We start from the raw sequence: 72,089 nt of genomic DNA, 5'->3' as shown, positions 1-72,089 counted from the left end.
TTTTTATGGCTGAGTAATATTCCATTGTATATATGTGCCACATCTTCTTTATCCATTCATCTGTTGATGGACACTTAGGTTGCTTCTATGTCCTGGCTATTGTAAATAGAGGAGCAATTAATATTTTGGTACATGACTCCTTTTGAATTATGGTTTTCTCAGTTTCTTTCTTTTTTTATCTCACTTTTCTTCTGAGCCATGTGGCTGATAGGTTCTTAGGGCTCCGGTCAGGTGTCAGGCCTGAGCCTCAGAGGTGGGAGAGCCGAGTTCAGACATTGGACCACCAGAGACCTCCTGAAACCACAAAATCGATGAGAAATCTTCATCTCAACACTAAGACCCAGTTCAACTCAATGAACAGCAAGCTACAGTGCTGGACTCCCCATGCCAAACAACTAGAAAAACAGGAACACAAGACCACCATTAGCAGAGAGGCTGCTTAAAATCATAATATGTTTACAGACACCCCAAAACAAATCATCAGAGGTGGCCCTGCCCACTAGAAAGACAAGAACCAGCCTCATCCACCAGAACACAGGCACTAGTCCCCTCCACCAGGAAGCCACACAACCCACTGAACCAACCTTTCACTGAGGGCAAACCCCCAAAACAAGGGGAACTACAAACCTGCAGCCTGAAAAAAGGAGACCCCCAAAACAGTAAGTTAAGCAAACTGAGAAGACAGAGAAATATGCAGCAGATGAAGGAGCAAGGTAAAAACTCTATAGACCAAACAAAAGAAGAGGAAACAGGCAGTCTACCAGAAAAAGAATTCATGGCAATCATAGTAAAGATGATCCAAAAACTTGAATACAGAAGGAACAACAAAATAAATGATATTAAATATTCTTTACAAGGAATCAATAGCAGAATAACTGTGGCAGAAGAACTGATAAGAGACCTGGAAGATAAAAGAGTAGAAATAACTACTGTAGAGAAAAATAAAGAAAAATGAATGAAAAGAATTAAGGACAGTCTCCGAGACCACTGAGACAACATTAAACACACCAACATTTGAATTATAGGGGTCCCAGAAGAAGAAAATAAAAATAAAGGAACTGAGAAAATATTTGAAGAGATTACAGTAGCAAACTTCCCTAATATGGTAAAGGAAATAGTCAATCAAGTCCAGGAAGTGCAGAGAGACCCATACAGGATAAATCTAAGGAGAAACACGCCAAGACACATATTAATCAAAATATCAAAAATTAAATAAAAAGAAAAACTATTAAAAGCAACAAGGGAAAAGCAACAAATAACATACAGGGGAATCCCCATAAGGTTAACAGCTGATCTTTCAGCAGAAACACTGCAAGCAAGAAGGGAATGGCAGGACATATTTAAAGTGATGAAAGGGAAAAAAAAATACAACCAAGATTACTCTATCCAGCAAGGATCTCATTCAGATTAGACGGAGAAATTAAAAACTTTACAGACAAGCAAAAGCTAAGAGAATTCAGCACCACCAAACCAGCTTTACAACAAATGCTAAAGTAGCTTCTCTGGCAGGAAACACAAGAGAAGGAAAAGACCTACAAAAACAAAATCCAAAACAGTTAAGAAAATGGTCCTAGGAACATACATATCGATAATTACCTTAAGTGTAATTGGATTAAATGCTACAACCAAAAGACATAGAATGGCTAAATTAATACAAAAACAAGACCCATATATATGCTGTCTACAAGAGACTGACTTCAGACCTAGGAACACATACAGATTGAAAGTGAAAGGATGGAAAAAGATATTCTATGCAAATGGAAATAAAAAGAAAGCCAGAGAAGCAATTCTCATATCAGACAAAATAGACTTTAAAATAAAGACTATTACAAGAGACAAAGAAAGACACTGTATAATGATCAAGGGATCAAACCAAGAAGAAGCTATAACAATTGTAAATATTTATGCACCCAATATAAGAGCACCTCAATACATAAAACAAATACAAACAGCTAGAAAAGGGTAAATTGACAGTAACACACTCATAGTAGGGGACTTTAACACCCCACTTTGAACAATGGACGGATCAATCAAAATGAAAATAAATAAGGAAACACAACCTTTAAATGACACACTAAAGAATATGGACTTGATACTTATAGGATATTCCATCCAAAAACAACAAAATACCCTTTCTTCTCAAGTGCTTATGGAATATTCTCCAGGATAGATCATATCTTGGATCACAAATCAAGTTCTGGTAAGTTTAAGAAAATTGAAATCATATCAAGTACCTCCCCAACCACAAGGCTATGAGACTAAATATCAATGACAGGGAAAAAAAACAGTAAAATATACAAAACACATGGAAGCTAAACAATACACTACTTAATAACCAAGAGATCACTAAAGGAATCAAAGAGGAAATCAAAATATACCTAGAAACAAATGACAATGAAAACATGACTGCCCCAAACCTATGGGATGCAGTCAAAGCAGTTCTAAGAGGGAAGTATAGAGCAATACAATGCTATGTCAAGAAACAAGAAATATGTGAACTAAAAAAACTAACCTTAGACCTAAAGCAATTAGAGAACGAAGAACAATAAAACCCCAAAGTTAGCAGAAGGAAAGATATCATACAGATCAAATCAGAAGTAAATGAAAAAGAAATGAAGGAAATGATAGCAAAGATCAATAAAACTAAAAGCTGGTTCTTTGAGAAGATAAAAAAATTGATAAACCATTAGCCAGACTCATCAAAAAAAAAGGGGAAAAGACTCAAATCAACAGAACTATAAACAAAAAAGAAGTAACAAGTGACACTACAGAAATACAAAGCATCATGAGAGTTTACTACAAGCAACTCTATGCCAATAACATGGACAACCTGGAAGAAAGGCACAAATTCTTAGAAAAGCACAACCTTCCAAGACTGAACCAGGAAGAAATAGAAAATATAACAGACCAATCACAAGCACTGAAAGTGAAACTGTGATTAGAAATCTTCCAACAAACAAAAGCTCAGGATGTGATGGCTCCACAGTCGCATTCTATCAAACATTTAGAGAAGAGCTAACACCTATCCTTCTAAAACTCTTCAAATATATAGCAGAGGGAGAATCACTCCCAAACTAATTCTACGAGGCCACCATCACCCTTATGCCAACAGAAACAAAGATGTCACAAAAAAAGAACTACAGGCCAATAACACTGATGAACATAGGTGCAAAAATCCTCAACAAAATATTAGCAAACAGAATCCAACAACACATTAAAAGGATCATACACCATAATCTAGTGGCATTATCCCAGGAGCACAAGGATTCTTCAATAAATGCAAATCAATCAATGTGATGCACCATAATAAAAAACTGAAGGATAAAAACCATGTGATAATCTCAATAGATGCAGAAAAAGCTTTTGAGAAAATTCAACACCGATTTATGATAAAAACTCTCCAGAAAGTAGACATAGAAGGAAAATACCTCAACATAATAAAGGCCATATATGACAAACCCACAGACAACATCACTCTCAATGGTGAAAAACAGAAACCACTTGCACTAAGATCAAGAACAAGACAAGGATTCCCACTCTCGCCACTATTATTAAACATTGCTTTGGAAGTTTTAGCCACAACAATCAGAGACAAAAAAGAAATAAAAAGAATCCAAATCAGAAAAGAAGAAGTAACTGTCACTGTTTGCAGATGGCATGATACTATACATAGAGAATCCTAAAGATGCTACCAGAAAACTACTAGACTAATCAATGAATTTGGTAAAGTAGTAGGATACAAAGTTAATGCACAGAAATCTCTTGCATTTCTATATGCTAATGATGAAAAATTTCAAAGAGAAATTAAGGAAACACTCCCATTTACCACTGAAACAAAAGGAATAAAATACCTAGGAATAAACCTACCTAAGGAGAAAAAGATCTGCATGCAGAAAACTATGAGACACTGATGAAAGAAATTAAAGATGATACAAATAGATGGACAAATATACCATGTTCTTGGATTGGAAGAATCAACATTGTGAAAATGACTATACTACTCAAAGCAATCTACTGATTCAATGCCATCCCTATCAAACTACTACTGGCATTTTTCACAGAACTAGGACAAAAAATCTCACAATTTGTATGGAAACACAAAAACCCCAAATAGCCACAGCATCTTGAGAAAGAAAAATAGAGCTGGAAGAATCAGGGTCTCAGACTTAAGACTGTACTACAAAGCTACAGTAATCAAGACAGTAAGGTATTGGCAAAAAACCCAGAAATATACGTCAATGGAACAGGATAGAAAGCCCAGAGATAAACCCATGCACATATGGTCACCTTACCTTTGATAAAGGAAGCAAGAATGTACAATGGAGAAAAGACAACCTCTTCGATAAATGGTGCTGGGAAAACTGGGCAGATCATGGAAAAGAATGAAAATAGAAAACTTTCTAACACCATACACAAAAGCAAACTCAAAATGGATTAAAGACCTAAATGTAAGACCCGATACTATAAAGCTCTTAGAGGAACGCATAGGAAGAACACTCTTTGACATAAATCACAGCAAGTTCCTTTTTACCCACCTCCTAGAGAAATGGAAATAAAAACAAAAAGAAAAAAATGGGACCTAATGAAACTTAAAAGCTTTTGCACAGCAAAGGAAAGCATAAAGAAGATGAAAAGACAACCCTCAGAATGGGAGAAAATATTTGCAAATGAAGCAACTGACAAGGATTAATCTCCAAAACATATAAGCAGCTCATGCAGCTCAATATCAAAAAAAAAACCCACAACACAATCTATAAATGAGCAGAGGACTTAAATAGACATTTCTCCAAGGAAGACATACAAATTGCCAAGAAACACGTGAAATGATGCTCAACATCACTAATCGTTTAGAGAAATACAAATCAAAACTACAGTGTGGGGGCTTCCCTGGTGGTGCAGTGGTTGAGAATCTGCCTGCTAATGCAGGGGACACGGGTTTGATCCCTGGTCTGGGAGGATCCCACATGCTGTGGAGCAACTAGGCCTGTGAGCCACAACTATTGAGCCTGTGCGTCTGGAGCCTGTGCTCCGCAAACAAGAGAGGCCACGATAGTGAGAGGCCCGTGCACCACGATGAAGAGTGGCCCCCGCTTGCCACAACTAGAGAAAACCCTTGCACAGAAACAAAGACCCAACACAGCAAAAATTAATTAATTAATTAATTAACTCCTACCCCCAACGTTCTTCAAAAAAAAAAAAAAAAGAAAGAAAATCACAGCTTTAAAAAAGAAAAGAAAAGAAAAAATTACAATGTGATATCATGTCACACCAGTCAGAATGGCCTTCATCAAAAAATCTACAAACAATAAATCCTGGAGAGGATGTGGAGAAAAGGGAACCCTCTTGCACTGTTGGTGAGAATGTAAATTGATACAGTCACTATGTAGAACAGTATGGAGGTTCCTTAAAAACTAAAAATAGAACTACCATACCACCCAGCAATCCCACTACTGGGCTATACCCTGAGAAAACCATAATTCAAAAAGAATCATGTACCACAATGTTCACTGCAGCACTATTTACAATAGCCGGGACATGGAAGCAACCTAAGTGTCCATCAACAGATGAATGGATAAAGAAGATTTGGCACATATATACATTGGAATATTACTGAGCCTTGAGAAGTAACAAAATTGAGTTATCGGTAGTGAGGTGGATGGACATAGAGTCTGTCATACAGAGTGAAGTAAGTTAGATAGAGAAAAACAAATACTGTATGCTAACACGTATATATCGAATCTTAAAAAAAAAAAAAAAAGGTTCTGAAGAACCTAGTGCCCGGACAGGAATAAAGATGTAGATGTAGATTTTGAACTTGAGGACATGGGGAAGGTGAAAGGGCAAGTTGGGAAGAACTGAGAGAGTGACATTGACATATATACACTACCACATGTAAAATAGGTAGCTAGTGGGAAGCAGCCACATAGCACAGGGAGATCAGCTGGGTGCTCTGTGACAACTAGAGGGGTGGGATAGGAACGGTAAGAAGGAGATGCAAAAGGGAGGGGATATGGGGATATATGTATACATATAGCTGGTTAACTTTGTTATACAGCAGAAACTAACACAACAATGTAAAGCAATTATAATCCAATAAGGTGTTAAAAATAAAATGTTAAAAAGAATACTAGAATAGATGGCTATATTGACTTATGTAGTGTTTCAAAAGGTGTTTAAATCATGGTCTCTCTGAGGAAGTGCCGCCCCCAACACACTCATACACATACCATGTGTCCTTTATATACAATGACATTTGAAGAGCCATTAGCAATATGGGTAGAAGTAAGTGACTGAGCTATAGTTGTAAAGATACTTACATATAAAAGGATTTGAATGGCTACAACTCATTCCATGGAACTGTCTTCACTGTTAGCAACTAATTTTTATCTTCCAAGTCTCAATTTCTTCATCTGTAAAATTGAAATAATAATAATTTGTTCTGTCCTGCAGAACTTGTGAAGTTCAACTGTTATAATTCTGTGTGATAATGCATACATAAGCTAAAACATTATGCAATTGTAAGATCTGGCATTGAAAGTTGTTATATGTATATGCATATGTGTGTATATATAAACATATGTAATTATAAAATGGTATAGATTACAGTAATATCCTCACTATATTTAAGTGATTGTTTTTCCTAAGATTTTCTAGACCAGGCTTCCTATGAAACATTCTGATCCAACATTATGTTTCTGGTCAATCCATGTTATCATTTTTTTGTTGTAGTTTTTGGCTTCTATGTTATAGTCACTCAACTACTGAAGGATCTTCTAAGTATTCTGAAGGTACTTTGTGATGATACAGTTTTCATATGACCAGTTAAGGAATACTAGTAACTCACCTTAAATGTCCTCCTCAAATCCAACACCTTGTCTTCCCAAAATGATCTCTAAGGTGGCCAAATACATACATAGGCCACTCTTGGGGCTTTTAGTAGATGAAGACATTGATTTTCAACTCATTACCTCCTCTTATTTGAGTACTTTTGTTTCTGGGTTTTTTTTGTATTTTATTTATTTTTGAATCTCCAGAAAATACAACTTGTTAACTTAACCATTGAAAGACCAGGATCAAGATTTGTATATTTGGTGCTTTCCATTCCCCTAAAATGTGAAGGATTTTAAAAATATTTCTTATTTATTGTAAAGAACAGAAGGTTTGTAACTCACATTTCATCCTTCATCAGATTTGTCATAAAGCCATTCTCTATTGTCATCAGCATCACCTTTAATATTAGATTTAACATGTGTATATTCTCTGTAATATACAATCGTTACATACCTAGAAGTATTGGCATAAACTCCAATAAATATGAGATCAAAATAAAGGAAAATGGACCATTTAAAGCATTCTATTATTAATATGACTAACATTATAAAAGTAGCATATAGCAGATACCTATTGTTGAGAGAAATCAGGATAATAAGATAAACAATAAGTGAATGAGTGAGATGGATAGAAAAAACATTTTCTCTAAAGGATAAGAATAAGTCCAGGGAGGAAATTTGCAGTGCCTTAGTTACAACAGTACACATCATGCCCCAGTCTGGGAAAACAGGTAAGTTAACATTGTCAGCCTCTACTTGCTAGGATGGGCTGGACTCTCAGTAGTTATCATCTACAAGTCTTGTTGTTAAAGCAATTTAAGAGTGAAAAAACATATTAGTTGAACCCTAAGGGAAGTGCTATTTAGAAAACAAAGGAGCTAAAACAGTGCAGAAGTCTGCAAAGCTAATGAGTACTCTGAGGAGTGGATCTCTGTAGGGGAGTTTGTCAGTTCTAGTCACTTACTGTGTATCGTTTTAAAATTTATAACAGAATAGGAGTAGTTATATGCTCTTCCTGTGTAAGACCCGGCATAGGGGGATATCAGTGCACCTGAGAATTTCATGTTTCCGCAAATATTCATGTAAAGCATTATATTAGTGAGCATGGCAGAGAAAAACAATTCATAGATGTACAAGACAACTTGCAAAGTGAACATTAAAGACAAAAGCCATTTAGAGAGTGTGCAGGCTTTAAGTTCAGAAAAAAACACATACGCCACTTCCCATGCCTACCTCTGCCCTTGATTCCTGTGCTTTCTGCATGGTAGCATCATCCGTGGCCTTAGTAACTGGATGTGCTAAATGGTTGTGGGGGAAGCTTAAACGATTTATTACCAGTAATAGTTCAAGCATCTTTTGCTGGTGAGTACATTAGTTATATTAAATTGAAGCAGGGTAGGATTTACATTACACACTTGCATTGAGATACCCTAATTAGAATGAGAAAGAAAATAGGGAGTTTGAGCTCATCAGGAATTGGACCCACTTTGAATAGGATCATTGAAAACATAAAATACATTGGAACAACAATATAAATGTTTGCAGTGACACTGCCAAGAGTTTGAATATTTCTCTCTCAGCCAGGCAGAACTCCTTACCATTTTTTGAAGTACTTTCATTCCTTAAACCTCTCCTTTGGACTGACTGTCCTTCTTTGTCATAATACCTCTACTACCTCTATCATTTTCACCAAAATTTAATCCTCATCTTTTGCTGTATTTACATGATTACAAGATATATCTCTACCACTTCTTATACAGAATATATTATGAGTGCCTTATCATTGGACTTATTATACTGGTGTTGTTATTGTTTATTTATCACTTACAAGACTACCAGCCCCTTAAGTTTTGAATCTTATCTAATTTATATCCAGATGCACAAAGTTTAATGTAAGATTTTGGATACCATCAGTAAATAGAATATATATATATAAAGTATAACTTGTTTTCTTGATTTTATGTAATATAAAGAATCCAAAAACTTTCTTAAAATAATTTTCTGTTGGGTCTCATTATATTTTGCTCATCACAAGGGCAGATAGTACCAGATTACATCTTTTATTTTTCAATCTTTTTTTTTTTTTTTTTCTGAAATGAGTTTGTAAAGTGATAGTGTATTTAGCATGTTCAAAACTGAGACTTGGTGATCTGAAAAGGCCAGTTTCTGTCTCTGAGAAATACAATAGCAGAGGTTCCAGTCAATCAATAGTAATTGTCCAGCTGATCCTAAAACCTGACCTTGGCCCACCATGGGCACTCTTGGCTTCATCACGTCAAAGCAACAAATCTCAGGCCCTGTTCTGATGACAAGAGTTCTGCCTTAGAGAATTCAGCAGAATCTCTCACCAACTTCCACCACTTGCAGGTAGGTTTCCTTCCACTCCAGCTCTTCATTAGAAACCTTCATAAAACATGTAGTAGACTGTTACCAAACTACTGTTAACATTAGTTTTGTGGCAGTTAATTTAGCCAGAAATTATCACTAATATAAGTATAGCATGGTAAATAAAAAAATTATGTGTCTTAAAATGGGCACTAATACAAACTAGCAATTTATGGATTTTTTTTTTTTTTTTTTTTTTGCGGTACGCGGGCCTCTCACTGTTGTGGCCTCTCCCGTTGCGGAGCACAGGCTCTGGACACTCAGGCTCAGCGGCCATGGCTCACAGGCCCAGCCGTTCCACGGCATGTGGGATCTTCCCGGACCGTGGCACAAACCTGTGTCCCCTGCATCGCCAGGCGGACTCTCAACCACTTCGCCACCAGGGAAGCCCTGGATATATTATTTCATTGCCCATGTATGAATGATAGATTGAGCAAAGGAGTTAAGAATATTCTTTGAAGCCTGTGTTCAGTAACCAGCCCTGGCAAGTATTACTCCACAGGCCTTTCATAAGTGATTTTGAATCCCTAATAGTAAATCCTTTTATAGTATGGTTTTGGAGGATTGAAGAGAGAATGCATTTAAAGGGCTTTTGCATAGTAAACACTCTTATTAAGTTTGATTCTATATGATTTTTTTAAGTACTTCATCTTTATTTAGTTCTTACTATGTTTTAGATAATAAGCTGAGTTGTTTACATCCATCATCTCATTTTAGTCTCACAATATATTATTATTTTTCTCTGTTTTGGGTACCTCACTGAAGGTTACATATGTTTAGTGACTTCCTAAATTTTCTGAACTAAGGAGTGATTGATATTCTACTTTGAATACAAATTCTCTGACTCCAAACCCAAATCCTTAACAACTGTACTATAAGCACATGAATGAACATTATACCTGTTTAAAGAGAATCAATTTATTACATCTTCTTACTTTAATAGCTAGGAAACTTACAAGCAGATTTTCTTTTATCTATTAGTAATTCATGAATTACTCATTTATTCCTGTCTCATGTTGTTGTCTGTGTTTCTTTAAGCCATCTCAAATTATTTCTGAAGAAATAATACAAATAAGAAATTAAATAGTCAACCCATAAATATTTACCGATACAATTGTCCAATGCATTGAGAAAATCTGTAAGAAATTGATAACTGTTTCTTTAGTCAATACTCCTACAGCAGAGTTAAAGTTATGTACATCAATACAGATAAAGTAGTGTAGGAAATAAAAAGATGGAATTGTGTCAATGAAAAAGAAAGGAGCTCCCCAAAAGCAGTAATTTGCAATGCAAAAAGCATTGATGCTGGAGTTATGGGCTTTGATCTAATTCCTTTAAATCTGACCTGGGCATAAGGGTCACTGCCACTGAGTAGGGGGCCAGTTTCCTCATCTGTAGAATGTATAAAATTTATTCATCTGATACCAGCACCCTATTCATACTGCAAAGTGAACTTCTAAAATAGATGTATAAAGTGTAATGAGCCTCTTTTCTTTACTGTTGTCATTTTACTGTTGTTTTGGGTATTGTATTTAAACAATGTTTGAGGTTCTCTTTAGTATTCTCATATTAGGATCGTGGGTCCTAATCTGAATTTTAAATTTATTTTACTTTATCCTGATCTTTGTGTTATACAAAAACTTAAACTACACAGAGAGCTTGCCAAATATCAAAGAGCAGCCAACTTTCTAATTCCTGGAATACCCAAAATATAACAAATTTGGAGAGCAAATGAGGCATGTGATGTAACAGTTGTATTGGCTCTCTTATAAATGGACAAGGAAGAATTGTTTAACCAGCTTATATCTCTGTGTGTGTGTGTGTGTGTGTGTGTGTGTGTGTAGCAGAATTTGAATTGCAGAATCATACATATTTAATAATTTTGGTCTCATATCAAAAGTAGATGTTATTAAATATAAGCACAAAACAATAAAACACAAGCAGTAAAACAATAAAAATGGCACTTTGTTTCAAAATATGTGGTAATAAATCATTAAAGAAATTTTTAATTGCTTTAATTAATATACATGGAGCAAGACATTGGGGTTCATACTATGAACGATTTCTAAGAGGGTCATTGGGTAGGAGCATTTTCCAGCCTGTTGCTAAATGTGATGTGGGAGAAAATTGAGAGGAGATATCCCACAGTGAAGAAGATGTCTTAAAATATATCTGTGCCTCTTTATAAGACCTTTACTTTATTTCCCACTTTGGCAAATATATGAGAGCTCACTCTAAATTACACTGCCCAGAAAAGTGTCCGAATTTTCTGGCATTTCTTAGAATAATTTCAAATATCACATCTATCAATAGCTAGTAATTCCATGGGCGTAGGTGGGAGGATGTTGAATGGTAAGAAAAATATACATATAAGTATATAATATTTATATACTATAAAGAGGTTTAAGCAAAGTTGTGCTTCTTGTTAAAGAATTCCTGTAAATGTCTGCAAATTCCATGAAAGCAGAAAATATATCTGTCTTTTCATTTATGTATCTACAATGTCTAGCAATGTTTATGGCACATAGCTGTTACTTAATAACTGGATTTTCATTAACAGACTAGTTGACTGTTTAACTGACCTAAAGAATTAATGTAGTCTGGGAACGGAAAAGTGGGCAAACCAAGCTTACTAGAGGGAAAAATTCATAATTGGGAAGTAGTTTTGAAAAAGACAGGTTGAGTGATAGAAAACCAGATTTTTGTGATCTTGAGAGCCAGGCAAAAAATTTTCAATTTGATTTGGTGGAAAGAGAGAGCCAGTAGAGAGGATGGCAAGGATGAACTGAGAGACAAAAGTGGAGATTATTAACAATGACCAAGGTGGGTATTCCATTGATTACAGTCTTTTTCCTCTCAAAATTCTTTTCTGTAGTCTTAATTGATTTCTCTCTCTCTCTAGAACAGAACAGAATAATGAAAACATAAGGGGATGGGAAGAGGTTTATTTGATTGAAGATAAGAGGGCAAGAAAGGGAATAGGTGGCATAAAAGAAGACTAGAAAACAGAAACTGACAGTCTGTGATGCCCATATTGTATTCTCACTGCTACAGCTTAATTGGGGAGTAGCCTACTGTGTCAGGGGTCCCTCAAACAACACTCAAGTTAGATGATTTTCTGGAAAGACTCAGAAGTTTTTATACTCTTTATTAGAGCAAGAGAATATAGATTAAAATCAAAAGAGGGAAAAGATGCATGAGGCCAACTCTGGAGGAAACCAGTTGCAAACTTCCAAGTGGAATCACATGGAATGCATTTAATCCCTACAGTAATGATGTGTGACAATACACACAAAATGTTGCCAACCAGGAAACCTCATGCTAATCTACATGTCCATATTTTTTACTGGGGAGGGGTGGGGGGCGGTTATATAGGTATGCAGCACTTGTGTGACTGACCTCAGTTACTGAAGCTCTGGACTGTTCACTATAAATCATACTGTTAGTATAAACTATCTGGAAAAAACTAGTGCAGTGTGGCCCCAGGCCTCAGGCATACAAAAACACTCTTATTAAATGGAATATTTCTGGAGCTTGGTTCCCAGGAACCAGCCAACTGCCATGCCTGAAAACAGACATTTCCTAGGAATGTACAAGGTTTGAGCAAGCCAGGCCTGCAGAGTTAACCCTTTCCTGGGTACTCATATTTTAAAATCTACCAGTGCAATCGTCTGTGCAAATTGAAAGGTAGAAGAAATTGTAAAGAGAAAACAGAAAGGGTCCAGTCTACTCACAAATTACTTTAGAAGCAAAGTAGGCAGTAGGGAATAAGAACCCAATACTATAAAAAAAAAGTAAGTGAAAATAATTCCAAGTAACTGCCTCCACTTTACAAATTGAATGGAAAATGATTTAGCAAAATCCATTTGCTATTTTATTGAATCAACAATGCAAGACAGTCAGTGAATACCTAGTATAGCCTATCCTTTTTGTGTCCATTCTTGAATCATGAGAGAATTATAAGAGTTATAAGGTATTATTTTAGCTTCTATGGATGCTGTATTTATGCCACCTAAGTCAATGGCAGAAGATGCAGTTAAAAAACAAGCCAGCAAATATGTCATTACTTTTAAACACTTTCTTTTCATTCCAACCTACTAATGGCACCATGCATTTTAATGCCAGCTCAGATTTCCTTCTGCTACATCAGTTAATATTAAAATGTATGGTCCAGTAGCAAACACTCAACTTTACTTTTTTAAATATATAATTATGGAAATATAGATAAATATAGCATTCTGCCTAGTGAATGTGTCTAAAGGGGACACTTAAATTAGGAAGTGATGGGTAAACTGCTATGATTCTTCCTTAGGAAATCTGAGGAATGTTGAAATTTAAGGACATCTGGGAAATAAAATATAAATGTGACTCCCACATAGTCATGTAAATATATCAAGGGTCACAAAAAATATTCTAGCACCTAAAGCACAACGTTTATCCCACAATCGAATTCATATTGTTTTTCTTCTCTTTTGGAGATGAACATGTCTAAAAATTATATACAAGCCTAGCTAGAAACTGGAGATAATTCACATTGACCAGGCTGTAATTATCCTTGACTCACACCCATTTAAATTAAGATTATTCAGATAAGGAAGGGATGATGGGCTTTTCACATTTTTGCACATGATAGCAATTTATGTAGAAATGTTTATTACCTACATAGCATCTAACTAAGGATTTTGAAAGACAAATTTCATCCCCAAATTACCTTCTCCACTAGGTTGGTATTATGCCTTAAATTGCCCTGTATCAATCCACTGGCCTCTCCTCTTTTCATAATCTGAATGGGAATCCATAAGTAGATATTCCTTAGTGCATAAGGTATAATGACTTTATTTTCAGTTTTACTTCTTCACTGTCTGGTTGTGAACATTGGTGACAGTTATAAAACACCATGAGTATCAACATTGGTTCCTAGTTCATCTATTAAGTAAAACAATACATTGAGAAGAGTTTTTATAGATCCTGCGCTCTAACTTATAAAGTAACTTACTTTCTCCAAAGACTTTCACCAACCTGATATGTCTCCTTCATGTAATATTTTCTTCTCATTGGGTAAAGAGAAAACAATGTTTTTTGAGGCTGATGCAAAAGCATATTCAAATAAAATACATCCTATTTAGTTTTTGATGTTAGGGCAAATCACAGGACAATTAAGAGCAACTAACAGGTGGTCCTATCAAACAAGCACTGTAATTTTATACCACTCTCCTGTTTCCCTGTTTGAGATCAATCTCTGAGAGTGGAGAGACCTCATTTGTGAAGAGCACTTCAGAAATGAAACCTCAGGGTGTTTATAAGAAGGAAAATAATGAGTGTGGAGAACCAGTGGTTTCACTCTTTGAATTAAAACAAGTTGAGAAAGTTTGATCATGTTTCAAGATTTGTGAAAATGTACCTAATTATTATTTTTAAACTTTGTTTGTAATACGTTTTATGGCTATTATTTTTAGCATGCATCCCCTGATTTAATAAAATTCTATAGTTAATTAAAACTAAAAGCAAAAAGGTTTTTTTTTTTCATAAACATGATTATAAATGAAATGTGTATACTTTGTACATGATACTATATAAATAGGGGGCTGCTGTCATTAATTGGTGTCTCTATATTGTCTACCTGAAGCCAAATGTCACCTGAAACAGCATTTCCCTCATACAACTTCAACCCCATTATTATTTATTGAGCACTTACTCTGTGCTAGCACTTCCATAAGTATTTTGCATGAACGTTCTCATTCAATTCTTAGAACAATATGAAAACAATATAAAAATGAAGAGCATATTATCCCTACTTTAAGGAAACTAGAATTCAATAAAATTAATAAAAGTGCCCAAGGTTATTGCCCAAGGCAGGTCACAGAGAATGGGTATAAACCCAGGTGTGTCTCTGAAGCCTGTGCTCTGAGCTTCTGAGCTAGGTTTCTTTTCATGAACTTTACTTGTGGCTATAACTTTAAAATTTCTGCTCTGAGTCATAAGTCCATGAAGCAGGAAGATAAGATTTGGATTCCTATTTATGATGAGCAGGTAAAGAAAATGAAGCTCAGAGGATTCAAGCAGCAAAACCAGCATTATGCACTATGAGGGCATTGGAAAAAACACTCTAACCAACGTCTACTAATTCCAGGTCCAGAGCTTTTCCCATTTGCTCCACCAGTCTAGACTCTTCTTGTATGGCATGCATCTCTCAAGATAAAAGCATCATTTCAGTGAGGTTTCCCGTTTCCATCTACCAGTCATCTCTGATTTAAAGCCAAAACTCCATTTGTCAATAGTTTCCACTAAATACTATGAAAATTGTGATCGTGAAAGGACACATTCCTTGTGCTCAAACCAGACACATAAAGGAACAAAGATAATAAAAGAAAAAACCTAATAACTGCTATGATGGGGGAACATAAGACATTGCTGTAGAAGCACAGAGAAAGGGATAATTAGGTCTCTAGCTTGCAAGAGTTGACATCTTTTATTCTCTTAGACTAATTAACTGTTCTTTAGGAAGAAAGGAGGAGGAAAGAAATTTAAGTAAATACAGATGAGTAAGTTGTGAAACTCTCCTGGGCATGGTATATGTATAAAATAATAATTTGTACAATTTTCCAGGAAGGAGTACAAGAATTTGGAGGAATCAAGTGAAAAATATGAAACTGGGATACCACTGTATGGCGATGACATTTTATCAGAGAACCTGTATGATCTACTTCTTGTTGCTTCATTTGATGGAAGCTATAGAAGAAACAAACATCTCTCAGGTGAGAAAATATTCTAGAGTGCTTCAAAATTTTGGTACAATAAATTTTTAATCTAAATTTATCAATTTTGTAGAAGCGGAAAAAAAAGCAGCTATTGCATATTAATTTGTTTACTTTTTAGAATTTCAAAGAATTTTTGCTCAGTATGTGCTTGGTGAGCATAACCCAAGAAGTAGACGAAATATTTGTATTGACAAAAATATGTTATACACAATAAATAATATCACCACAGTGATACAAATGTGTTGCATATTTTCATCTGTCATTCAATCCATTAAGGCAAATGGACAAACAGGAGAAGTATTATGAAAAGGGAGAATGAAGAGACAGGAGTGAGAGAAAATTTGGGCTCAACAGAATAGAAAGTATGAAATCGGAAACAACAACAAAATTTGTAATTAAGCATGACCTGACCCACTAAGGTAGAACTAATATTAAATATTGGCATAAAACTTAATGCTTGTTTCCAAATCTGGTTGAAAATATGTGTCTTAAAAGAAAATGAAAATAGGCATTCATTTGCATTGTACAGAAAAGAAGTGTCAATAAAATTACAAATAATGGCATGTGCCATTTAAATTAACTTTCACTTTAAAAAAGTGTTTCTCTTAATATAATTAAATAGAACATTTAAAAATATTAATTAAAAGTCTCATTTTAAAAATCTTAATCTTAATTTGTCTACTACTATTACATTGTTTTCTACTGCAGAGATTACTGTTATCAGGGAAGTGTATGCATGTATGTATGCAACGCACATGGGCATGCATGTATGCAGAGTTTATTGCAGCTAGTTAGCAGTACTATTTACCTTAAGAAGTATCACACTCCACTTAATAATTTACAGACAATGTGGAAGACATTATCATACATTATTTATGGCAGCAAATGCTCATGGACACAACAATACAGAATATGTTTCTCAAGCTCCAATTATTGTCTTTTGGGTCACTTCAGAGAGAAAAGTTTCTGAGTTGTTATTTAGGAAAGTCAGTATTCATACCAGCTGCTGAAATAAACATCACAGATTAATTGCACTCTCTGGAATGTGGTAAACAACAAAATTAATGAGGAGGGTGAGGGGCAGCCAATTGTCTCACTAGCATTATTCCAGAGTTGTACACATCTGGAAATTTTCTTTAAGCAGGGTTGAGGCTGAGACACTTAAAAAAAGGATATTTCTAGATGACAAGAAATGATCCATCCCCTGCCAAAAATATCTCTTCCATCTAGCTCACTAAAGCCTGTGAACCATTTTTTGTTTTAAGGGGCATACTGGATGCTGTGGGGGTACTACAGAGATGCCACTTCCCACTTCAGAACTGAGACACTCATTCTCCCAGTTTCTGAGAAGTTGGCATTATGAAATTTCATCTGAGACTCTCTCTGGAAATTGCACTCCTCAGAAGACCACTGACTTGCCCAAGGTTATGCCTCCTTGATGAGGAGCAGCCTACGTCCAATGATGGGTCGATGCAGGGGTATAAGGGCTTGGCTTCTTGGCTTTAAGCAAAAACTCTAAGATTACTCCAACTCCAGGATTCTTCATGGAACCAGATGAAGGCTTTGTGGTGACTACATCTCCCTCTGCCTTGTCCTACTCCTTTCACTCTCCTGTTGTTGATCCCAGAGGTACTCCTCAGTTACATTTTGCCCACAAATCTAAGCTTCAGAATCTTTCTTGGGAAACCTGACCTAAGAAGGTGCCAATAATGCCTGAGGAAGACGACTTTAAGGTGAATATTTGGAGCAGGATCAGCCACCAGCCAAAGGTAATGAGAATTCCATCATTGGTAGAATGTGGAATATTGTTAGTGCCTTGCCTGTACTAGCAACACAATTGTTGAGACCTTAGCCCTGGTAAACCAAAAAGGGCCATATGCACTAGTAGGGGCATATCTCAGGTGTTTAAGAAATTATGTATAAATATTAATCATCAGGATAATGGAACTGAATGGTTCTTACTAGGCGCTTTGATGTATTAGGTAAAGAAAATACACGGCAGAGTCTGATTATTCACCAACTGAAAGCTAAGAATGAAAGCTAGAAGGCTTCCTTGGTAGCATATATACTGAAATTCTCTTTTTCAACAACTGAGAAAGAGAAAAAAAATAGTTTGGGAGCAAGCTTAGGATGTAAGTATATAGGAGTAAAGTTTAGAGGAGATTCAATTCTCAAACTTTGAATATGTTCCTTACTAAGATCAGGTTCCTAATTAGTAAGGAGTGGGATTCAGATGTATGTGATTGGGTTATCTGGGTAAATTCACTCCAAAATATTAAATACTCAAATACTTCTGAAGACTTAGAGCCCATATAAGAGGTCCACTACTCCCTGTTAAATGCTAGACAACACAAAATGTCCATAATTCAGAGGTTGAGAAACCTTGCTGTAGGTATAAAGAAAACAGAATCAAAATAACTCAAAGGTGGCTCATGAAGAGGTTGTGGGCAGTCATTCCCAAATAAGTCATAAATCCTGGATTAATTTCCAGGTTAAGGCCAGTTTTCCATATCCAGAACTTTTTGACTGTAAGAAACATTGGGTTTCCTGGAGGAAAGACATTACAATGTCTTAGGTAATGTATAATGTAATGATTCTCAGAGTCATTCCCCAAATACATCTATGACCATTTACTCAGGTAGCTACATGCTGGAAAAGAGGAATACATAGCATTATGAAGATTTCTGGACAGAGAAATCAACCTGATATTTCTATCCAGAGACCAAAAGAGTCATGACACTAGTAGAAACATATGGGAGACTGGAAAATAAACAAACTTTTGACACATGTTGGGGTTTCAGTGTGTCTGCTATTCCCACAGATCAAGTTAGTAATTATTTTCCATGTCCCCAAAAGTTTATTTGAAATGAATACATAAAAGCATTGGCAGAACTCTAAGATTGGCTACATGGTCTGTATAAGAGTTATTGAAGAAGTGGAAGCCTCTATAACTACCTCTCTTCAAAGCCAATCAAATACTAAGCCAGAGAAAACATCCTATTCCAGTGAGAATGGTAGAAATTTTTTCATCTTCAAAACATAAAGGAGGGGGTTTCCCTGGTGGTACAGTGGTTAAGAATCCACCTGACAATGCAGGGGACAAAGGTTCAAGCCTTGGTCTGGGAAGATCTCACATGCCGTGGAGCAACTAATCCTGTGAGCCACAACTAATGAGCCTGTGCTCCAGAGCCCGGGAGCCACAACTCCTAAAGCCTGGGCACCTAGAGCCCATGCTCTGCAACAAGAGAAGCCACCACAATGAGAAGGCCATGCACCACAACGAAGAGTAGCCCCTGCTCACTGCAACTAGAGAAAGCCTGTGCACAGCAACAAAGACCCAATGCAGCCAAAAAAAAAATAAATAAATAAGTAAATATTTTTTTAAAAGATAAAGGAGGATTTTAGGCAAGATGTTGTAATGGACTACTGCAGGAAGCATAGACAAAATGAGAAAATTTATATGAAACAACTGTCTTCAAAACAATAGATATCAAGAAACAAAAGGGCAGTATTTCCTGAGATACAGGAGAAAAACAAGGAGAGCCCTGAGATTGTCCAAGTTCACTGCTTTGAAAATACAGGACAAGAAAATGGAATCCAATAAAAATGAAAATGGAATTGCAAAACCAGGTAGACCCGGGAGGATAGACTTAGATGAACAGTGCAAGAGGAAATAAACAGCAGCATAGAGAGCTAATTCTGGAGGTCTGCAGAGGAATAACTCCAGAGATCTGCAGAACATTCTCCTTCAATAATCATCAGAGTAATGGTCACCACATGTATATGAGAAAGCTATCTGAAACCGAGGAAAGAGCCTCTTGAAAGGATAAAAGAAATAGTGTCAAATGTTAACATAGAGGGGGAAAATTTCCTATCTCCATTACTCAGATTGCAAGCCTTATAATCCATGGGGCACAGAGTAGTCTAATCAGAAGGTTTTGGAGGGCACATTCAAGATACCTGAGGAGTAAGATATGGAAATCATTTCTACCCACAAATACATCAAAAATGCATCCACATGTGGAACAACTCCTACAGAACACCTACTGAACACTGGCAGAAGACCTCAGACATCCCAAAAGGCAAGAAAATCCCCACTACCTGGGTAGGGCAAAATAAAAAACAGAGACAAAAGAATAGGGATGGGACCTGCACCTTTGGGAGGGAGCTGTGAAGGAGGAAAAGTTTCCACACATTAGGAAGCCCCTTCACTGGCAGAGAAAGGGGCTGGGTGTATATGTGGGGGAACTTCAGAGCCATGGAGGAGAGCACAGCAACAGGGGTGCAGAAAGCAAAGCAGAGAGATTCCCACACAGAGGATTGGTGCTGACCAGCATTCACCAGCCTGAGAGGTTTGTCTGCTCACTCTCCAGGGTAGGTGGGGTCTGGGAGCTGAGGCTTAGGCTTTGGAGGTCAGATCCCTAGGAGAGGACTGGGGTGGTTGCGTGAACAGAGCCTGAAGGGGGTTAGTACACCACAGTTAGGTGGGAGGGAGTCCAGGAAAAAGTCTGGACCTGCCTAGGAGACAAGAGACCATTGTTGTGGGGTGTGCGAGGAGAGGGGATTCCTTCTCTGACCACAGGAAGCAGAACATTGCTTAAATGAGCTCGAGATGGACATGAGCCATGGCTATCAGCTTGGACCACAGAGACGGGCATGAAACACTAATGCTGCTGCTGCAGCCAACAAGAATCCAGTGCCTGAGATACAGGTCACTATCCACACCCCCTGGCCCAGAAGCCTGTGCAGCACACCACTGTTAGGGTCCCATGATCCAGGGACAACTTCCCTGGGAAAACACTTGGTGTGTCTCAGGTTGTTGCAATGTCATGCCGGCCTCAGCTGCCACAGGCTTGCCCTGCATTCCACTTATAACAACTGTACCCCTCCTTCCCCACAGCATGAGTGAGCAGGTGCCCCCTAATCAGCTGCTCCTTTAATCCCCTCCTGTCTGTGCAGGGGACAGTTGTCTGATGGCAACCTACACGCAGAGGCGGGGCCAAAACCAAAGCAGAACTCCAGGAGCTGTGTGAACAAAGAAGAGAAAGGGAAATTTCTCCATGCAGCCTCAGGAGCAGTGGATTAAATCCACACAATCAACTTGATGTACCATACATCGGTGAAATAACTGAATAGACAAAGCATCATCCCAAAATTGAGAGCAACTGTAGACTTGGGGTTTGCTATCTGTGACTGACTTGTTTCTGATTTTTATGTTTAGCTTAGTATAGTTTTTAGCACTTTTTATCATTGGTGGATTTGTTATTGGTTTTGTTACTCTCCTTTATTATTATTACTTTTTAATTTTAATAATTAAAAATAATTTTATTTTAATAATTTTATTTTAATAATTTTATTTAGTTTTAAATTTATTTATATTTTCTTTCCTTTTTCTCCCTTTTCTTCTGAGTTGTGCGACTGACAGGGTCTTGATGCTCTAGCCTGGTGTCAGACCTGAGTATCTGAGGTGGGAGAGCAGAGTTCAGGACATTGGATGACCAGAGACATCCCAGCCCCATTTAATATCAATTGGTGAGAGCTCTCCCAGAGATCTCTGTCTCAATGCTAAGACCTAGGTCCACCCGAAATCCAGGAAGCTCCAGTGCTGGATGCCCCATGCCAAGAAACAAGCAAGACAGGAACACACCACCACCCATTACAAGAGAGGCTGCCTAAAATCATACTAAGCTGCCTAAAATCATACTAAGTTGACAGACACCCCAAAACACACCAGCGGACACAGTACTGCCCACCAGAAAGACAAGATCCAGCCCCAGCCATCAGAGCACAGGCACCAGTCCCCTCCACCAGGAAGCCTGCACAAACCACTGAACTAAACTCAGCAACTGGGGGCAGACACAAAAACAATGGGAACTACAAATTGACAGCCTCTGAAAAGGAGACCCCAAACACAGTAAGTTAAGCAAGATGACAAGTCAGAGAAATATGCAGCAGATGAAGGGGCAAAGTAAAAACCCACCAGACAAAACAAATGAAGAGGAAATAGGCAGTCTAGCTGTAAAAGAATTCAGAGTAATGAGAGTAAAGTTGATTCAAAATCTTGGAAATAGAATGGAGAAAATACAAGAAACTTTTACCAAGGACCTAGAAGAATAAAATGCAAAAAAAAAGATGAACAACACAATAAATGAAATTAAAATTTTTCTAGAAGGAATCCATAGCAGAATAACTGAGGCAGAAGAATGGATAAGTGATCTGGAAAATAAAATAGTGGAAATAACTACTGCAGAGCAAAACAAAGAAAAAAAGAATGAAAAGAATTCAGGACAGTCTCCAAGACACCTGGGACAACATTAAAGGCACAAACATTCAAATTATAGGGGTCCCAGAAGAAGAAGAGAAAAAAAAGGGACTGAGAAAATATTTGAAGAGATTATAGTTGAAAAGTTCCTAAACATGCGAAAGGAAATAGTCCAAGTCCAGGAACAGCAGAGTGTCCCATACAGGATAAATCCAAAGAGAAACACACCAAGACACATATTAATCAAACTATCAAAAATTAAATACAAAGAAAAAATGTTAAAAGCAGCAAGGGAAAAGCAACAAATAACATACAAGGGAATCCCCATAAGGTTAACAGCTGATCTTTCGGCAGAAATTCTGCAAGCCAGAAAGGAGTGGTAGGACATATTTAAATTGATGAAAGGGAAGAAACTACAATCATGATGACTCTACCCAGCAAGGATCACATTCAGATTAGACAGAGAAATTAAAACCTTCACAGACAAGCAAAAGCTAAGCAAATTCAACACCACCAAACCAGCTTTACAACAAATGCTACAGGAACTTCCCTAGGCAGGAAACAAAAGAGAAGGAAAAGACCTACAAAAGCAAACCCAAAACAATTAAGAAAATGATAATAGGAATATACATATCGATAACTACCTTAAATGTAAATGGATAAAATACTCCAACCAAAAGATATAGACTGGCTGAATGGATACAAAAAGTAAACCTGTATATATGCTGTCTATAACAGACCCACTTCAGACATAGAGACACATACAGACTGAATGTGAGAGGATGGAAAAAGACACTGCATGCAAAAGGAAATCAAAAGAAAGCTGGAGTAACAATTCTCATATCAGCAAAATAGACTTTAAAATAAAGACTATTACAAGAGACAAAGAAGGATACTAGAAAATGATCAAGGGATCAATCAAAGAAGAAGATATAGCAATTGTAAACATTTATGCACCCAACATAGGAGCACCTCAATACATAAGGCAAATACTAACAGCCATAAAAGGGGAAATCAACAGTAACACCAAATTAGTAGGGGACATTAGCACCTCACTTTTGCCAATGGACAGATCATCCTAAATGAAAATAAATAAGGAAACACAAGCTTTAAATGACACATTAAATGAGATAGACTTAATTGATATTTATAGGACATTCCATCCAAAAACAACAGAATAAACTTTTTCTCAAGTGCTCATGGAATATTCTCTAGGATAGATCATATCTTGTGTCACAAATTAAGCCCTGGTAAATTTAAGAAAATTGATATCATATCAAGTATCTTTTCTGACTACAATGCTATGTGACTAGATATCAATTACAGGAAAAAGACACTGTAAAAAATACAAACACATGCAGGCTAAATAACACACTACAAGATAACGAAGAGATCACTGAAGAAACCAAAGAGGAAATCAAATACTACGTAGAAAAAAATGACAGTGAAAATGCAAAGAAACAAAACGTATGGGATGCAACCAAAGCAGTTCTACGAGGGAAGTTATAGCAATACAATTCTACCTGAAGAAACAAGAAAAATATCAAATAAAGAATCTATACTTACACCTAAAGTAATTAGAGAAAGAAAAACACAAACACCTCAAAGTTAGCAGAAGGAAATAAATCATAAAAATCTGACCATAAATAAATAAAAATGAAATGAATGACACAGTAGCAAAGATCAATAGAACTAAAAGCTGGTTCTTTGAGAAGACCAAAAAAAAAAAATTGATAAACCATTAGCCAGACTCTTGAAGAAATAAAGGGAAAAGACTCAGATCAATGGAATTAGAAATGAAAAGTAACAACTGGCACTGCAGAAATACAAAGAATCATGAGATATTACTATAAGCAACTATATGCCAATAAAATGGACAACCTGGAAGAAATGAACAAATTCTTAGAAAAGCACAACCTTCCAAGATGGAACCAGGAAGAAATAGAAAATATAAACAGTCGAATCACAAACACTGAAATTGGAACTGTGATTAAAATTTTCCAGCAAAGAAAAACCCAGGACCAGATTGCTTCACAGGTGATTTCTAACAAACATTTAGAGAAGAGCTAACACCTATCCTTCTCAAACTCTTCCAAAATGTAGCAGAGGGAGGAACACTCCCAAACTCATTCTACGAGGACACAATCACCCTGATATGAAAACCAACAAAGATGTCTTAAAAAAATAATAATAATAACAGACCAATATCACTAATGAACATAGATGCAAAAATCCTCAACAGAGTACTAGCAAACAGAATCCAACAGCACATTAAAAGGACCATACACCATGAACAAGTGGAGTTTTCCCAGGAATGCAAGGATTCTTCAATACCTGTAAATCAATCAATGTGATATACCATATTAACAAGTGAAAGGATTAAAAAAATATAATAATCTAAACAGATGCAGAAAAAGTTTTTGAAAAAATTCAACACCGATTTATGATAAAAAACACTCAAGAATGTAGGCATAGAGGGAATATAACTCAACATAATAAAGGTCATACATGACAAACCCATAGTCGACATCATTTTCAATGGTAAATAATGGAAACCATTTCCAATAAGGTCAGGCACCAGACAAGGTTGCCCCCTCTCACCACTATTATTCAACGTAGTTTTGGAAGATTAGCCACAGCAATCAGAGATGAAAAGGATACAAAAGGAATAGAAATCAGAAAAGAAGTAAAGCTGTCACTGTTTGCACATGACATGATAATATACATAGAGAATCCTACAAGAGCTACCAGAAAACTACTAGAGCTAATCAATGATTTTGGTAAAGTAATAGGATTCAAAATTAATGTACAGTAATCTCTTGTATTCCTATACACTAATGAAAAATCTGAAAATGAAATGAAGGAAACCATCCCATTTACCATTGCAAGAAAAATAGTAAAATGCCTAGGAATAAACCTACTTAAGGAGACAAAAATCCTGTATGCAGAAAGATATAAGACACTGGTGAAAGAAATTAAAATGTTACAAACAGATGGAGAGATATACCGTGTTCTTGGATTGGAAGAAGCAACATTGTCAAAATGATTATACTACTCAAAGCAATCTACAGATTCAATGCAATCCCTATCAAACTACCAATGGCATTTTTCACAGAACTAGAACAAAAAATTTCACAATTTGTATGGAAACACCATATGACCCAGCAATCCCACTACTGGGCATATACCCTGAGAAAACCATAATTCAAAAAGAGTCATGTACCAAAATATTTATTGCAGCTCTATTTACAATAGCCAGGAGGTGGAAACAACCTAAGTGTCCATCATCAGATGAATGTATAAAGAAGATGTGGCACATATATTCAATGGAATATTACTCAGCCATAAAAAGAAATGAAATTGAGCTATTTTTAATGAGGTGGATGGACCTAGAGTCTGTCATACAGAGTAAAGTAAGTCAGAAAGAGAAAGACAAATACCTTATGCTAACACATATATATGGAATTTAAGAAAAAAAAATTGTCATGAAGAATCTAGGGGTAAGACAGGAATAAAGACACAGACCTACGAGAGAATGGACTTGAGGATATGGGAAAGGGGAAGGGGAAGCTGTAACAAAGTGAGAGAGTGGCATGGACATATATACACTACCAAACATAAAATTGATGGCTAGTGGGAAGCAGCCGCATAGCACAGAGAGATCAGCTTCGTGCTTTGTGACCACCTAGAGGAGTGGGATAGGGAAGGTGGGAGGGAGGGAGATGCAAGAGGGAAGAGATATTGGAACATATGTATATATATAACTGATTCACTTTGTTATAAAGCAGTAACTAACACACCATTGTAAAGCAATTATATCCAATAAAAATGTTAAAAAAGTAATTAATTAATTTTAAAAAATTACATCATGTACATGTCAGTGACCATCTTTAACCAAATAAGTTTTGTTTAAAAATTAATTATTTTTATTTCAGTAAGTTATTAGGGTCACTCCCTTGTGTTCTCTAAAATAGATGTCAACTCCTATAGTCTTTGTTACAATGAACTATTCATAACTACTGTATCAGTCAGTAAAGCTGGGTTTTGATGCTTTAATAAAACATTCAAAATTCTTATGCATGGTTTATACTCAGTAATACATTCTTTTTAGGCACAGCAGGAGGAAGAAGAATCTTAAATGGTTATGGGTGGAGGAAAGTAAACTGTAAAATAAACAATCAAAATGGAGAGAAATCGTAGAGAACCAGAAAAAAATATCATTGAATCAAAAATTAGAACATATTTGTTTGCATTTAAAATTTCAATTTAGGGGAATTTTAGCCATGGGAGTTTGGGAAAGGGAATATAAGAAAAGCAAAAATAGATATTTGACCACCTTTCTAAGAAGTTTATCTGTCAATGAAATGAAATGAAACAGGAAATTTAAAATAAACAGAAAAATTTCATACACCCAGAGACATGGGAGTGAACCAGTGTAAGGAAGGAGACTGACAATGGGGAAGGCTAAGGAGGTAATAGTAGCTCAATACATTTTGCTTGGTATCAAAGAGCTCCCCTAAGAAATGGAGATAAATGTACTTAAAGGTCAAACTGGAGAACAAGAACTGTTTAATCCCAGTAAAGGAACTCTGCGAAACAAGCAATGATTGTGGGATTGGAAAGGGATAATTGTGAATGACTTCCTATTAGAGGGAAGAATTCAAAAGAAATTTAAATAAGGTAAAATTTTAAAACAATTAATTGAAAACAGTAAAAGTACTAGAGGCAAGTTCACAACATGAATGAAGGCTGGGAGCCTTGGTGGAATATGCTACCCATAGGTAAGTATGAAAGTAAATTAAATTGAGAAAATGGTTGCTCACTCTCTACAGCCTTTGCTGGCTAGGAGTATCACTTTCAATTAGTCACTTTATTTCTTTTTTCTAATATGAAAATCAGATTGTTAAATTCTTAATTTTTAAAACTCTACAATAGAATGTTTTTGTATTTTGTATCCCTAGGATCTCACATTTCTTCTTAGCAAGTTGCTCCTCATATCTAGATTGCTATAGTCAGATGACATCCAAAAAGTCTAAATGCAGAGATGCAAAATTGGTTACCTAGCTGTTTCTAAACACATATAAGTGACATTTATTTATACATTTATTTTCCCCTTTTTTTGGAGAATTGTGTTCTTATATAGATATGTGTACAAACCTAGAGAAGACAACAAATATGGATAACTTAAGGTAGAATTTCATGTTCTTTGATGAGAACCACCTCTAAGACTTACCCTGGTTAACCACTGATAGCTCTAGAGTAGACAAAGAGGCAGATTTCAGAGATTATGATAACCTCCAGCTTTGTTCTTTTTCTCAGGTTTGCTTTGGCTATTTGAGGTGTTTTGTGTGTTCTTATAAATTTTATAACTTTTTGTTCTATTTCTGTGAAAAATGTCCTGAGGATTTTGAAAGGGATTGCGTTGAATTTGTTGATTGCTTTAGGTAACATGGACATTTTAACATAGTTAATTCTTCTAATCCATGAGCACAAAATATCTTTCCATTTATTTGTGTCCTCTTCAATTTCTTTCAACAATGTCTTATAGCTTTCAGTGTATAGGTCTTTCACTTCCTTGGTTTAACTTATTCCTAAGTATTTTATTCCATTTGTTGCAATTAAAAATGGGATTGTTTTCTTACTTTTCTCTTTCTGCTAGCTCATTGTTAGCATATAGAAACACAACAGATTTTTGTATGTTGATTTTGTACACTGGTACTTTACTGTATTCATTTATTATTTCTAATAGTTTTTTTGATGAAGTCTTTAAGGTTTTCTAAATATAATATCATGCTATCAGCAAATAGTTACACGTTTACTTCTTCCTTTCCATTTTGGATGACTTTCATTTATTTTTCTAATTACTCTGGCTAGGGGTTCCAATACTATGGTGAACAACAGTGGCAAGAGTGAGCATTCTTGTATTTTTTGAGATTTTTAGAGGGATACTTTAAGTTTTTCATTGCTGAGTATGATAATACCTGTGGGTTTCTCATATACGGCTTTTTTTATCTTTAGATATGTTCCTTCTAAACTTATTTTATTGAGAGTTACTATCATAAATGACTGATGAATCCTGTCAAATGATTTTTCTGTGTGTATTGAGAAAATCATAGTTTTTATCCTTCATTTTGTTAATCTGGTGTAGCACATTGATTTGCAGATGTTGAACTATCCTTGTATCCCTGGAAAAAATCCCACTTGATCATGGTATATGATGATTTTGATGTATTATTGTATTCAATAGCAAAAAACATTTTGCTAATATTTTGTTTAAGAGTTTTGCATATGTTCCTCAAAGATATTAGCCTGTAAATTTCTATTTTGTGTTGTCTTTTTCTGGTTTTGGTATTAGAGTAATTTTGGTCTCATAGAATGAGTTAGAAAGCATTGAAAGCATCCCCCTCTTCAAAATTTTGAAAGAGTGTGGGAAGGGTAGGTATTAACTCTTCTATTAAAATTTGGTAGAATTCATCAGTGAAGCCAACTGGTCCTAGAATTTTGTTTATTGGAGGTGTTTGATTACTGTTTCAGTCTTTTTACTAGTGATCAATCTATTCATAATTTCTATTTCTTCATGATTCAGTCTTGGAAAGTTATACGTTTCTAAGAATTTGTCCAATTTGTTAGCATATAGCATTCATCATATTCTCTTCTAATCCTATGTATAATATTACTCTGGTATCCATTGTTGCTTCTCCACTTTTGTTTCTGAGTTTATTTATCACAGCTTTCTCTCTTTATTCTTAGTGTGTCTAGATGAATGTTTGTCAATTTTGTTTATTTTTTCAAAGAACTAGATTTTAGTTTCATTAATCTATTTTTTTATTCTCAATTTCATTTATTCCCACTCTGATCATTATTATTTATTTTCTTCTGCTGACTTTGTAAATTTTATTTACAATTTTTTTTACCATTTTATTGGAGTATAATTGTTTTACAATGTTGTGTTAGTTTCTGCTGTATAACAAAGTAAATCAGCTATACGTATACATATATCCCCATATCCCAGTCCCCTTCCATCTCCCTCCCACCCTCCCTATCTCCCCCACCTAGGTGGTCACAAAGCACCAAGGTGACCTCCCTGTGCTATGTGGCTGCTTCCCACTAGCTATCTATTTTACATTTGGTAGTGTATATATGTCAATGCCACTCTCTCACTTCGTCTCAGGTAACCCTTCTGCCTCCCCATGTCCTTAAGTCCATTCTTTTCATCTCTGTTTTTATTCCTGTCCTGCCCATAGGTTCTTCAGAACCATTTTTTTTTCTTTTTTAGATTGGATATATATGGGTTAGAATACAGTATTTGTTTTTCTCTTTCTGACTTACTGTACTCTATATGAGAGACTATAGGTCCATCCACCTCACTACAAATAACTCAGTTTCACTTCTTTTTATGGCTAAGTAATATTCCATTGTATATAAGTGCCACATCTTCTTTATCTATTCATCTGTCATTGGACACCTAGGTTACTTCCATGTCCTGGTTATTCTAAATAGTGCTGCAATGAATATTGTGGTACAAGACTCTTTATGAATTATGGTTTAATCAGGGTATATGCCTAGGAATGGGATTGCTGGATCATATGGTAGCTCTATTTTTAGTTTTTAAAAGAACATCTATACTGTTCTCCATAGTGGCTGTATCAATTTACATTACCACCAACAGTGAAGGAGAGTTCCCTTTTCTCCACACCCTCTCCAGCATCTATTGTTTGTACATTTTTTGATGATGGCCATTCTGAGTGGTATGAGGTGATACATCATTGTGGTTTTGATTTGCATTTCTCTAATGATTAGTGATGTGGAGCACCATTTCATGTGTTCCTTGGCAATCTGTATATCTTTTTTGAAGAAATGATTATTTGTGACTTCTTCCTATTTTTGGATTCAGCTGTTTGTTTTTAGATATTGAGCTGCATGAGCTGCTTGTATATTTTGGAGATTAATCCTTTGTCAGTTGCTTCATTTGCAAATATTTTCTCCCATTCTGAGGGTTCTCTCTTCATCTTGTTTTTGGTTTCCTTTGCTGTACAAAAGCTTTTAAGTTTCATTAGGTTCCATTAGTTTATTTTTGTTTTTATTTCCATTTCTCTAGGAGGGGGGTCAAAACGGATCTTGCTGTGATTTATGTCATAGAGTGTTCAGCCTAAGTTTTCCTCAAAACATTTTATAGTGTCTGGCCTTACATTTACATCTTTAATCCATTTTGAGTTTATTTTTGTGTATGCTGTTAGGGAGTGTTCTAATTTCATTCTTTTACATGTAGCTGTCTAGTTTGCCCAGCACCATTTATTGAAAAGGCTGTCTTTTCTCCATTGTATATTCTTGCCTCCTTTATCAAAGATAAGGTGACCATAGGCACGTAGGTTTTTCTCTGGGCTTTCTATCCTGTTCCATTGATCTATCTTTCTGTTTTGGGACCAGTATTATACTGTCTTGATTGCTGTAGCTTTGTAGTATAGTCTGAAGTCAGGGATTCTGATTCTTCCAGCTCCATTTTTCTTTCTCAAGATTGTTTTTGCTATTGAGGGTCTTTTTTGTTTCCATACAAATTGTGAAATTTTTTGTTCTAGTTCTGTGAAAATTACCATTGGTACATTGATAAGGATTGCATTGAATCTGTAGATTGCTTTGCATAATATAGTCATTTTCACAATGTTGATTCTTCCAATCCAAGAACATGGTATATCTCTCCATTTGTTTGTATCATTTTAATTTCTTTCATCAGTGTCTTATACTTTTCTGCATACAGGTCTTTTGTCTCCTTAGGTAAGTTTTTTCCTAGATATTTTATTCTTTCTGTTGCAATGGTTAATGGGAGTGTTTCCTTAATTTCTCTTTAAGATTTTTCATCATTAGTGTATAGGAATGCAAGAGATTTCTTTGCCTTAATTTTGAATCCTGCTAATTTGCCAGAATCATTGGTTACCTCTAGCAGTTTTCTGGTAGCATCTTTAGGATTTTCTATGTATATTATCAGGTCATCTACAAAGAGTGACAGATATACTTCTTCTTTGCCAATTTGGATTCCTTTTATTTATTTTTCTTCTCTGATTGCTGTGGATAAAACTTCCAAATCTATGTTGAATAATAGTGAGAAGAGTGGGCAACCTTGTCTTGTTCATGATCTTAGTTGAAATGGTTTCTGTTTTTCACCATTGAGAATGATATTGGCTGTGGGTTTGTCATATGTGGCCTTTATTAAGTTGAGGTAAGTTACCTCTATGCCTAGTTTCTGGACAGTTTTTATCATATATGCGTGTTGATTTTGTTGAAAGATCTTCTGCATTTATTGAGATGATCATATGGTTTTCTTCTTCAGTTTGTTAATATCATTCATCACATTGTTTGATTTACAGATATTGAAGAATCCTTATATTCCTGAAATAAACCCCACTTGATCATGGTGTATGATCCTTTTAATATGCTGTTGGATTCTGTTTGCTAATATTTTGTTGAGGATTTTAGCATCTATGTTCATTAGTGATATTGGTCTGTAATTTTCTTTTTTTGTAGTATCTTTGTGTGGTTTTCATATCAGGGTGATGGGGGCCTTGTAGAATGCATTTGGGAGTGTTCCTCCCTCTGCTATATCTTGGAAGAGTTTGGAAAGGGTAAGTGTTAGCTCTTTTCTAAATGTTTAATAGAATTCACCTGTGAATCCATCTGGTCCTGGGTGTTTGTTTGTTGGAAGATTTATAATCACAGTTTTAATCTCAGTGCTTGTGTTTGGTCTGTTTATATTTTCTATTTCTTCTTGGTTCAGTCTTGGAAGGTTGTGTTTTTCTAAGAATTTGTCCATTTCTTCCAGGTTGTCCATTTTATTGGCTTATAGTTGGTTGTAGTAATATTTCATTATCCTTTGCATTCTTGCAGTGTCAGTCGTTACTTCTCATTTTTCATTTCTAATTCTGTTGATTTGAGTCTTTTTATTTCATGATGAGTCTGGCTAATAGTTTATCAATTTCTTTTGTCTTAAAGAAACAGCTTTTAGTTTTATTGATCTTTTCTCCTGGGTCATTCATTTCTTTTTCATTTATTTCTGATCTGATCTTTATGATTTCTTTCCTTCTGCTAACTTTGAGGTTTTTTGTTCTTCTTTCCTAATTGGTTTAGGTCTAAGGTTAAGTTGTTTATTTGAGATTTTTCTTGTTTCTTGAGATAGGATTGTATTGCTATAAACTTCCTTCTTAAAATTGCTTTTGTTGCATCCTATACGTTTTGGGTTGTTGTGTTTCAGTATCATTTGTTTCTAGGTAGTTTTTGATTTCCTCTTTGATTCCTTCACTGATCTCTTGGTTATTTAGTAGCTTATTATTTATCCTCCATGTGTTTGTATTTTTTACAGTTTTTTTTTTCCTGTAATTGATATCTACTCTCATAACATTGTGGTCAGAAAAGATAGTTGATACAAATTCAATTTTCTTAAATTTACCAAGCCTTGATTTGTGACCCAAGATATGATCTATCTTAGAGAATGTTCCTTGAGCACTTGAGAAGAAAGTATATTATGTTGTTTTTGGATGAAATGTCCCATAAATATCCATTAAGTCCATCTTGTTTAATGTGTCACTTAAAGTTTGTGTTTCTTTATTTATTTTCATTTTGGATGATCATTCCATTGGTGAAAGGGGAATGTTAAAGTCCGCTAGTATTATTGTGTTACTGTCGATTTCCCCTTTTATGACTGTTAGTTTTTGCTTTATGTACAGTGGTGCTCCTATGTTGGGTGCATATTTACAATTGTTATATCTAATTCTTGGATTGATCCCTTGATCATTATGTAGTGTCCTTCTTTATCTATTGTAGTAGTCTTTTATTTAAAGAGTATTTTGCTGATATGAGAATCCTTACTCCAGCTTTCTTTTGATTTCCATTTGCATGAAATATCTTTTTCCATCCCCTCATTTTCAGTCAGTATGTGTTCCTAGGTCTGAAATGAGTCTCTTGTAGAAAGCATATATACAGGTTTTGTTTTCATATGCATTCAGGCAGTCAATATCTTTTGGTTGGAGCATTTTGTCCATTTACATTTAAGGTAATTATCAATATGTATGTTCCTATTACAGTTTTCTTAATTGTTTTGGGTTTGCTTTTGTAGGTCTTTTCCTTCTCTTGTGTTTCCTGCCTAGAGAAGTTCCTTTAGCTTTTGTTGTAAGGCAGGTTTGGTGGTGCTGAATTCTCTTAGCTTTTGCTTGTCTGTGAATGTTTTAATTTCTCTGTCAAATCTGAATGAGATCCTTGCTGGGTAGAGTAATCTTGGTTGTAGTTTTTTTTTTTTTCCTTTCATCACTTTAAATATATCCTGTCATTTCCATCTGGCTTGCAGAGTTTCAGTTGAAAGATCATCTGTTAACCTTATGGATATTCCCTTGTATGTTATTTGTTGCTTTTCTATTACTGCTTTAATATTTTTTATTTGTATTTGATTTTTGATAGTTTCATTAATATGTGACTTGGTGTGTTTCTCCGTTCATTTATCCTGTATAGGACTATCTGCACTTCCTGAACTTGATTGACTGTTTCCTTTCCAATATTAGGGAAGTTTTCAACTATAATTTCTTCAAATATTTTCTGTCACTTTTTTTTTTTTTTTTTTTTTTGGTGGTACGCAGGCCTCTCTCTGTTGTGGTCTCTCCTGCTGCAGAACACAGGCTCTGGATGTGCAGGCCCAGCAGCCATGGCTCATGGGCCCAGCTGCTCCACGGAATGCGGGATCCTCCTGCACCAGGGCACAAACCCACTTCCCCTGCATCGGCAGGCAGACTCTCAACCACTGCACCACCGGGGAAACCCTGTCCCTTTCTTTTTCTCTTCTTCTTCTGGGACCCCTATAATTCGAATGTTGGTGTCATTAATGTTGTTCCAGAGGTCTCGGAAACTCTCCTCAAGTCTTGTCATTGTTTTTTCTTTATTCTGCTCTGCATTAGTTATTTCCAGTATTTTATCTTCCAGGCCACTTTTCCGTTCTTCTGCCACCGTTATTCTGCTATTGAATCCTTCTTGAGAATTTTTAATTTCATTTATTGTGTTGTTCATCATTGTTTGTTTGCTCTTTAGTTCTTCTAGGTCTGTGTTAATCATTTCTTGTATTTTCTCCATTCTATTTCCAAGTTTTGGCTCATGTTTACTATCACTATTCTGAATTATTTTTCAGGTAGACTGCCTATTTCCTCTTCATTTGTTTGGTCTGGTGGGTTTTTACTTTGCTCTGTCATCTGCTGTGTGTTTCTCTGTTTTCTCATTTTGCTTAACTTACTGTGTTTGGGGTCTCCTTTTTGCAGTCTGCAGGCTCTTAGCTCCCATTGTTTTTGGTGTCTGCCTGCAGTGAGTAAGTTTTGTTCAGTGAATTGTGTAGGCTTCCTGGTGGAGGGGACTGGTGAGTGTGTTCTGTGGATGAGGCTGGATCCTGTCTTTCTGGTGGGCTGGAACGTGTCCAGTGGTGTATTTTGGGGTGTCTGTGAACTTATTATGATTTTAGGCATCATTTCTGCTAATGTATGGTTTTGTTTCCCTGTCTTGCTAATTGTTTTTCATAGGGTGTTAAGCACTGGAGCTTGCCGGTCATTGAGTGGAGCTGGGTCTTTTCATTGAGATGGAGATCACTGGAAGAGCTCTCACTGATTGATATTACATGGAGCCCGTAGGTTTCTGGTGGTTGAAAGTCCTGACCTCAGCTCACCCACCACCAAGTCTTAGGCCTAACTCGTGAATGTAGCGCCAAGACCCTGTCAGCCACACCGCTCAGAAGAAAAGGGAGAAAATAAAGAAAGAAAAAATAATAAAATAAAGCTATTAACAATATAGTATTAAAGTAAAAAAAATAAAAAATAATAAGAAATAAAGAAAAGAACAACAAAACCAAGAAACAAATCCACCAATGATAAGAAATGGAGCACAGGCTCCGGATGCACAGGTTCAGCAGCCATGGTTCACGGGCCCAGCTGCTCCGCAGCATGTGGGATCTTCCCAGACCGGGGCACAAAGCCATGTCCCCTGCATTGGCAGGCAGCCTCTCAATCACTGTGCCACCAGGGAAGCCCCCATATCTATCTTTTGATGAATGTGATTTATTTATTTTAATGAAGTCCAATCTGTCAATCTTCCTTTTTGGCTTATGTTTTTTGTGTCTTGTGTCATTAGGATATTCTCCTACATGATCTCCTAGAAGCTTTAGAGTTTGCCTTTTCATATTAAAGACTACAAGCCATCTGGAATGTGTGTGTGTGTGTGTGTGTGTGTGTGTGTGTGTGTGTGTATGTGCTGTGAAATGGTAGTCAAGATTCATACTTTTCCACAATGTTGTCCAAAATAACTAGCAGTATTAGATGAAAAGATATTACTTCCCTCCACTATTTTTCAGTGACACTTTTGTCATTAATCAAGTGTGGATCATAAATACATCATAACTATGTTTGTGGATCTGTAGATTTTATTGTATTCATGGGAATTTAGTCTCTCCTCACATTAAAACCATACACTCTTAATTAGTAGCTTTAAAATAAGCCTTTATAGTTAGTTGTATAAATCCTTCAACTTTGTTCTTCTCCAAGATTACTTCCATTACCCTTGGCCCTTTGAATTTCAATCAGTCTGTCATGTCCTGCCAAAAAACCTGTTTGAATTTTGATTGGGCTTGAATTAAATCTATAGATAAATTTAGGGAGGATTTTGCATTTTTACAGTACTGAAGTTTCCAATCCATGAATACAGGGTATCTTTTATTTATCTTAGGTCGTTTCTGTTCCCCTTGACCTAGTTATTCAATTTCGGCATGATATGTCCAAGTTTTTCTTTTTCCTGCTTGTGATTTATTACAAAATTAAAATTTAAAAAGTATCTGCCCCACACGTGGTGGTGAAGTTTGCATGAGCATGTGAAATGACTGGCACACAGAAAAAGGTACAATAATTGTTGCTTATTATCCATAATTTGTTTACTCCTCCTCTCTTGGCTTTCCCTTAGGGACTTAGATTTAAAGTTCGTAAAGTAGTACTGTAAATGTATTTACCCTTGGGGATTATGAAGAGTAGTAACTAAGTTTACCTTTAACTGTGCTACTGTAATTTGTTTTTTCAGAGGCAGAAGAGTGGCTGAAGATAAGATCCTGTCTACCAAAAAAGAAGAAACCAAGCTGATTTTATGTGCACTGGAATGAAACAGAAAGAGATATTAATGAGCCTATGTAAAATTGAGAATGTGACTACTTGTGACATCTTAAGGAGTCCAGGTGTTAACCCATTGAACACTTGTCTGTTTCTAGCCCTAGAAATGCATTACCATGGGGAGTCTGTAAGATCTAAAAAAGTACTAAAACTGATGCATTCCATGATAACTGAGGTAAACTGGTCAAGCTGTAGCTCAATTTTTCATGTCAATTTTATCTAATCTAAATCTTAGATTTAAATAGTTTAGTTAGCAAATGTTTTAAACCGCAGCTAAATATTCAGATTTAAATTGGGGTCTTCAATGAAAAAGTGCAAATAACTATCAAATCCTGTGAACTGTACATAGCTCTAAAGCATTTTTTTTTTTTCTTGCGGTACACAGGCCTCTCACTGTTGTAGAGCACAGGCTCCGGACGCTCAGGTTCAGTGGCCATGGCTCACAGGCCCAACTGCTCCGTGGCACGTGGGATCTTCTTGGACCGGGGCACGAACCTATGTCCCATGCATCGGTAGGTGGATTCTCAACCACTGCACCACCAGGGAAGCCCTAAAGCATTTTTGTCATTTTTTTCCTATCAAACCAAATTTTTGGTTTTGGCCTGCATTATTTGTGAAAATAATACTTGCATATTTATGTTAATATACAGCTGGAAGAGAGTACATAGCAATTATGTGATGACCCAAAAACATAATAGTGATACTTTGAACAATTTAATCCATTAAAAACTCAGTGAAGTGAATAACAAAAGTACTTTTAACATATGGTTGTAGTAAAAGAAGGACTGGTAAACATTTTAGTATAATGTGATATTTTTGAGTAATTTTAGTTCTTAAATCAATATTTTCAGAAAAAATGGCATGAAAATTTTTTTCATCATCAGAATTCTAATTTTTCACATCATTTTGTCTAATCTCCATTATAGAGATTTTAAAGTTTTCTACAGTCATTTCCTCTGACCTTTAAGTACATATTAACTCTTACTCTCTGAGGCAGTCTGCAAGGCAGGTCTGTCACTATCTTTCAAACACAGAAGTCTCATCTCTACTTCCTTGTCTTTCTCTGACAATTGCCCTCTGGATGCCTCTTTCTTCCTCAAGACCAGCTGATCTCCGATGTCCTACTTGAAAGTCACCCCCTCTTTCTACTAGTTCATATTTATTAGCTACTGTGTTGTGCATACTACTTTATCTGCATCTAGCTTTTGACACATCTCCTTTATCATGACTCACGGTTTGTCATGAAATCCCAGAGTAATAGTCAACACATTTTCCCCTTCCTTTCCTCTTCAAACTGATTCTCTCTCTCTCTCTCTCTCTGTCTCTCTCTTCTAATAAACTGTTCACATTCACTTTGTCATTACCTTCTAAATTGCCCCATTTTGTGGGTATCTTTAACATATACTTCTGATAACAGTCACATTGTCATTGCCAGCTCATTCCACTTTTATGGCTTGTACTCTGTTCGTCCTTTTCTTATTTTTATAATCATTTCTTCCCTTCTTACTGGTTCTTCTCCAAGTGTTTTCTTTTAAAATTGTTTTACCTCTAACATGTGCACACAATTTCTGTTGTGTCCTGATATACAGCATCATTTTGATAAAACACAATTACTAATTATTTCTAAATCTGTATACAGTGGCAGAATTCTCTCTGTCAGTATTTAATTGCATTTGTAGACATCTTCACAAAAGTTACTTTCAAGCATCTTAGACATAACACATTCAAACACATCTTCTTGACCCCAAACATACTTCTCTTTTCTATTCCCTAATACAGTGAAAGGCACCAATATCTGTTTACTTACAGAGCCAATTTAGGGTCCTAAATATTTCACTATCACTCATATGATACCTTCACTCATTTACTAAGTCTAGGGCATACTACTTCCTTAATATTTCCCCCTAACATCCCATCTTAACCCTTCCGACTATCAGCTTAATTGGGACTGCTACCACTTTTCAATCAAATCACTAAAAACTCTTCTAATTTTTCTCTTCTGTCTTTAATTTGGACCATTTCTTCATCTGAACCTACACTAATCTTTCTAAAATTTACATCTGATCAATTCCTCCTCCCCACACCATTTAAAACTCTCTGATGACTCTTTAATCCTTTTTGCCCCAACACCTGAGGCCAAAGTTGAAGAGACAGAGTTGACATCTGAATGAGAACCAGGTGGGTTTTTTTCCCCCACAAATTGCCTTATTTTAACAGCTTAATAAAAACTTTCTAAACATCTTATTTATGATCATCCAAAACTTATTTAATATATGAATGTTTTGGGAGAGGAGTATTTAGGTTTTTGTTTTTGTTTTTGTTTTATGTAAATGAATGAGCAAAAGAAAAGAGTGACCATTCTGACTTTGGACCATGAGAAATAACTAAATGACTTTGAAATGTGCCTGAACTAGTTGCTAATTTCCATGTGGGGAGAAAGTGTTCAGTGTTCTTTTTTTTTTTTTTTTTCTTTGTTTGTTTTTATGATTCTCATGGTACCAGTGGTGTACAGGACTATTACTGATACTTACAAATGAAAAATACATATTCAGCTGTAAACCACATTCAAGAGTTATATGGTTGACAGAGGCTTGCAGAAAGCAGCAAGAGCTGTACTTTAAAAAAAAAAAAAGCTGAAAATAATCAAAATGAACTTAGTAGCTGAAGGATGGGAGAGTAAAAAGGACAAGTCAAAATCAGGTCAGAATGTCAAAGAGATGGAAAAATTATACATAGTGGCCCATGTAAACTTACTTGATATTCTTTTGCTAAGCTTTGTATCAGGGAGAAGAGTTAATAGCTAAGCTAGTATTTTTTTTTTCCTGATATAGATGCCTACAAACCCAAATAAAATTGAAGATCTAGGCATTTAAAAAATCTATCTCTTTTTTTTTTTTTTTTTTGTGGTACGCAGGCCTCTCACTGTTGTGGCCTCTCCCGTTGCGGAGCACAGGCTCTGGATGCACAGGCTCAGTGGCCACGGCCCACAGGCCCAGCCGCTCCGCAGCATGTGGGATCTTCCCGGACTGGGGCACGAACCCATGTCCCCTGCGTCGGCAGGTGGGCTCTCAACCACTGTGCCACCAGGGAAGCCCTCTATTTCTTTTTTTGCTCATTATTTTGGGGGAACTTTAAAAAGTGTGTCAAAATAAATGAAATGTGGGCCCTGAAATAAAACCAAATTTTTTAATTTTAAAGTAGACTACTGAGGATGTTCCAAATATGAATTAAAATTGTATGTTTCATGCCTTCTCCCTTCCTTGTATAGCAGCCTTCCACAGGTATCTTCACCACCTGAACTGTCCCATTTTCCAATATATCCTATAAATATGTCCCATAAATATATCCCATACTAATTTTCCTTAAGCACATATCTGATCACTCCTAAAGATATAAAGAAAATTCCACTCTGCAACCTCTCCAATTCTACCTCTACAGTTGTTAAAGTTCTATGCATGTATTTATTTTCTTCCCGATTCTCTCTATGCATCAATAAAAACATTGTGTTCATAATACTTAAATCACATACTATTTACCAGTTAACTTTTCTTAATTGAAAATAACTCAATAAAATGAATTATTAATTAATTATGATACATCCTCACAGTGAAAGATAATGAATTGAATTTTATTTTGAAGATGTACCATATTTAGTCATTTTATGATTATAATTTTCAGTTGTTTCTTGTTAAATAATATAAATCTTTTATCTTTACCCTTATGTGTATATATCTTTAAGATAAAATTTAGTAAGTGAAATTGTAGAATTAAAGACTATATGTATTTAAATATTGACAAACATTGACAAATCACTATCAAAGATTTAGCCAATTTACCTTCTTATCACCACAATATGCAAGTGCCTATTTCTCCACAATCGTTTCTAAACAGAGTATTATAAAATGTTAATCTCATTTTCAATGTTATCTATAAAAGATGGTATATCACTTACTTTAAGTGCCATTTCTTTATTTAAAAGTTTTGATATATTTCCTTCTGCCTATTTGTCATTTATAATAATTTCCTTTAAGCTTCCATTTTCTACTAGGTTAATATTTTCTTTTAGAATATTTTTTTGTGTAAATTCTGTATGTTATACAACAACCCTTTGTTTTATATTTGCATTAAATTTTTCATTTAAAAAAATCTTTGATGTATTATTTTTAATGTTATTTTTAGGAGCAGTGTATGTAATGAGTATTTTTTTTGGTGGATTTTTGGTTTTGATTCCTTATTTATAAAAATCTTCTATACTCTACATCTCATGTTCACAACTAAACCCAATTTTGATATTACTTTACAATTACTTTTAAGAAATATCTGCCTATATTGACATAAACTAATTTTGTTTTTAGAAAAAAGGAATAGCTGTTATATATTACAAGTTTAGTTTATGTGAAGGAAACTATTATTTTCAGTTATGAATTGTATTAATAGGCTTCATCAAATTTTATTCTTGTTTTGGCAAAATAAACATCACAGTAAATTAATGTGTATTTGATTTCAATCTCCAATCATTTTCAGATTTCATATTAATATTCAATAAATGATATATGTAAACATTCCTCTTTTTGCAATTATTGTGATGCATTTTATATATTTTATGTTGGTTTAAAAATTTCCTTCTTTTTAGGGGTAAATAAAATTGAATTTATTAATATCTTAATACTTGAAAATAATTCACCTGTGAGTCAATATGGGTCTGTTGCACATGGAGGATTCTTGTATTTAGAAATTGTGTTTAGAAAATTCACATTCTTCAAGGACATTTAACAGATTTGGGTTTTTTATCTCTTATTGAGACATAATAAATGACTTGATGAAGGAAATTATTTTTATGTCCTTTGCATCTTCAGATAATTTAATATTAGGTATCTTGGTGTTTTTTTTTTTATTTATTTGACTACTTAATGGTTGACCAATTTTTTGGATTTTTAAGTATCACCTATTGCACTAAATTAACAATTTACCTCTTATTTTTTTCCTATCTTATGGGCGTTTCTTGGGGACTTCCTTTTTAGCTTTTTTTAAAAAAAATATTTATTTATTTTTGGCTGTGTTGGGTCTTTGTTGCTGCATGCGGGCTTTCTCTAGTTGCAGCGAGCAGGGGCTACTCTCCGTTGTGGTGCATGGGTTTCTCATTGTGGTGGTTTCTCTTGTTGCAGAGCATGGGCTCTAGGCGGTTGGGCTTCAGTAGTCGTGGCACGCAGGCTCAGTAGTTGTGGTGCACAGGTTTTTGTTGTTCCATGGCATGTGGGATCTTGCCAGACCAGGGCTCAAACCTGTGTCCCCTGCATTGTCAGATGGATTCTTAACCACTGCATCACCAGGAAAGTCCCTTTTTGCTTGTTTTTACATTTGTTTTATTTTATTTTTCTTGAAAATAATATTTTAGTGGTAACCAGAAATGATCTCTGGTGGGATTAATGAAAAGATTAAAAAAAGAAGAAAGATAAATACAAGGTAAACAATGTGAAAATGATGTAAAGTTACTTTAATAGTAGGCAAAGTAGAGACTTATAAAGATGATTTTCCAAAGGGAGAAACTACATAGCAAAAACCTAAGCAGAAATAAAAGCTTCTTATGAATGAGAAAGCTTGTCACAGAGACACACAGGTGCTGACACCACCAACAGGGGTGAGATTAACCTCAGTGCCAGCCTTTCTGACATTTGCTCAAGGTGTATTCTTTTTATTTTCAAAATAAAGTACCCTCTGAATATAGTCATTCTTGAGGTTATGACTATTTGATTCTGAGCTCATAAGGAAAAACTAACTCTATGAAATGTTCCCAACATTTATTTTAAGACTAGATGAATCAAAAAGAAATATCTGCATAGCCTTGTCCAACAGGTCCAAGTTAGTTGGATTCCATTCTGTAGTTAATTTCTTTAGCTATGATTCATTTTAATTGGAGAATAAACTGAGTAGGTCTACATATTTCAGGCAAAATGACAGAAATGAGTATTAATTACTATTACTATAGCAAGTATTTGAACAATTTATTGGGGGATATCAGGTATCTGAATTAAACAAACTAAGGTATTTCATTTAAATTCAATTAACTCACTTTTTGGCAAGGAGTAAGAATGAATACTTTGACTTCTATTTATTGGCCAGTATGACTTGTGTCTAGTATATTTTATATTATTTGTTCATTTTAAATATCATCATGACCTATGCTTCCTTATAAACTTTAATGATAAATATTTATTTTATTTAATATTCAAATTTTCATTTCTTGGTCTTTCCTTCAGGGAAACCTCTTAATAGTTTTTAAATGCTATCCCAGGCATTTTTGAAATCATTCTTTCTTCATGAAAACAAGCTATCCCAGACTAATTTGGATATTTTCTGACCCAATTTTGGAATTCATGGATGGATGAAATGTATTTTGTTGAGTGGAAGAAACCAGACTCAAAAGGCCATACACTATATTATTTCAGTCATATAACATTCTAAAAAGGCAAAACTAAGGAATGGAAAATGGAAATATTTGCCAGTTATGGAGGAAATGATGGCTGACTATGAAAGGACCCATAAGAGAATTTTTAAGATAATGGAGCTGTTCTGAATGGTACTGGAGTGGTGGATACATGGTTTTATGCATTTATCAAAGCCCACAGAATTGCACGTCACAAAGCATGAGTTGCAAAGTATGCAAATAAAAAAATGTATCAAGTAAGTACCTGGCATTCCCAGAATGTAATGCAGACTGTGAGAGATTAAACTAACTGAGTAAAAAATTCATGGCATAACCTTACACAGGGAATGGAGATAAAAAGAAGTTGATTTAATTAACACTGAAAAACAGCATTTAGACCAAAAGCTGTAAAGTTAAAGAGAACTGTAACCATGCATAAACACTGTACTCTGGTTGGTAATTGTGCTCCGTATTGAGGTACAGTATAACAATTCTGAATCTGCTTTATAAATCTATTCATGTTAAACAATTATATAAGTGGATAGTGGATTGTGGGGTGAAGTTTCTCACTGTTGGAGAGGGAACATATAGAAAAGCAAGAGAGAAAGGCTAGAATGAATGATGTGGTACTGAATTGGAGCAGGAGACATTGGTATGAACTTAGCTTTAGTTTAATATAGGTACAGATGGATAGATATAGAAATAATGATAGATATGTGTGTTATTTTATATTAGTAGTATCCAGGCATATATATTCTAGATAGTTTGCTAAGAGATTCTAGAAGCAATAATAACACAATAGCTAAGAGCACACCCAGGACCTAGTTTTTGGTTTCTAAATGTCATTATTCAATGAAAAGGACATGGGAAGCTTGTAGAAATGTCTGATTGTAAGCCCAGATCAGGTAATGTACCAAATGAGGCTGGAGCACCTTTTAGCTCCAGAAAGCAAATAAGTACTCAAAAAGCTAAGGGGGTGGGCATGTCAAAAGAATATAGAAGCCAAATTGGAGGAGCTACTGATGGTCAAAGCTGGAACAATTTTACCAATAAAATGAATAGTGTGATACTGGATTAAAAACTAATGTATTAAACAAGTTGTTACATACTGATGTAAATTAATGATTGAACAAGTAAATAAATGGGGGAGAAGGCACAAATCCTCCTTACAGAAGAATTAAATGTAATATAAGTAAATACTGCCCCCTCCAGGAGATGGAGCTGAAATCCATGGTTATTCGTGTTAAAATGCTTAGAAAACTAAATTAAAAGGAAAGTTCCTTTATTTGAAAAAGAGTATATTCAAAGATCTACAAAGATCATATTTAGTGGTTCATATTAATATCTTTCTACTTGTGAATAGGAATGAGACACAGGAATTCTAGCCAGTGCTACAAGCAAGGAAAAACAATTAAATGAATGTACGATAGAAAAGAAGGAAAAAACATTTCATTTGTAAACAAATGACGTGATTGTGTATATGGAAACTCCAAAATAATATATTAAAAATTGTTATAATTTGGTAAATCAAGGTTTCTGGATTCAAGGCTGTATATAAAACCATACATTTCTATACATTAGTGACAAAAATAGAATGTGAAGCTTGTATGCTATTATTTATAATAGCATAACAACATATCCAATGCAGAATATATATATATTTTTTATTTTATTTTATTTTATTTATTTATTTATTTTTTGCGGTACGCAGGCCTCTCACTGTTGTGGCCTCTCCCGTTGCAGAGCACAGGCTCTGGATACGCAGGCTCAGTGGCCACGGCTCATGGGCCCAGCCGCTCCGCGTCATGTGGGATCCTCCTGGACTGGGGCACAAACCCGTGTCCCCCTCATCGGCAGGCAGACTCTCAACCACTGCGCCACCAGGGAATCCCAGAAAAATAGATTTTTTAAAAGATGTGCAAAATCTCTGTAGAACATTAATTAGTACTATTGATAAAAATTAAAGAAAATCAAAATAACTAAAAGGTTATGCCATTATAGATATCTAAAGAGTGAAAGTTGTAAAGATGTAAGTCCTAAATCTATAAATTCAGTGCAATAGCAATAAAAATTATTCAGAATCTTGAGAAGTTTGTTTCGGAGTGGGAGGGTAGAGGTGCGAATTGATAAGGTTATTTGAAACTTTATATGGAAACATACAGGGAAAACAGCCAATATTAACTGACAATAAAGATGGAGACATCTACTGGATACCCAGGGTCATTTTAAAGCTCCATGATATAGGACAGTATATTGGTGCAAGGATAGACGAAAGAGCAGTGGACCAAAATAGAAACTACAGAATCAAACACAGACATATTCATTTGATGAAGGATGATGATATCATTGCAGTGATATCCACTGCAGTGCAGTGCAGAAAAGATGATTTTCAGTAAACAGTATATTTCTTCCTCTGCACTTTCCCCAATAAGTCTTTCATGTTTCTCTTAAATCTTTTTTATTTTTCCAATGTTCTTGTCTAAAATATAGTTATTTCAGGAACGCTGACTGCTAAAAAACAGACTTGAGAGGCTTGACTTTTACCTCTTCACAAAGAATTTTATATTATCCTCCTTTCTTAGTGTGTAACTCTTCTGAAGATACTGGCTTTGTGCTTGCCTACTTATCAGATGCAAAAATTTGGTGCAAACAAAAACAAGTACAATTTCCTGAGTGTTGATTGCAAACCTAGATATGAGGGCGAAATTTCCAAATGTTTTATCACTCCCTATGAACAAATTAATTTCTGCTATGTTACCTGCTTACTTATGTTAATTATTGCCTAATAATCATACAGGTATTTAATGTTATGAATGTTGTTTTCAGTACATTTTTAGACCTCTCTCCCAGGTTAGGATTTTTTAGAGCTTTCATTAATTTGTTTTCTAATTATTATGCAATATGAGCTTTACTTTCTCCTTTTACCCCTTAGTTAAAAGGGGAACATGTGTAATGGAAGTTGTTACATATGTCTCTAGCTTTTAAAGTATCACGGTTTCTCTACTTATTATTATTATATTCTAGATTTATTGAATTGAGTCCTCAGAAGTTTGTCTTTAATATTATTCCATTTTAAACTATCATTGTTTTGCTTGTAATCTTTTTCTCCCTTTTCTGTAAATATTCAACTGCTTCAGATTATTTTATTCTCTTTTCACTGCAGTTTGCTTAAAAGCTAAAATTAAACCTCCCCCAGCTCTTCCTCTTAATGAGTTCACTGATATTCTGAAAGGATGAGGTTTCTGATACGTTGCAGTATGGTCTGGTAGTATTGAGTCTGTCTTGTCACAGTTTTTATTTGAAGGAATTGAATTGTGAGTCCCTTTCTTTCTCTATGTAAATCTTCATTACTGGTCTTCTATTTTTCTTGTTGACTGTTTTCTCAGAGGCTTTCACTGAGAAACTGAAAAGGTAAGGGTTGTTGTAAGTGTATCAATTCCAACCTCATCTCCCAGACGTATATGGAGAACTAGTTAACTTCTGGGTTGTAAGAGATCCTGGGTCTCCTAGGGAGAAGAAAACATATAGGTGGAGTGCTACATAGAGTCTCTGATACTCTTACTGTCCACTTGTGAGACCAAGTTTGAGCTTAACCTCAGGTGGTGGCTGAGCAAATCCACGTTGTCACACGTATAAACCGCCTTTGTTTTCTGTGTATTCTTGGGTGTTTTAGAAGGTTCCAGAAGTCAGATGATATTTTAAAGGTAATAGTGTCTTTATTTTACTTTATTCAACATAACATAGACTCTTTCTTCTGCTTTTATCTGTAGGAATTTTTACATTTTTATTTTGAAGAATATTATACTCTACATTTTTTAAATATTGAAAATCCCTAGTTTAATCACAAAGGTCTTGAAGGCCTTTTGGAATACGTTTTGTGTGTGTGTGTGTGTTTGTGTGTGTGTGTGTGTGTGTGTCCTTTGCTAATATCATTTCCTCCATATGTATCTTCATTTAGTTTTTTAATGTGCATACTAAAATATAGACATTACTGCCCTACTAAAATCTAAATTTTTAAAGTTTTTTCACCTTGTGCCATCTTTTCAGAGAAAAAAGGAGAAGAGAAAAGGAAATATCCGCAGGGCATAAGTCTCATCATTTTTGTCATTCTATTATTTAAGCATAATGTTCTCTGGATATTTGTTAATTTTACTTTTCCACTATAGCTCAAAACTAATCTTGAACAAGCAAGACTGTACTCCTCAACTGTTTACCAACATGCCAAGGCAAATTCACTGTTAGTCTTCTCTTGCTACTTCTAATCTGTACATTTAGGGGAAAACAATATAAGCCAGTATTATTGAGATCCAAACCCAATTGATATATTCCAGAAATATAACTTCATTGTAAGATCTTAGCATCTCATATTCATAAAAAATTCTGAGAAGGGTTCTCCAAAGAATAAGCTTGCTGAGATTCTAAATCATAAGCAAGGAATTGTCAAAACAAAGAAACTAAACTGAGAAGAAAAAATTAGGTATGAGGCCAATAGATTAAAGACAAAGAGCCAGATATGAGAAATATTTACAAATAGAAGACAGGATTTAGAGATTGAGCAATTTCTGAAGTGACAACAAAGGCTTTCTATAGATTGCTTGTGACCTTAGAAATGGATAGAAAAGAAGCATTAAAGGAAAGTGAACCCCACATTTCCATAGCTCCTAAATGCTGAAACTGCAAAGCCATATTAAACTTCTTTGCAAAATATCACTCACCTGGGTCATGAATTCAGTGAAAAAATGTACAGAAAATAAACAGACATATCTTTTCACAACTCATCTGAAAAATAAAGCACCTTGGAGATTTCTGCCTGACACCTCATCATCAAAAATAAATGTTTGTAAAAAGGAGGCCCAGAATCTCAAAGAAACATTACCTTTATTGCATCAGAAAATATCCACAATTCCTTTCATCAGAATGCTGATTCAGGAAAATCTAAATATTATTTACAGAATGTGTGAAAATGAGTTGTAGTATCCAACCATCAAACACCTATTTCCACAAATAATTTATTATCAAGTCTTATTAATACTACCTCCTAAGTGCTTCTCATCATTCCTATTGATAACTGATCTTAGATGAATGAGCAAAAGCAATACAGTAGAGAGTAGATATTCTCTTCAACAAATGGTGCTAGAACAACTGGGTATCCACATGAAAAAAAAAATAATCTAGACATGGACCTTAAGCCATTCACAAAAATTAACTCAAAATGAATCACAGACCTAAGTATAAAATGCAAAACTATAAAACTCTTAGATGATGACATAGGAGAAAACCTAGATGACCTTGGGCATGATGATGCCAATTTAGATACACACCAAAGGTACAATCCATAAAAGAAACATTTGTTAAGCTGGACTTTATTATTATTAAACATTTCTGCTCTGTGAAAGATAATGCTAAAAGAATGAGGGGACAAGCCAAACCTTTGGAGAATATATTTGCAAGGGACACATCTGATAGAATATGGTTATCTAAACTACACAAAGAACTCTTAAAACACATCAATAATGAAACAAACAACTCATTTTAAGAATGGGCCAAGGACCTTAACACATCTCACCAAATAAAATACACAGATAACAAATAAACATATGAAAAGATGTTCTACTCTTATGCCATCATGGAAAAGCAAATTAAAATAATGAGTTACACACCAATTGAAATGGCCAAAATCTAGAACATTGATAACCCCCAGGGCTGACAAGGATGTAGTGCAACAGGAACCCTCATACATTGCTGGTGGGAATGCAAAATGCTGCACCATTTTGGAAGACACTTCGGCATTTCTCACAAAACTAAACATACTCTTACATACAATTCAGCAGTCACACCTATTGATATTTACCCAAAGGAGTTAAAAACTTACATCCACCCGAAAACATGCTTATGGTTGTTTATAACAGCTTTATCCATAGTTCCTAAAATTTGGAAGTCACCATGTCCTTCAGTAGGGTAATAGATAAAGTGTGATACATCCAGACAATGTAATATTATTCAACACTACAAAGAAATGAGCTATCAAGCTATGAAAAAACATGAAGGAAACTTAAATGCCTATTACTAAGTGGAAAAAGCCAATCTGAAAAGGCTATTGGAAACCTAATACTGCTGTAAAAATAAAGTCTTGGGCTTCCCTGGTGGCATAGTGGTTGAGAGTCCGCCTGCCGATGCAGGGGACACGGGTTCGTGCCCCGGTCCGGGAAGATACCACATGCCGCGGAGCGGCTAGGCCCGTGAGCCATGGCCGCTGAGCATGCGCGTCCGGAGCCTGTGCTCCGCAATGGGAGAGGCCACAACAGTGAGAGGCCCACGTACCGCAAAAAAATAAAAAATAAAGTCTTAAAAACAAAAACTTTGCATCATGTGCAGAGCCCCAGAGTTATGAAAGGACACTCTGATGAGGAAGTATGAGAAATTGAATGTGGCTAAACAACCGTGTTACGGGAGTAACTGCAGGGAATAATTTGAACAAAGATTGGAGTCACATCATGAAAGATCGTAAATGCTGAACTAGGAAGTGTGTATATCCTACAGTTAATGGGAAGTTTTCAAAAAGGAAAGTGATGTGATGGCATTTGCTATTTGAAGACAACTCAGGTAATACTGTAGAAGACTCACTACATTGTGGGATGTTTCAAAGAGAGAAAAATGTCAATGAATGAAGCATATTCATTCAATATAAGTCTTGGTAAGGCAAAATTCTGTAAAGTGTATTGATTTAGAAGGTTTTGGCCCTTGTCTCACTTTATGAGAGGTGGTGTAGCATAAATGTATAGCCTGGTAAACTTGAGACCTTTCTTGTTTTTTATCCAAGTAGAAGGGATACTGTTAGTGATTTCAAAAAGGTTTGCCAAAATTGTGAGAAATAGTAGATGTTAAGCTCCTGAACTAAAGTGAGTGACAAAAATAGATGCTTATTTGTTATAAGTCTTATGCTTATGGACAAACTTTCTAAAGATTAATTTCAAGAATGGCTTTAATTTTACATATAATCAACAAAATGCCATTGGCCTGTTTTGCTTAACAAATGCCTGTAATTTTCTTTCTTATAAATACAATTTCAATGTTGTATCACTGGATTATTTCTGTTCCTCAAGTGCTATTTACTACAACATTATATATACTCTAGCAACAGTGGGTTGGAGGAGAACTTTAAACCACACTGACCGAAATCTGTTTCTACATAGAATTCAAGATGGAAATTGGCCCTCCTTGGTTTGACATAACAGTTCTTGTGTGCCACTACTTACCATGGCTGATGGTAGTAACTCACTTGATGCCCAATAACAATGAGCCACCATAAGATGTCACAATAAGCCAGGTGATGATAAGATTCTACACCATGATTATGGCTGCAGAATAGATTTGAACATTTATGGTGATGTATCAGTGAGTGATCTCATTGAACAGGGAAGTTGAAGTGGCAAAAAGAAATCAATTCTCATGCTTTTGGAATGTTAGATTGTATGAAGTTTAATATTATGTAAATGAGAAGTTATCTTTCCCTTTATTCACCAGTTTTGATCAAGTCCTGCTAGCACCTATTTGAACATATAACTCAGCATTTCTTAAAATTATCTTTAAAAGATACACTTATGCATAATCATTATTGAGAAACAGGATTTACTGAAGACCTAGGAGAGATATTAGGTCACACACTCCTAATAAAAAACAAAACTGTCTAAAAGTATCTACTTTTTTTTTTTTCTTTTTGCAGTACACAGGCCTCTCACTGTTGTGGCCTCTCCCTTTGCAGAGCACAGTCTCTGGACGCACAGGCCCAGAGGCCATGGCTCACGGGCCCAGCCGCTGTGCAGCATGTGGGATCTTCCCGGACTGGGGCACGAACCTGTGTCCCCTGCATCGACAGGTGGACTCTCAACCACAGTGCCACCAGGGAAGCCTGATATATTTCTTTAAATCCTTGAATATATTTGTAATAGTTTTTTTACTCTTTTTTTTTAAAAATTCCATCTACGGCATGGCTCTTCTGAAGATGCTACTGAATGTTACAGGTGTTTAATGGCATCTTTACACTCACACAATGTCTCTATATCACACTCATCAGACAAGCATCCTTCTTTTTAAGTTTTAAAATAACAAAATAACAAATGCTGTCAAAGATGTGCAGCTTTGCTCCCTTTGGCAGCACATATACTAAAATTGGAATGATATAGAGAAGATTAGCATGGTCCCTGCACAAAGAAGACATGAAAATTCATGGAGCATTCCATATTTTTACTAGAGAAAGAAGAACAACCAAAACCCAAAGTTACCAGAAAGAAAGAAATCATAAAGATCAGAGCAGAAATAAATGAAATAGAAACAAAGAAAACAATAGCAAAGATCAACAAAACTAAAAGCTGGTTCTTTGAGAAGATAAACAAAATTGATAAACCATTAGCCAGACTCATCAAGAAAAAGAGGGAGAGGACTCAAATCAATAAAATTCAAAATGTAAAAGGAGAAGTTACAACACACACCACAGAAATACAAAGCATCCTGAGAGACTACTAAGCACCTCTATACCAATAAAATGGACAACATGAAAGAAATGGACAAATTCTTAGAAAGTTATAACCTTCCAAGACTGAACCAGGAAGAAATAGAAAATATGAAAAGACTAATCACAATAATGAAATTGAAACTGTGATTAAAAATCTTCCAACAAACAAAAGTCCGGGACCAGATGGCTTCACAGGTGAATATATGAAACATTTAGAGAAAAGTTAACACCCATCCTTCTAAAACTCTTCCAAAAAATTGCATAGGAAGGGGCACTCCCAAACTTATTTTATGAGGCCATGATCACCCTGATACCAAAACCAGACAAAGATACTATAAAAAAAAGAAAATTACAGACCAATATCACTGATGAATATAGATGTAAAACTCCTCAACAAAATATTAGCCAACAGAATCCAACAACACATTAAAAGGATCATACACCATGATAAAGTGGGATTTATCCAAGGATTCTTCAATATATGTAAATCAATCAACATGATACACCATATTAACAAATTGAAGGAGAAAAACCATATGATCATCTCAATAGATGCAGAAAAAGCTTTTGACAAAATTCAACACCAATTTATGATAAAAAACTCTCCAGAAAGTAGACATAGAGGGAGCCTACCTCAACATAATAAAGGCCATACATGACAAACCCACAGCAAACATCATTCTCAATGGTGAAAAACTTAAAGCATTTCCTCTATGATCAGGAAGAAGACAAGGATGTCCACTCTCACCACTATTATTCAACATAGTTTTGGAAGTCCTAGCCATGGCAATCAGAGAAGAAAAAGAAATAAAAGGAATACAAATTGGAAAAGAAGAAGTAACACTGTCACTGTTTGCAGATGACATGATAATATACATAGAGAATCCTGAAGATGCTACCAGAAAACTACTAGAGCTAATCAATGAATTTGGTAAAGTTGCAGGATACAAAATTAATGCACAGAAATCTCTTGCATTCCTACACACTAATGATGAAAAATCTGAAAGATAAATTAAGGAAACACTCCCATTTACCATTGTAGCAAAAAGAATAAAATACCTAGGAATAAATCTAGCTAAGGGGAAAAAAGACCTGTATTCAGAAAACTATAAGACACTGATGAAAGAAATTAAAGATGATACCAATAGATGAAGAGATATACCATCTTCTTGGATTGGAAGAATCAATATTTTGAAAACGACTATACTACCGAAAGCAATCTACAGATTCAGTGCAATCCCTATCAAATTACCAATGGCATGTTTTATGGAACTAGAACAAAAAATCTTAAAATTTGTATGGGGACATCAATGACTCTGCATAGCCAAAGCAGTCTTGAGGGAAAAAAAAAAAAAAAAAAAAAACAGAGCAGGAAGAGTCAGCCTCCCTGATTTCAGACTATACTACAAAGCTACAGTAATCAAGACAATAAGGTATTGGCACAAAAACAGAAACAGAGATCAATGGAACAAGATAGAAAGCCCAGAGATAAACCCATGCACCTATGGTCAACTAATCTATGACAAAGGAGGCAAGGATATACAATAGAGAAAAGACAGTCTCTTCAATAAGTGGTGCTGGGAAAACTGGACAGCTGCATGTAAAAGAATGAAACTAGAACACTCCCTAACACCATACACAAAAATAAACTCAAAATGGATTAGAGACCTCAATGTAAGACTGGGCACTATAAAACTCTTAGAGGAAAACATAGGGAGAACACTCTTTAGGATTAATCACAGCAAGATCTTTTTTGATCCACCTCCTATAGTAATGGAAATAAAACAAAAATAAACAAATGTGACCTAATGAAACTTCAAAGCTTTTGCACAGCAAGGGAAACCATAAACAAGATGAAAAGACAACCTTCAGAATAGGAGAAAATATTTGCAAATTAATCAACTGACAAAAGATTAATCTCCAAAATATATAAACAGCTCATGCAGCTCAATATTTAATAAACAAACAACCCAGTCCAAAAATGGGCAGAAGACCTTAATAGACATTTCTCCAAAGAAGACATACAGATGGCCAAGAAGCACATGAAAACCTGCTCAACATCACTAATTATTAGAGAAATGCAAATCAAAATTACAATGAGGAATCACCTCACTCCAGTTAGATTGGGTATCATCAAAATATCTACAAACAACAAATCCTGGAGAGGTTCTGCAGAAAAAGGAAGCCTCTTGCACTGTTGGTGTGAAGGTAAATTGATACAGCCACTATGGAGCACAGTATGGAGGTTCCTTAAAAAACTAAAAATAGAATTACCATATGATCCAGCAATCCCACTACTGAACATATACCCAGAGAAAAACATAATTCAAAAAGACACATGCACCCCAATGTTCATTGCAGCACTATTTACAATAGCCAGGTCATAGAAACAACCTAAATGCCCATTGACAGATGAATGGATAAAGAAGATGTGGTACATATCTACAATGGAATATTACCCAGCCATAAAAAGGAATGAAATTGTGTTGTTTGTAGAGACGTGGATGGATCTAGAGTGAAGTAAGTCAGAAAAAAAAAAAAAGAAATATTGTATATTAACGTATATATGTGGAACCTAGAAAAATGGTACAGATGAACTAGTTTGCAGGGCAGAAATTGAGACACAAATGTAGAGAACAAATGTATGGACACCAAGCGGGGAAAGCAGCAGCAGGGTGGGCTTGGGGGTGTGCTGAATTGGGCGATTGGGATTGACATATATACACTGATGTGTTTAAAATTGATGACTAAGAAGGACCTGCTATTTAAAATAAATAAATAAAATTAAATTTATAAAAAAAAAGTGTTCAGCAACACAACTCATATCCTCTAAGAGGAAATGTATATTTGTGAGCTCTGAAAATTGTTAGTTTACAGCTCCCTAGCAGTAGCTCTTTCTCAGTAATTATTATTTGCCTGGCCCTGTGTAGTTGACCCTAAACATGTAGACATTAGTATTTAACCAAAGGCTTAAGAGGAACTGTAAGCAGATTTCAGAGGCCCTCATAATCTACCCTGTAAAGTCTACCCACTATTTCTCTCAACTCTATTATTTGTCTACTCAACCCAGCAAGACTTCATACTTGCTTCTTCATGGTCTTGAAAGAAATATCTATCCCAAAACCAGTGTGATGACAGGGCTCACTTAGTTTTTGACCTTGTCTCAAGACCCACAGGCTATGCTACCTGTTACACATTGTCTGAAAAAATCATTTCATATATTTTGTAGTTGGTTAGAATAGAAGGACAATTCAAATACCATTTACTCCATCATGGGTGCTCATTGCTTCTTAAATAAATAACCTAATATCATTAAATGCCTGTTTAATAAAAAGAATGCAGTCTAAAGACAGACTTTTTAGAATTGACTTAGTATTTTATGCAAGTTATATATCTATCCCCAATTGCATAGAAAACATAAAGCAGCAAAAGCTCCCCAAAGGAATTTGTAGGTAATTAGAAAGGATTAGATAATAATGAAGGTATATTTTGGATACTGAATAATCGCCAAATAGATAAAGTTACATGAAATCATATGTGTAAAAATGTTTGTTGACCTAGATTTTCTTAATTAAAAAAAGGATGCACTGTCTAATATTTATGAATCAAATAAACTTGTAAACCTCTTGAGTAAGAGTTTCAATTGTTTTTCACCTACGTTGGATTCACATTTGCTGGAATCATAATAAACTTCTGATCTTCATGAGATTCAGCTAAAAGAGTGCTGATACCTTTGAGAAACCCCATATGATTTTAATAATCAATACGCATATAAAACCTATATTTGAATTTACCTCAAACATTTTAAGAATACTTACCTTTTGAATTGATCATTTCCAAAATTTGTTAAGGAATGCTGGTCTTTGAGTTTAATTCTTTGATATTACTAATTTAACCGGATAAGACTAGTAGATTAGTCTATGCAAGATAGAAGCATAGACTCAAAACTTGAATCAAGGTACAAATGTAAATATACTTTACTACCATGATGACAACAATCACAGCTAATGTTATTAAGTGCTTAAATATACCAGGGACTCTTCTGAGTTATTTATGCAATTTTTAATCCTTGCAATCTACTTTTGACGTAATCTCTATTTCTATCACTACTTTATTTTTTTTTCTATCACTACTTTATTGGTGAAATAACAAAGACTCAGAAAAGTGAATATTTTTGTCCAAAGAGTATTTTGGACACATAATCTACTTTGACAAAAGACTAAGAAAAATCAGAATTTAAGCCCTGACAGTCTGATTCCAAATGACATCTTTTGAATAAATTAGATGTCATTACTAAATTTGCCACAAGGAAATGTCATTTCTTTAGTTCAGTAGTAACAATTACCATGGTGTCCTGTGCCCATAGACTCTATGAGAAAATAAAGATTGGAGTAAACAGGTCATTTAATCTTTTTGAAATAAATGTGCAACTCACGATCATTTTCTTGCCTATTTACATTGATTTCAATGATAAAATCTTGCTCTTCAACATGGATGTCTTTTTAGGAATTTATACCAACTCTCCAGTGTATGTGGGTTTTTATTTTCCATCTATCTTAGAGGAAAGAGATCTATTAAAAACTTTCAACTAAGCTGGCAGTTGAGTATAGTTATATGAATATGTGTCCTTTGCTCATACAGATAATAATTTAGTTAATGTAGATTAAGTTATTAACAAATATGCTTAATATTTCCATTTGTAAGCATGTTTAAAAGAGATTCTTTGGAAAGAAAATAAAATTGATAAAACAAATAAATAAATTTTAACAATGATATTGCCCATTTTGATGTGTGAAATAATCACTATCAATTACAGTATTTATCTATTTGATAAATATTAGAGATGATTTAATATGCTAAAGTCTTCCACACTTATTTTGCCTATTAGTGGATGTTCTGTGCAGCATCAAACACAAAAGTTTTGAAGTTTAGTACTTTTATATTTGTATTTTAGTGGATTAGTGTAGAGGAGGTCATCAAGAAGGCTTGACCCTCAATTGACCCACAAGCAGGACTTGGGTGATCAGGGCTCCCATCCCTTCCTCTGTCCTTGGAATGTATGCTGTGTTCACCTCCCTATGTGAAGTCATTGCCAAGGAAATATTTGAGAGCAATGTGTTGTTGAGACTATCTGGATGGTGTATATGACTGAACGCAGTTACAGTCTCTATATAAACTCTTGGGGGGTGTTGAATGAAGAAATCTACTCTTCTTGCAACCACCCAAGACAAGCCCCATATATAAGTTTCCTTGCTTATCCAACCTGCCACCTACCAATCTAGAACATTCTGGCTCTTTCTTCCATCACCCCTTGCCCTCCATGCTCAGAGGCCTGTTTCAGATTTTACCTGGGAAGATCCTGGGTTTGCACACCAGCAATTTGTACTTTAGTATTTAACATATTAGCATTTTTCTTCTTTAATTTTTTGAAAGAAGTAAAGGAAGTCTTCTGGGTCTAAAATTTTCTTTCTTAAAAATTGTTTAACCACAAATTATTTTATTGAATATATATACAGTGTTCTGGTTATTCATTTCTCATTGAGTGACATTTGTAAGCTTGTTAATTCTCTAGGTATTTCTCCAACTAAACTGTCAAATTTATTATCATAAAGTTTTTCATAATCTTCTCTTGTCATCTCATCCCTTATATTAGTAATTTCTCTGAATCTCACTCTCCTAATCAATGTCTTTCTAGAAACTAACTGATCTTCTGAAAGAAATTACATTTGACTGATTTGATTTTCTTTATTATTTAATGTTTTTAATTTCATTAGTTTATTACCTTATCTTTATTTTTAATGTGTTTTGATCATTTTGTGTTTAATTTGCTCTGGTTTTGACCTACAATCTTATATTAGTTTTTTAAGGGGATATAGCTGTTTTTATTATGTAACAGTATATAAATATGGACAGCAACCAGCTTCTCATACAGCCTAATGAACTGCAAGTTAGTGCAAATAAAACAAGGTGTAGCACAACCTCGGAATTTAAATAGGTTAAGTCATAAGAATTCAAAAGTAGTAAGAAAAAAATGCTAATATCAGAGGTAGAAAATTCTCAGCAACTCCCAGGTCATACTTTGGGATATGTTTACACTGTAGAGTTAGAAATATTTTTCATATTAATATGGATAAATGCTTATATAGAGCTTTATAAGTTACAAAGTGTATTTATATGCCTTGTGTCATTTTAATTTTGACCATTGTTTAAATTAAATAGGTCAGTAATCACTCATTTTATAGTTTAATGAAAAAAGGACATAAGTGATTAAATGATTAAGTATTTTGCTAAATAATGGCTATTAAGTTACAGGAACAGACAGCTATTGACCTCAGTCCTAATTCTAAGTTTATTGCCTTATGCTACCTCCTTAAGAAATGAATGAGAGGCCCTTTAAAATCTTTTGTCCATATTTATGACAACAGGAGTAAACAAAGACGATTTAGCATGCTTTTCAACAACTAAGTCAAAAGCAAAAGGACTGATTAATTCTGTTAAAAAATATATAACAACAACAAACCCAGTTATGCAAAGTACTTGTTATATTCTGATGGAATACAATTCCACTTCATATAGATAGTAGGTTAATAGATCACTCTCCCTGTCTGTGATATCTAATACTATTCTAGCAATTTAATCTATTTAGAGTTGAGGAATTGAAGCATAGTTTAATTTACTCAAAATACAGAAACAAGCCATGAATCTTTATATGACCACCATGTTAAAGAACATTTCTGATTGAAAATTTGATTGAATCAGTCATCTTCATTTTCTCTTTTAGCAGGTATATTTGGAATAATAGGTACTTAGACCCCTCAACCAATTGCACTGTTGGATAAAGAACTGTGGATATCCTGTGGGTTTTGGAGCTTAAACAGTGATCTTTTCTCTGATGCTTAAAATATAGACCTCTGCTTTCCTTCAGCAACACTAGTATATATTTATCTTGAGAGTTCTGGCCATAACTGCTGTTGATTTGTGGGGTTGGTCCCAAGTATGAGTGCCTGCAAAGCCTGGGCACATGTGTTGTGGGAATGATGGTGTGTAGGACTGGCCCTGTGGAGCAAGAGCTTTTCAAGGGCACTGGTCGTGGCCAAGGCCACCCACCTGGTGGGGCAGGGTTACCTCCCAAATAGGAAGCCACTTTGGAGGGGCACCAGTGCCAGTTTGGACAGCCTACTGGTCAATTTGTTCTTTTTATCTAAATTCTTAGTGTGGAAATTTAGGTAATTAATTTGCAACTTTTCTTATATGTATTCTAAAATAGTTCATTATGGCTACAAATTTCCCACAAAACATTTCTTTACTCTGCTTTCACAATTTTTTATAGGTTCTCATGGTATTTTTTATTTGGTCCATAATGGATTTTAATTTCCCTATTTGTTGCTGCTTTTGTTGTTATTCAGGAATATGTTATTTAATATCCAAACATTTGGATATTTTCAAAAGATCTTCTATTATTATTTTCTAGTTTAATTCCATTGTAATCAGAAAAGATTCTGTTTATAGGTTTAATTCTTTTGAATTTATTGAGGACTTTTTTTATGATTGACACAATTGTTTATGTCTTTTATACCTTACTGATTTTCTATCTACTTGTATCAGTGCTCAAATATCAATGCTCAAATAAAACTATAGATTTGTATATTTCTTTATTACATTTTTCATTCAATTAAATTTTGTTTCATGTATTTATAAGTGCTATTATAAGGTGCATAAACATTAAGATTGTTATCATTTTGAGGAATCAATTCCATTACCAATGAGAAATATTTCTCCTCATTCTTGGTAATATTTTTTGCTATGAAATTATACTTGATATGTAAATAAGTACTCCATGTACTTATTTACATGTTATATCTTTCACTTGTATCTAATTATAATGCTATAGTTAGAGTAGATTTTTCTTTAGTATATTTCTGATATTTAATTGGAGTGTCTAAACCATATTGATTTAATGTCGCTATCAACATACTTGAGTTTAGATGTACTATACTGCTATTTATTTCTATTAATTTCATTTTCTCTCCTTTTCTTCTCTTTTGCCACCTCTTGTATTAGCTGTGTATATTTTAGTAATTCTATTTGAACTTCTTAGTTGATTTATTCACAACAACCCTTTTCTTTAACGTTGATTTGTAGTTTATGGTGTACATATATAACCAGTTTCTCCTCCTGCCATTTGCTATATTATTGTCATGTACTTTAATAAACTTTAAATTGCATCATTATTGTTTTTGCTTTAAACAATATCTTTAAAGAGATTTCAAAATTAATAAAACATGGCTTATTTACCCACCTAGTTAGCTTTTTTAGGGGGACTGGTGCTCATAATTCCTTTGATTAGATATAGATTTCCATATGACATTATTTTCATTCTGCCTGAAAGAATTGTTTTAAAATTTCCATGGTACAGTTATGCTGGTAACAATTATTTTAGCTTTATTATATCTGGAAAAGTTTTTATTTTGCTTTTGAAAATATAACTATAAAATATATTTTTTCTAAGTTGACTTTTTGTTGTTGTTGTTAATACTTCAAAGATACTGCTTCAGTGTCTCCTGGCTCTTATTTTTTCTAGTTGAACTCTGTTACCATTCTAATATTTGTTCTGCTGCTTGTAAAAATCTCTTTACTTCCCTCTAGCTGATTCTAAAATATTTTCTTTTTCTCTGGTTTTAAGGAATTCAATATCATGTGACTTTTCTGTAATTTTCTTCTCCAAGGATGAGCTTTGGATTCTTTGAACTTCTTGAATCTGTGTGTTTGTAGTGTTAATCAAATTTGGGAAAAGTTTTATTCATTATTACTTTAAATATTTTATCTGACCCACCTTCCTCTTCTCCACTTCAGTGACTCTTATTACACATATATTAGGCTTCTTGAGATTGTTCAAAATTTCACTGACACCCCCTTCATCTTTCTAATGTCTTATTTTCTCAATGTGTTTTGTTTTGGTTAGTTTTACTGCTGTGTTTTCATGCTCACTCACCTTTTTTCTTGCAGTATCTAATCTGCCATTCATATGATCAAGTGAATTTTTCATGTCAGACACTGTGATTTTAATATATAGAAATTCAATCTGAGCCTCATTTAAAATTTATTCTATGTCTCACTTAATATGCTTACTTTTTTCCTCTACACCCCTGAAGATATGGAAGAGTTATAACTGCTTTAATGTCCTTATGCACTAATTATAAAATCTGTGGCATTCCTGTGCCATTTTATAAAGATTTATTTATCTCATTAGGGATCACATTTTCCTGCTTCTTTTCAGGCTTGGTAATATTTGATAAGGTGCCAGGTATTGTGAATTTATCTTTTTGAGTCTTATTTTCATATTCCTATAAGATTATTAAGCTTTGTTTTGTGATGCAGTTACTTAGAAACAACTTAATTTTGTTCCCAAGTTTTTGTTTTTTTTTAAAAAAACTTTATAGGTTATGTTAATCTAGGGCTAACTTTGTCCTACTACTGGGGGATTTCCCTTCCAATTATTATTCAACCCAGTGTCCAGTGGGCTAGTTCCTTTAGCTGGTGGGAACATGAAATCATTCCAGTGCTATGTGATCCCTGGGAATTGTTTTATCTGCTCCTTTAGGGTAGGTCTTTTCCAGACCTTAGGTAGTTTCCTCACATGAATGTGCTGATCAATGCTCAGGTTCAACATTAAAAGGAACATTGGCAAGTATCAAAAGCCCCAACTCTTTCTATATTGTTTCCTCTTCTTCTTTAATCTGCCCTATGAGCTCTGACTACTTTGATCTATTGGGATTTCCAGATCTGTCTTCTCAACTTAGGGAGACTGCCAGACTTCATTTTCACCTTCTTGCACTACACTCTAGAAGCTCTCTCCAGTCAGTAGTCAGGCACAATCATATGGCCACCTCATTCATTTCCTCTTTTTCAGTGTTCACTATCACTTATTGCTTGATGTTCACTCTCTGAAATCCATTATTTCATATATTTTGATTTTTTTTGTTTTTATAATTGTTAGGGGCAGGAGAAAATTAAGTTCTGTTATCTCATGTTGGTCACAAGCAGCTGTTTTTAACTGTAGTTTTGATTTCTCCTGCAACATATTTTTTCATAGTTATGTCCATTAGCATATCTTTCTTTAGTAATGGGGAAGGCAATTTTTTCTTACTTCCTTTTAGTGTGGACAGAGTGATTTTAGAGCCAAAATATATAATAGTTGCCTCAGTTCTATTTTTTCCTTTTGCCCTGGGACAGGAAATCATTTCTTTATTCATTTGAGTAATATATCCATTACCCCAAATACCCAGATCCTCTGATTCAATAAGCCCTAATAACTTAGAACAACAGGAACCAGTGTTTACCTGTTTCATTCTGATTTCCTTCTTTATTTTAACACTTAGAGATTTCCTTATCTTTGTTTGAAGTTTATCAATTAAAAAAATGAAATTGTCTTTTTTTTATCCAGTATTATATGGGACTGTAGTTGTGAGGGGAAGGAGATTACAAATTAGAACTGACTGTTATATTTGAAAATGTTTCATAGGAGTCAAGATGGTGGAGGAGTAAGAGGACATGGAGTTCATCTCACAAACGTGTCCAGAATACATATATAAATGGAAAAATTCTCACAGAGCACCAGCTGAACACTAGCAGAGGAAATTAGACAACTTATAGGACAAGAGAGATCCCCGTGACCAGTTAAGATGAAAGAAAGAAGAAAGGAAAAGGAAGAGGAAAGGAAGCAGGACAGGACCTGTGCCCCTGCAGGTGGGGGAGCTGAAGTAGAGGAGAGGTTCCTGAATTCAGGGAAGCCTCACCAGTGGGGAGATCAGTAGAGACAGAAGGGGAGCTTTGGGGGCTATCAGAGGAGAATGCAGCAACAAGTCTGTGGCAGGCAGGACAGTGTGAGATCTACACAGATGGTCCATGCCACAGCCCTGCTTTTCCCAGCCTGAGATGTGTGTGCATTGCAAATGGGGGCTGGGTATTGGGATGCAGGGTTTGGAGAGCAGACCCAGGGAGAGGACTGCTGTTGGTTGTAGGGAGACAGTCTGAAGGGTCAGAAGTGAGGAAATCTAAAACTGGCAATGCTTGTGGACAAAATCCAGACCATCATAGAAGTGAAGCACCATAGTTGAGTGATACACGAGGGGTCAGGGAGCCATTGAAGCTTCTTTCCTCATGCACTGGCCCCTATCTCCTGGACACTAGGAAGGGCTGCCACTAAGGCCAGCTCTCTCGTGCCCATGGCTCCCAGCTATCCCACATGCCCCATCCTGACTGGGGCTCCCGTGACTCCACTGTCACCATCTCTGCCCACTCCTCACCAGGGTGGAATAATGTGTTTCAGGGCAGCCTCGGGAGCAGATCCTTGTGGGTGACCCACATGCAGACATGGGGCTGAAACCATAGCTGAGTCCAAGGGGCCATGCAACTAAGGAAGAAAAGCTGCAATCTCTCCTCTCAGCTGCGCAAACCATGAATTGACACCCCCATGACAAGGTTTGTAAACTCAGTGCCTACAGAACATCTGAATGGACAGCAAGTTCTCCTGCAGGCAAGATGGGCCTCACGTTAGTAGCTGTAGAATTTCTCGGCACATACACGTGGGGGTTGGGCCAGGCCAGAGTCTGGGCTGCCCCCATAGGGTCTATGGCCATCCATATCCATTATTACTACAACTCTGGGATCAGATATAACTGGTTCTATGCTGGAGGCCTGGTGAAAACAATGCCTGAGAGACACCAGGGCCAATTGCCAGCATACCCCCAGTTAAGGTGGGTCCAAGAGCAGTGTCAACAACAGAGTAATCTGAGAGCTAGCACAATGGGTGAAACTTGACACAACCAAGCACATGCACAGGTGAACAACTCCAGAGGACGAATACTCAGTGGCCTCCCCCGCAGTGAGAGTTCTCCAATCCCATCTGCCTCACACCACAGAGCAGAAACATAGCTAAGAAATAGATCTGTAGGTCACTACTCCAACAACTAGGGAGCAGACCCCACTTCTGGACAGCAGTGACAACTACAGAGCAAAGGGGAGGCACTGCTCAATATCTAGTGCAGCCTCTGGTCACCACAATATCAGTTACACCTCCTATAAAGGAGATAATGGCCAGCATATACAGAGGAGAGTGGTGGCAGACATCTATATTAAAAAAAACTCTTGCACCAAAAAATATTAAACCCACACAGGTACACAGGGACATTTCCATATAAAATGGCCCTCCAAGACAGCCTGAGGGTCTGGCATTGGGCAAAAGAACCCCCAGAGCATTTAGACTTGAAGTCCAATAGTGCTTGAGTGCAGAAGATCCACAGGGCTGGTGGAAACAGAGACTCCACTCTTGGAAGGTGAACACAAGTTCTCACGCACACTGGGACCAAGAACTAAGCAGTACCTCCATAGGAACCTGGGATACACCTGCCTAGGGGTCTTGGAGGGTCTCTTGGGGAGGCAAGGTCGACTATAGCTCTCTGTGAGGACAAGGACATGAGTAATGGAAGCCCCAGGGAATATTGATCAGAGTGAGCTCTCCTAGAGTTCCAAATTTTGGCTTTAAGACTGGCCCAACCCATCACACCGCAGGGTCCAGTGCTGGAAAGCATCAGGTCAAGCAACCACAAAGATAGGAACACAGCCCCACCCAACAGAAGACAGGCTGCCTAATGTTGTACTGAGCTCACATCAAACTCTAAATACACCCTTTGACATGTCCCTACCTGTCAGAGGGACAAGATGCAGCTCCACCCACCAGAGGGCAGGCACCAGTCCCTCCCAACAGAAAGCCTGCACAAACACTTAGACCAACCTCACCACCAGGGGGAAGACAAAAGAAACTAGAGTAAGTATGATCCTGCAGCCTGTGAACAGGGACCACAAACACAGAAATTTAGACAGAATGAGATGACAGAGAAATATGTTGCAAACAAAGGACCAAAATAAAAACCTGTAAGATCAACTAAATGAAAAAGAGATAGGCAATCTACATAAAAAATAATTCAGAGTAATGGTAGTAAAGATGATCCAAGATCTCAGAAAAAGAGTAGTGGCACAGATCAAGAAGATAAAATAAATGTTTAACAAGGAGCTAGAAGATTTAAAGAACAAACAGATGAATAATACAATAACTGAAATGAAAAATACACTAGAAGGAAACAATAGCAGAATAACTGTGTCAGAAGAACAAATAAGTGAACTGGAAGACACAGGGGTGGAAATCACTGCCACAGAAAAGAATAAAGAAAAAAGAAAGAAAAGAAATAAGAACAGTCCTAGAGAAATCTGGTACAACATTAAATACACCAACATTTGCATTATAGGGGTCCCAGAAGGAGAAGAGAAAGAGAAAGGGACTGAGAAAATATTTGAAGATATTATAGTTGAAAACTTGCCTAACATGAGAAAGGAAACACTCACTCAAGTCCAGGAAATGCAGAGAAACCCATAAAGGATGAACCCAAGGAGGAACACACTGAGACATATATTAATCAAGCTGACAAAAATTAAAGACAAACTAACATTATTTAAAGCAACAAGGAGAAAGCAATAAATAACATACAAGGGAATCCCCATTAAGTTATCAGCTGATTTTTTAGCAGAAACTCATGCCAGAAGGGAGTGGCATGATATATTTAAAGTGATGAAAGGGAAAAACCTACAAGCAAGAATATTCTACTCAACAAGGCACTCAGTCAGATTTGACACAGAAATCTAAAGCTTTACAGACAAGGGAAAAGTTAAAGAATTCAGCAACACCAAACCACCTTTACAACAAATGCTAAAGAAACTTCTATAGGCAGGAAAAAGACCTGCAACTTAAAACAACCTTGTACATACATAAACTGTTATATCAAATACTCTTGGGAGCAGCAAACTTAAAAACTACAACAGATGGGCTTCCTTGGTGGCGCAGTGGTTGAGGGTCTGCCTGCTGATGCAGGGGACGTGGGTTCATGCCCCATTCCGGGAAGATCCCGCATGCTGCAGAGTGACTGGGCCCGTGAACCATGGCCGCTGAGCCTGTGCATCTGGAGCCTGTGCTCTGCCATGGGAGAGGCCACGACAGTGAGAGGCCTGCATATAGCAAAAAAACAAACAAACAAAAACAAATAAAAACTACAACAGATACACACATAAAAAAGAAAAAGCAACCCAAACACAGCATTAAAGATTGTCATCAAACCACAAGAGAACAAAAGAGGAAGGGAAAAAAAAAAGCTACAAAAATAAACCCGAAACAATTAAGAAAATGGCAATAAGAACATACGTATCAATAAGTACCTTAAATGTAAATGGATTAAATGCTCCAACCAAAAGACATAGACAGGCTGAATGCATACAAAGACAAGACCCATATATATGCTGTCTACAAGAGACACACTACAAGAGACACACAAATCTAGGGATACCTACAGACTGAAAGTGAAGGTATGGAAAAAGTTATTCCATGCAAAATAAATCAAAAGAAAGCTGGAGTAGCGATTCTAATATCAGACAAAATAGACTTTAAAACAAAGGCTGTTTAAAAAGACAATGAAGGACACTACATAAAGATTAAGGGATCAATCCAAGGAGAAGATATAACAATTGTGAATATTTATGCAGCCAACATAGGGACACCTCAATATATAAGGCAAAGGCCAAAAGCTATAAAAGGAGAAATCAACAGTAACACAATAACAGTGGGGGAGTTTAACACCCCAATTACACCAATGGACAGATCATCCAGACAGAAAATTAATAAGGAAACACAAGCATTCAATGACACATTACACCAAATAGACTTAACTGATATATATAGGACATTCCATCCGAAAACAGCAGAATACACTTTCTTCTCAAGTGCACATGGAACATTCTTCAGGATAGAACACATCTTGGGACACAAATCAAGCCTTTGTAAATTTATGAAAATTGAATGCATATCAAGCATCTTTTCTGACCACAACACTATGAGATTAGAAATCAATTACAGGAAGAAAAATGTAAAAAACACCAAAAAATGGAGGCTAAACAATATGTTACTAAACAACCAATGGATCACTGAAAAAATGAAAGAAGAAATCAAAAAATACCTAAAGACAAATGATAATGAAAACATTACAATCCAAAACTTATGTGATGCAGCAAAAGCAGTTCTAAGAGGGAAGTTTATAGCAATACAATGTTACCTTAGGAAATAAGAAAAATTTCAAATAAACAACCTAACCTTACACCTAAAGCAACAAGGGAAAGAAGAACAAACAAAACCTAAGGTTAGAGAAAGGAAAGAAATCATAAAGAACAGAGCAGAAATAAATGAGATAGAGATGAAGAAAACAATAGGGAAGATCAAGGAAAATAAAATTTGGTTCATTGAGAAGATAAACAAAAATGATAAACCTTTAGTAAGACTCATCAAGAAAAAAAGAGAGAGGACTCAAATCAATAAAATTAAAAATGAAAAAGGAGAAGTTACAACTGACATCACAGAAATACAAAGGATCATAAGAGACTACTACAAACAACTACATGTCAATAAAATGGAAAACCTAGAAAAAATGGACAAACACTTAGAAAGGCACAACCTTCTAAGACTGAACCAGAAAGAAATAGAAAATATGAACAGACCAATCACAAGTACTGAAATTGAAACTGCAATTAAAAATCTTCCAACCAGCAAAAGTCCAGGACCAGATGGCTTCACAGAAGAATTCTATCAAACACTTAGAAAAGCGTTAACACCTACACTTCTGAAACTTTTCCAAAAATTTACAGAGAAAGGAATGCTTGCAAGCTCATTCTATGAGGCCACCATCACTCTGATACCAAAACCACAGAAAGGTATCTCACACACACAGAAAAATTACAGGCCAATATCACTGATGAACAGAGACACAAAAGTCCTCAACAAAACATTAGCAACCTGAATCCAACAACACATTAAAAGGATCATACACCATGATCAAATGAGATTTATCCCAGGGATGCAGGGGTTCTTCAACATATGTAAATCAATCAATGTGATATATCACTTTAACAAACTGAAGAATAAAAAACGTATGACCATCTCAATAGATTAATAAAAAGCTTTTGCTGAAATTCAATACCCATTTATGATAAAAACAAACAAAAAAACAAAACAAAACAAAAAAAAAACTCTCCAGAGAGTGGGCATAGAGGGAAACTACCTCAACATAATAATGCCATATATGACAAACCTATAGCAAACATCATTCTCAATGGTAAAAAACTGAAAGCATTTCCTCTAACATCAAGAAAAAGACAAAGATGTCCACTCTCTCCACTTTTATTCAACATAGTTTCGGAAGTTCTAGCCATGGCAATCAGAGAAGAGAAAGAAATAAAAGGAATCCAAATAGGAAAAGAAGTAAACTGCCACTGTTTGCAGATGACATGATACTATACATAAAAAAATCCTAAAGACACAACCAGAAATCTACTAGAGCTCATCAATGAATTTGGTAAAGTTGCAGTGTACAAAGCTATTACACAGAGATCTCTTGCATTCCTATACACTAACAACAAAAGATCAGAAAGAGAAATTAAGGAAATAATCCCATTTACTGTCACATCAAAAATAATAAAATACCAAGAAAGATGATACAAACAGATGGAGAGATATACCATGTTCTAGGGTCGAAAGAATCAATATTGTTAAAATGACTGTACTACCCAAAGTAATCTACAAATTCAATTCAATCCCTTCCAAATTGCCAATAACATTTTTCACAGAATTAGAACAAAAAGTGTTACAATTTCTATGGAAACACAAAAGACTCTCAATGTTGAAAAAGAAAAGTGGAGCTGGACGAATCAGGCTCCCTGATTTCAGAATATACTACAAGGCTACAGTAATCAAAACAATATGGTACCGGCACAAAAATAGAAATATAGATCAATGGAACAGGATAGAAAGCCCAGATATAAAACCATACACCTATGGCCACATAATCTATGACAAAGGAGGCAAAAATACACAATGGAGAAATGATAGGCTCTTCAGTAAGTTGTTCTGGGAAACCTGGGCAGCTACATGTAAAAGAATAAAGTTAGAACATTGTCTAACACCGTATGCAAATATAAGCTGAAAATGGATTGAACACCTAAATGTAAGACCAGATACTGTAAACCTCTTAGAGGAAAACATAGGCAGAACACTCTCTGACATAAATTACAGCAAGATCTTTTATGATCCACATCCAAGAGTAATAAAAATAAACCAAAAATAAAAAACTGGAACCTAATTAAACTTAAAAGCTTTTGCACAGCAAAGGAAACCATCAACAAAATGAAAAGACAGCTCACAGAACGAGAGATAATATTTTCACAAAAAGCGATTGACAAGAATTAATCTCCAAAATATATAATCAGCTCATGCAATTCAATATCAAATAAACAAACAACCCAATCAAAAAATGGGCAGAAGACTTAAATAGACATTTCTCCAAAGAAGACATACAGATGGCCAAGAGGCACATGATAAGATGCTCAACGTCATTAATTATCAGAGAAATGAAAATCAAAACTACAGTGAGGTGTCATCTCACACTCCTCAGAATGACCATCATCAAAAAATCTACAAACAATAAATGCTGGAGAGGGTGTGGAGAAAAGGGAACCCTCCTACACTGTTGGTGGGAAAGTAAATTGGTACAGCCACTATGGAGAACAGTAGGCAAGTTCCTTAAAAATCTAAAAGTAAGGCTTCCCTCGTGGCACAGTGGTTTAGAGTCCACCTGCCGATGCAGGGGACATGGGTTCATGCCCCGGTCCGGGAAGATCCTACATGCCGCAGAGCGGCTGGACCCATAAGCCATGGCCGCTGAGCCTGCGAGTCCGGAGCCTGTGCTCTGCAAAAGGAGAGTCCGCAACAGTGAGAGGCCCGCGTACCACAAGAAAAAAAAAAAATCTAAAAGTAGAGTTACCATATGATCCAGCAATCTGATTCCTGGACATATAACTGGAGAAAACCATAATTCGAAAAGATACATGTACCCTAATGTTCATTGCAGCACTATTTACAAGAGCCAGAATATGGAAGCAACCTAAGTGTCCATCAATGGAGGAATGGATAAAGAAGATGTGGTACATATATACAAGGGAACATTACTCAGCCATAAAAAAATGAAATAATGACATTTGCAGCAACATATGTGGACCTAAGTATTGTTATACTGAGTGAAGTAAGTCAGAGAAAGACAAATATCATAAGATATCACTTATATGTGGAATCTAAAAAATATGGTACAAATGAACCTATTTGCAAAACAGAAATGGAGTCACAGATGTAGAAAATAAACTTAAAGTTACCAAGGGGGAAAGAGGGGTTAGTAAGTTGGGAATACAACATTGTAAATCAACTATACTCCAATAAAAATTAATTTAAAAATAATAAATGAAAATGTTTCATGTCAGTGTATTTTATTGATTACTTTTTATATATGTTTGTTTACATAGCATTTTATTTGAAGATAATATACACAGATTGAGGGAACTTTCTAAGAATCGTGAACTTTAGGCTACATAAAAAATATAAGACAACTCATTATTTAGAAATTTGCCAATATGCCTGATAATTTTCCATATACGTATTTTAAATGCACAAAGAAAGAGCTGAGAGTAGTTTCACAAGTTACGTTAAGGAATATGTTTTTGTTGAAGAACATGAAGTAGAAGAAAGGAAGTAGACACTAATCCAGACACTGTGAAATCAACAAAGGATACATGTGGGGATAGGAATGGTAATAAATGTGTGACTAACAAAACTAAAGTTGTACTAGAGTAATCGTATTAGGTAAAAGCAGTAGATGAAGCTTGACATGATTTGCTCCATTTTATGTAGATGTGGGCTAAAAAGCAGAAAACCAAAGACCATGAAATCAGATTATTCACGTTCCAACTCCTTAAGGTTCTGAAACTAGCTTAATTAGTACATTTTAAATCAATAGTAATGCTTCTATCCCAAATGGGAAACAAAGCTTGATGATCTTATTATCTGCTTCTTTTTAGCAACTTGGGTTTCAAATACTTCAAAATGTCTCTGAATCTAAGACAGTTATTTTTTTTAACAAAATGTCTGAATAATTTTAAAATAATTGGGCAAAGATAAATCTTCCAGAAAACATATAATTTGATGAAATAATTTATTAAAAAGCAAAGAATAGAAAGAAAATTAATTGGAGCTTAACAAGAGCAAATAAAACCTGTAATTGTGACACATTTCACATTCCACCTTTAGGTAAACACTGGCTTGATGTTTGATTTACTGTACAAGAACTTCAGCATAATTATTTGCACTCCTTCATAAATAGACTTGGAATTCTTATACTGTTAATGTTTTACGGGTGTAAGTACAAATGCACACAAATATAAACATGCAAGACATAAAAATAAATAAATGTGTTTGTAAAAAAGACTACATTCTTCTGTTTATACTTTTGCCAACCTAATATTTCTCATATTTATTTCCTCAACATGGTGTGTTGTTAAAAAAAGGTAAGCTCTTTAACTCAAAACAAACACAAGTGTGATTGATTCAAGCCTCCAGTAATTTATTCCTGTCAATGATACCCTACTATTCCTCTAATAAAAGAGGAATATTTTTTAAAAAAAGAGGAATATTTAAACTTCACCTTTTATATATTCTGATCATATTTTACCCATCTAGCAAAATCTCCCCCAATGCTCAAACTAAGTCTTTCTCTTTTAAGCCAATTTATACCTATACCCTGAAGTTATTTTTTTTTCTTGTTGGTTATTTATTTTAAATATAGCAATGTGTACATATCAAGAAGTTATTTTTTTCTCATTGCTTGTCTCCCACTCTGCTCAACATGAAAATAACATCTATCCTTAAAAGTCCAGTTTAAATTATACCTCTTTCCTGGAAGACTCAAATCCTCCACATATTTCCCTCTTTGCTCAACTCCTAGTACAATGTTATAACACAGTGAATCATTTAATTATTCTTCATTTTTGTTTATTTTTCTCATGCTTTAAAAATGTTTAAATCCTCAAATAATCTGTAATTTTACTGGAACCAATCATCAAGCTTATTATTCTGCCCTACTTTCCAAAGTGCATAATGCAGGAATAAATAAAATGTAAGTATCCCAAATCTACTAACTATGTGATTGATTTTTGTCTGCAATATCATGCACAGTGTCAGCCCAGGAACATGACATTCTTGGACAGGTCCTTCCTAGATAATTACATCTCCATTTTTTCTCTTGAGTTTTCTGAGGGGACCCATGAGTCACATGCCTAATATCTTCAAAGAGTCCTCTGTGTGACCAAATATTCTAAGCTTTTGATCCATCCAAGGCACTGGCAAAATTTGTACTTGGTCTGTGGTTTCCTCTCCAGAGTATGCTTTCCTGCCAGTGTTATCTCTTAATTTCAACATCTTTTGCAGTATTGGCAGGCTGATAATTTTCCATATCACCAAGTCTTTATTCTTATTGTTTAATAGTTATTCCCTCAATTTATCCCATTTTACTATAAGTAGGACACAGAAAGCAGGCTATGCCTTCAACTCTTAGCTTGAGTATATCTTTAGCTAAATATCCAGCTGTGTTTTCCATATAGCTGTAGGACACAATTTCACTAAGTTTCTGCCTTAAAATAACAAGTATCTCTTTTCCTCCATTTTTCAGTAACGTATTCTTCACTTCCTTCTGAATCCTCACAAACAATGCATTTAAGATCTATATTTCTACGAAATCTCTTTGTGATGACTTAAGTATTCTCTAGGACAATATAGA

The sequence above is a fragment of the Grampus griseus genome (genome assembly GCF_964374135.1).
Source record: "Grampus griseus genome assembly, chromosome: 15".
NCBI lineage: Eukaryota > Metazoa > Chordata > Mammalia > Artiodactyla > Delphinidae > Grampus > Grampus griseus.
This window is presented reverse-complemented; position numbering follows the sequence as displayed.